Source organism: Eptatretus burgeri, chromosome 17 (assembly GCF_056783735.1).
Source record: "Eptatretus burgeri isolate ZD-2024b chromosome 17, Ebu_testis_v1, whole genome shotgun sequence".
Classification (NCBI taxonomy): domain Eukaryota; kingdom Metazoa; phylum Chordata; class Myxini; order Myxiniformes; family Myxinidae; genus Eptatretus; species Eptatretus burgeri.
The window spans coordinates 9,815,974-9,888,062 of NC_140977.1; the positions used below are offsets into that span (position 1 = coordinate 9,815,974).

Here is a 72,089-nt window from a genome sequence, read left to right on the forward strand (position 1 = left end):
GAACCTCAGAGAGAGCTGCAATCCCGATGTCCAAACGCTTGAGCTCAGATGATAACAGAGACAGGTGATCATCCTCTCTTAGGGATAGGACATTCCAGGCACCCACCCGAAGGGACCGCCTCAGGTTAACCCAAGGAGACCGCCGTCTGGTGGACGACACCTCAGCACCACTCCGACACACTCTCCCGCAATCTGACCCAGGGATGTTACCCCGTGGTTTCCCTCCTATCAAAGATTGGGGGTCCCGAAGGCTTTGCCCCAATCCCGTCATCCGGTGAGCTGCCCTGCGAAGGGAAGCTGCACAGGAGGTACTCCCACGGAGTGGGTTTTCAGATTTTTTTGCGTTTTTGCGTTTTGTGGAATGAAGCGTTTTACGGTGGCCGGAGTGCAAATCCTGCCACCAACCTCCTAATGAAAGTAACCCAACTGCAGGAGGACGTCCGCAGACACAGTTGGGCACTAGATATGGATGGCCGTTGGCTCACAAGGAGCTCCTCCGCCCTTTGACAGGTTTTGTTTTTAATCCTGCTGGGTGTCCATATCCAAACACCCAGAGGATTCGCAAAGCTGTTGTTGACATTCCATGCTAAAAGTCAAAAACTAAAAACTCGTAAAGTAGTCAAGAGAGTGTGTAATGGGATGCTAAAACCACTTTCTCATAGCTCTGAAGGCTTTCGAGGCCAAGACATGTTAATCTCATGACTGCTTGGATTCGCAAAGCAGCGTTTTTAACAACGAGGATGGAGTCATTAGATGAGGTATCGGATAATTCATACCTTTCCAGAAGTCTCAAATTGTTTTTTTGGAAGCTGGGATTTTGAGAGGTTGTCTGGGAGAACGAAACGTTGTCTCTTACCATCTTGTGAAACCTCATAGTGTAATAAACCTCCAAATTCCACCTCTAGTTTTATTTGAATATTGTTTTTGGTGGAATTCTTCACTTCTTGAACACATAATGACTGCACCAACGACAGGAGCATGCTAGTTTAAATCAGTCATCTTTCCTAATTTTGGATTCTCCAACAAATCAGTTCTGATATAATCAAAGAACATCTCAAGGCCTTGAGACTCGAGACTTGTGCACTCTGATTTGGTGATGTTCATCTCGTCTTCCCTGGTGCTACTTACTCCTGTAGGTTTTGTGTAGTCTCGATAGCATAACGTGTGATAACTAGAATGGCAACTCGGTAGAGCTCATACGCCAGGCTGAACAGTTTTCTCCTTGTATTTGTTTTGCAACAAGTCCGTAAGTGCACATGAACGGTGGGGTCTGGTATTCTCCTCCCTGAATACAGTGGGTGGTTGTCAAAATGTGGAACAACATGGTCCAGAATTTCCCTGCAGTACTTTTCACCTTTCAGGTTACCCTGTGCAGTAAAGTTTACAATCCCAGGAGGCAGCCCCACATCATCATGGATCCACCACCAAATGGGATGCACTCCACAATATTCGAGGGTGTCCAGGCTGTGTTCAGTCGTCAAATCAGAGTCTCTCATCAAAGGAATTAATCTTCATCCAAGATGCGACATTCCAGTATTGACTTGCCCGGCATCATGCCAAGTGGGTTGCTTCGATGTCTGGGGTGAGAAGAGGGTGCCTTATCGATCTGCTCGCTTTGTAACGTGCAGCACGAAGACTGTTCCGGACTGTTCGACTGGATAACCTCTGAGGGAGATTCCGATCGGAGCTGCAATTTCTCTGTTTGAAATCATCCTGGGTGGTCCAAATTGTGGCCTGTCTTCAACATCATCGGTTTGTAGAGGAGGGAGGGGGGGATACTACAACAGCAGGGTTGAGCAACAAAAATATAGGAAGACTTGGAGGAATAAGGGAAGAGGGTAAGACTGAGAGCAAGAGGATAATATGGGATGAACAAGATGAACACAGCCACAAACACTCAATCATTGCAAACTCTCAATCGCAGAAGTGGAAGAATTTTTTTTTGAAAAAACAGAAAGAGTTTGGTTTGGGGAGGGTTAGTGGGGGTAGAAAAGATCGTGGTTGTAGATGGGGAACGGTGGTGAACAGCTGTCTTGAAGCCCTGGAGGGAAGAGAGTGTCTGAAGAGAATGAGAAAGTTGGTTCCACAGGTGGTGGACAAAAAGAGAAACGAATCAGTGGGGGTGAGCAGCGAGTCTGGATTGTGGGAGTTTCATCTGAAAGGGGTTACGAGCAGACCATGTGCACCCTGCAGAAACTTTGGGAGGGGGAGACCAGAGAGTGCATGGAGGGAGGGGGAGACCAGAGAGTGCATGGAGGGAGGGGGAGACCAGAGAGTGCATGGAGGGAGGGGAGACCAGAGAGTGCATGGAGGGAGGGGGAGACCAGAGAGTGCATGGAGGGAGGGGGAGACCAGAGAGTGCATGGAGCGACGGGGAGACCAGAGAGTGCATGGAGGGAGGTGGAGACCAGAGAGTGCATGGAGGGAGGTGGAGACCAGAGAGTGCATGGAGGGAGGTGGAGACCAGAGAGTGCATGGAGGGAGGTGGAGACCAGAGAGTGCATGGAGGGAGGTGGAGACCAGAGAGTGCATGGAGGGAGGTGGAGACCAGAGAGTGCATGGAGGGAGGTGGAGACCAGAGAGTGCATGGAGGGAGGTGGAGACCAGAGAGTGCATGGAAGGAGGTGGAGACCAGAGAGTGCATGGAGGGAGGTGGAGACCAGAGAGTGCATGTAGGGAGGTGGAGACCAGAGAGTGCATGGAGGGAGGTGGAGACCAGAGAGTGCATGGAGGGAGGTGGAGACCAGAGAGTGCATGGAGGGAGGTGGAGACCAGAGAGTGCATGGAGGGAGGTGGAGACCAGAGAGTGCATGGAGGGAGGTGGAGACCAGAGAGTGCATGGAGGGAGGTGGAGACCAGAGAGTGCATGGAGGGAGGTGGAGACCAGAGAGTGCATGGAGGGAGGTGGAGACCAGAGAGTGCATGGAGGGAGGGGGAGACAGAGAGTGCATGGAGGGAGGGGGAGACCAGAGAGTGCATGGAGGCACGAGAAGACAGAGTCCAATGGTCGATCTGTGATGTGAAAGTGTTTGACCCAGATGATCACAGGAAGTACCAATGATTATAAAAGCTTTGGTTTCCATGGCAACAAGCTGAGCAAGGTATGAGGTCGTGGAGTTAGCCCAGAGAGGAGAGCAGTCCTATTTTTCCCGAGCCAATGATGATTACCCCCCCCCCTCCCCCCGTGAGCCATGTTTGATGGTATGGTAATGTATTGTGGTTGTGGACCAAACTGAGTCGGCTAATTGTTCTGTTCCCCCCATCAACCCAACTCCCTGACACTCCCCACGGGCCCCCATGATGTGTACCAAGTTAAGTGGTCCCACAATGTGAATGTTCCGTTCTCAAGATATACAAGACGAGGGAACGGGCAGACACACGAACAGGGACACGGAGTGCGATTTACCTGACGGGAGATCGAATAGTAAACGATCCGCACGTGGATAATAATGGAGGGACCAGTTTGGTAGAAAACGCGGGAAGAGGGAAACCATGGAACTTCTCCTCAGACTCGTCCACTAACGAATCTGCTCTCAGGAATCAAAATCACCGCTTGAGCTCCGATTACAACTCCTCATACTCGTCCATTAACGAATCTGCTCTCAGGAATCAAAATCACCGCTTGAGCTCCGATTACAACTCCTCATACTCGTCCATTAACGAATCTGCTTTCAGGAATCAAAATCACCGTTCGAGCTCCGATTAGAACGAACGGAATCGTTTCACCGGTTCAGGACATCGACACGGGTCGTGTACGAGGGGACCCGACCCGGACATCGTGGGATTCTCCACAGAAATTATTCACTTACATCGTGCACAGCACGGACCCCGCACGGGAACTCCTTATCCTTGAGTGTACCGACCCCGTTCCTTCCATGGGAGACACTCGTGGATCCCAGGGGATTCTCCGTGTGCTGCTCCTGTGGGAGATCTCGTTTCATCGCACGCAGTAAACCAGTGTAATATACAGTACAATGTAGTACAGTGGAGTACAATGTAGTACAATACAGTGTGGTAGAGTACAATGTAGTACAGTACAGTGTAGTTAAGTACAATGTAGTACAGTACAGTGTAGTAGAATACAATGTAGTACTGTACAATGTAGTACAGTACAGTGTGGTACTGTACAATGTAGTACAGTACAGTGTAGTACAGTACAATGTTGTACAGTACACTGTAGTACAGTGTAGTACAGTACAGTGTAGTAGAGTACAATGTAGTACAGTACAATGTAGTACAGTACAGTGTAGTAGAGTACAATGTAGTACAGTACAATGTAGTACAGTACAGTATAGTACAATGTCGTACAGTACAGTGTAGTAGAGTACAATGTAGTACAGTACAGTGTAGTACAGTCCCGCACAGTTCAAGGAGGTCGAACAACAATGTCCAAGTGAAGACCCTGCGCTCCACGATCTCTGAATCTACTTTAACAACACAATTCCAAGTCGCAGATTCGCCACAATTCAAAGATTCTTGAAATCATTCTGGGTTATGTTGTTGCGTGTGAAGAGTTGGCGAGCTCTCGCCGGCACTCTGAACAAATAAATTTCAACCTTCAGAGGACACTACATCAGCGGCACAACAGCGCCATCAGCCAATGATGCTACCCCGGCGGCGTGTGCCGCATACGAAAGAAGAAGCAGAAGAAGAAGTTGAGAAACACGTGCCACGTTTGTTCACCTGTATCGATCTCATTTTGGGAAATCAGACACAAACACGTATGGGCTTCCCTTCCCCTCATCACACTCCGTGGTCCTGTTAGTCCGTCATGGTCGTGGGGAGTGTGGGTGATTCCCACACGGTGTCAAGCTGGTCAAGATGTGAGGCAGGAGTGCCACCATGAAGGAATCATGACAAGGGCAGAAGAGTCTTTGAGAGATTTAATCGGAACACCATCCGAGCCACCCAAGCACCAACAACCGCCACCGGTACACCGCCCCCATGCCAAATAAATAAATAAACAAAAAATCCTCGAGCGCGTGACGTGTTCGGCGCCCTGGTGATGCCACAGTGCAGCACGTGGAGAAATAATTGGGAGGGAGAGGGAGTGGTGCACTTCTGAGGTAAATATGTACAAATGATAATTAATTTATGTGTACAAATGTACTTCTCAGGTGAATGTGTACAAATGAATATACTGGGTTCTGGCTTCTGGGTTTGGAGCGTCGGCAGGTCTCTTTCAGGGCTCTCTGCTGACGATATCAAAGTTAAGTTTCCGGTCATTATCCGTCCCGTTTTAACTGTGTATTTTCTCACCTGCATGTTCCGGTGTGTTCCCAGTTCGGTTTTGTTTCAAAAATCGTGCTATTTTGTGAGTTTTCGTCGATCTTGTCTTACCGGGTGCTTGAGGCCCACCCATCCTTCCCCTCGGTGTACAGTCGTGTTTATTTGTATTTTCTCCCCATTACCTTCAATTTCTATCTTCCCCACTTTCCCAACATCCCCCATCCCTCCCAACTAAACACTCCATTTCTAGTCTTAATTCCCCCTCCCCCCCCCAAAAAAACTACCTTTTTCTTTGCACACTCACGAGTCTCAATCCTTCTTCTTCCTCTTTTCTTCCTCTTCTTCTTCATCTTCTTCTTCCTCCTGCCGGCACACCATCTTTATTCTACTGAGCTGACCCTCTCTCGCCATTACTTTCACGATTTCTTCCGATCTACAACCTTCCATTCCCGAATCTTACCTGTTCTTCAAAAATACATTAAAAAATAATAATCTTCCTTGCATCCTTTTGATCTATACACCTCCTGTAACCACGTGTCTCTCTCGACTCTCCCTTGTACTTTTCATCGACCCAGCAGCTTCACACTGCGTTTACCGTTCCAAATTCACCATACACTTCTAGTGAGGTCTGTTAGATCACATAATATTGTGACGTCCACAGGACTTGAACAGTCCCGCCAACGTAGAATGAGCCGAAACGATGGAGGCGGTTTATTTATTTATAACCCAAACATGGCGGTTCTAATCGCTCTACCGCAAACGGGACGAGGAAGGTGGCACGAGTCACTTTTCACTGAGTTGATGATGTTTATTTGTTTTTATTATTAACCAGAAATAACAAGACTCGGCAAGAAGAGGGATCCGGGGCGATTCGACGGGATGGTGCGGGATCGGGCATGGGGAAAACACAGACAATTCCAATGAATATACAAATCTCAAACCCTCTTAGGCGCCAAGTACACACACACACACACACACACACACACACACACACACACACACACACACACACACACACACACACACACACACACACACACACACACACACACACACAAAGTAGCTATTTCTGGTGGTCAGGCTGGACCGTGGTGTGGACGCAACTGTCCCTGGATTGGCATCGGACGAGCTGGCCTTGCTCTCGTCAGGGGGGCAGGAGAAACCGTGGTGCTGTTGACCTCCTGGTCCTGGCCCAAGTCCGCTCACAGCCACCAGGGAACCAGTTCTGGCGCCAAGTTGCGAGCAGGAGAGGGAGGCAGGTCCGCCCGCCGTTCGACTCCGTACTCCGAGTCAGCAGAACCCCAGAGCCAACCAAGGTGAGGCACGAGACTCAGCAAGGCTCCAAGACACGATGAAAAACAGGATCGAGTCCGCGCAACAACAAGCACGCTTCCAGCACAACAACCTCCCCCCCAAAAAACACGATCTTTTTGTCCCGATCTTCTTCCTCTTCTTTTTCGACCCCGAACAGAACCTTTTTATCCTCCTGTCCTCGTCACTTCCAGTTGAGCCGTTTTATTGGCCCACCGCCGTCGCCTTCCGCCAATCGTGATCACGGGGTGGAGCCATCCGCAGCACTGTCCTGTGACGTCACAGCCAGCCTCCAGAGAATACTAAAAGGGGTTTACGCAGACACACTTACCCTATCCCGTATCCCTATCTAATTACGTGACAATTATCATTTCCCCCTTGAAGAAATGAACATTTACTAGACAACTTATCACCACTGAATTGCTACTTATTACATCGAGATCCTGGTAAACTCGAACAGCATGGCATGCCTAATTAAACATCCTAATTACCCTTTGAATGCATACCCCCCCCTCAAACGTAACAATATTATGCACTTCGGATATAAGCATCAAACTTGGCAGGTGGTGAGATATGATCATAATAAATAAATCTAGAAGGGGAGCCAATCGAAAAATTGCCATTTTCCAAGATGGCTGCCAAACTCACTTTCGAACCATCGTAACTCGCATTAATGAATGAAAATCATATTTTGTGATTCGGTCAAACCCCACCAAATCGAGCTCGAGGATTCCGAATATGACACTGAAACTGACCTCAGATGACCCCTTGGCTGCCATTTTCCAAGATGTCCGCCAAACTCGCCATTTCAGGACGTGAGGCAACATTCAAAATCCGACTGAACGATATAATGGAGAAATTATAGTAGCGTTACAGAACATGTCTTTCCGCGTAAATAGGCACCAAAAATTTGAAAATCCGTTGATAAATGGGAAAGTTACAGTAATTTGTGTCCTGTATCCACAAGAAGTAATTTAATTGAAATGCTATTGTGTTGACTAAATTCCTATACTATGAAATCCTTCCACAGTTCAAATGTCCCATAATATAACCACACTGCCCCATGGGTACACGCGGTTTACTAATCATCCACTAATGGCCTTTTAAAATGAGTAAAATTTATGAGTCTGGATTACATCATCACTCGGGAAATCACTTTTTTATTTTCCTATTTTTTTCCTTTGTATTCTCTCATTACCATAAAAAAAATAACATGAAATGAACTAATTTTGCGTTTTAACACACTAACCGAACATTTTTGGTTCACTCGGAATTTACTCAGTTTAAGTAAATCCTTCCATATAAAACAGGTTCCTTTGTGATATGTAGGATAACTTTTCTGGAAAATCGCCCAAAAATATTTTTAATGGAAATTCCAAATAGAAAAGTGTCCAAAAACTATGTCAAAAACATTTTCAAGCCCATACACAAAAGTATGCACCCAAAACGGTGGACTTCAATTGAACGAGACAAAAAGTCAAGAATCGTACCTCCAAACTGGTCCAAATATACCGATTTTAAATACGATTTGAAAATTTGCCTGAGATAAGCCTAATGTACAATATTCACTGTACATTTAGAGGCTCTGGGATCTATGACAAGAATGGAATTGGAGAAACCTACTCACTCACTACTTTGTACAAGGACATTTGGCACACAGTGGCGTGCACTTCACCGAGGCTTTCACGCATTCGCAGTGTCGACACTCAGTTCTACACGTGCACCGGATCAGTTCACGGCAGGCCTTGGATACAGTTAGCTTTGTTATCCAGAGGGGTTTCCATGAATCTCCAGCCTTTGTCCAACCGTAATCGTTCGGCACCACATCAAGTTGTCTGGGATCATCACATGTGACCCAGATACTGGCTTGTCATACAACCACCATCCACTTCAGTCCCCTTTCTACCACCATCATCCACCACAGTCCCCCAGCCAACCAGCAGCATCCACCACAGTCCCTCAGCCAACCAGCAGCATCCACCGCAGTCCCTCAGCCAACCACCATCATCCACCGCAGTCCCCTATTCTCAACCACCATCATCCACTGCGGCACTGCAGTCCCCCAATCAAAAAATGCCACTGACATCGCATCGGACGACTGTGCTGTGTCGTGTGTACTGATCGAAAATGAACGTGCATGAATTTTCCATATTTAGGCTAAAAGCTCTCAAATAATCACTTTTTTTTAGTCCAACAGATAAAATCACTCACCTGTGATGACTCTTCCTCCATAACAGAATCAATATTGAATCCAAACTGTCGAAAATCATTTGATTGCATTCAAATCCCACCGAAAAACAAACTTTTGACCTCCATTATGTTCGAGAAAGTGCGCTTCCTCTAGTGAAAAATTTGAAGTGGATTTGCATATTAAGTTACTGAATTCAACCACCAATTATTTTTGAAGTCAACATCGATCAAAAGGTCAACATAGGCCCAAGGTCAACAACAAAGGTGGTATTTCTAAAATACTCAATTTTCATCCCATTGACTTAACATTTGAAGATTTTCCTGTCTGGACACTGAGTTCAACCACCAATTATTTTTGAGGTCCACATTGGCCAAAAGGTCAACATAGGCCGAGTTTCTAAAATTGTCAGTTTTTTTTCATCCGATTAACTTGAAATTTGAACAGGATTTGCATATTTGATCATTGAATTTAACCACCAATTATATTTTTGAGGTCAAGTTTGTCAAGCTCTGCACGACGTCGTCTTCTTGTTTTTTGTTCTTTGTCCGCACAGAACTTGCGTGTTTTTCTCCGTGACTGCTTGTCGGATTGAGACGAAATTTTCACCATTGGTGCGACCACTCATCTGGAATGTTTTAATGATAATTATGATGTCAGAGGTCACGTGGTGTGGCAGCCATGTTGGAAAAACGAAAAAAAACTTTGGACTTCTGCCTCTGAAACCGCACCAAGGAAAAGATTGAACGAAAGGAAAGAAGGAAGAACGCTACATCGGATCAGTATGAAAATTGAGTCACCTGGGGATAAAATGGTCCACGAAATTTTTTTGATGACTTCATTGGTCACATGATTTGGCAGCCATAATTGTTTAAATGACAAGAAAAAAAACAAACCTTCAAAAATCTTCTCTGAAATGTCTGAACTGGTCATCACTGCCAGCGGTTATAAACTGGCAGTTCTAATTATATCTATTTTTAATTACTTAACACACCAGCACAAAAAAACTACACAAACATCATACAAAAGTTCTGCAATGGTCTGCAATCTCTGATTGCTCTTTTTCTTGTTTAGTTATGTGTCTGAAGTCCATGTGAGCAGATATGCATTGTGAGTGTATAGGTAGATATCTGACACGTTTTTTTAAGCTTCTACACATTTCCTACACACGCAACATAATCGCCTGCTCCTTGCCGACCGTTAATGTCCCGCACGCCAAGTGGCCCCATCAGTCACCGTTGGGATGACAGAGCACCTACAGATTCCCCCAGTTTGTTGATAATCCCACGAGGGGGAGTGCAGTGGTAGACCTTTTTTTAAGTACCAATCCCAATACGGTGGAGGAGGTGGAGGTAGGGGAGCATTTAGGATCATGTGACCATTAAAACAATGTTGCATTTCTATAAACGTTTCAAAGATGTGCATAAACATTCATCTTTATAAACAGCTGCGTGTGATGGGTGGAAAAAAAATTAGCTCAGTAATTCAGAAAACACGTTCATACGGCAAACGGCTTGGAAATCGGGTGTTAACAATATTATATAGTAGTAGTGTTGTTGTAGAATTTTGTTGTTAACCGACTCTATGTAAATCCTGTTACTCAATCTGTTTGAAACAAATTAATTCACTGTCCACAACGGAAAGTACATTTGATCAGATAATTTTATTAACATGGTACCATGGAGTCCAAACTACTGAGATGGTATACATCCACAATGATTTGCACTAAGCTAAGATTACATTTCCTGGCATTTATATGCTTTGTGGGAGTGGAGGGGGCTGATAAGCATGAGGCAAAAGAACTCCAACTGCAATACGTGTCTACTAAGTGAAAAGCGAATGACATAATCATGGAAAAAGTTGCAGCGTTATCAACCAGGTCACTTTGTTCCATAGCAAGACATTCCTTTTATCAACATTTAGGTCAAAAGACTCTTGGGTAAAGGGAAGCATAACTGACATCCAATTCGACTTATAGCATAAAAAATTAAATTTATAAAACACCAGCAACAATTATAATTGAGAGTACATTAATAGAATTATTTTTTCTTCCACACTGTCCATCTGTCCGATCCCGAACTAGTGCCTCAGTTTTGGGTCTCGCCCCCCCCCCCCAAACCTTCTGTGGAACGTTGTGGAGTCCCAGCCAGTGTCCTCAGGTGGGTGGAAGTTTTCATAAATACATCAATACAATTGTGATTTTGAGTTTTGATCCGTAAGAAGCTGCTCCTGATCCGGATGCAACATTAGAACGGCGTTTTCCTTCGTTTATCTCATGGGTGTTTGTAATATTGTATTTTGTTAAATTAATGGCAAAGTATCAATTTGTGATTGCAATGATGCTGTTTGGAATGAAAATATAGAGCGATTGAGTTTAAAGCAGAATGAGGCAATTATGTCGGGGGGGGGGGGGTTCCACTTCGTGGATTTTTGGCATTTTAGTTTCGCCATTTTTTCCCAAGTCCTTCATAAACCGGCTGTGTAGCGGATGTTCAGCTCCTGTGCAAAGCACGGGTACCACGTTATCAAATATATTTTGCGATGAAGCTCACAAAGAGAAACCCTAACACCTTTGTTCAGCACACCCGATTACCAATTGCTTTAGAAACAGTCACAAGGACAAAGGAAAACTTGTTTAAACCAAGATTACACAAAACGGTGTAAAGCAAAAAAAAGCCTCTTCAGACTTCACTTGCAGCAATATAAAAAGTTCCTCTTCACTTGCCGAAACTACCGACTAATTGGCAGAACTGTAATCGTATATTTATATTAATGTTTTGTAATTTAAACAGATCGCATAAAATGGAAAGAGAAAACTTCATACGTAATTGCCCCAAAAAAAAGGACTGCCTACGGACCATGCCATCATAGATTGCAAAAGCAGGTTATGAAGCACGGCGTTGCGTCAAATAAAGTTCCACTTTCTGCGCATTCCTTAATCTTTTCTTCACCCAATATCATCGCCCAAACAGTAGAAAGAGTTAAGTTTAATGCTTTGCTCAAATAAATACTGTTATAAAAATTGTGAATTTGATCATATTTTCAGATTTCACTCCAGATTTTGACACTTATTTTGTCCACCAGATCTGATATTCTCAAATCTGACCGAATTAAAGTATACAATCAAAATATTATTCCAGGAGAGCAGATTGCGTTTCCAAATCGAGGAACATTAGGACGCCGTAGGTCGAACAAAATGGTGGATTAGGACGTCATCGGGGGCAAGCGAGGTGTCCGAGGGTGTCCAAGGATGCGCCTGCTAAAGGATATAATTAAATAAGGCCGTAAATTATCTTCAAAAGGGGTGTTTAAATTAACCAAAACACCTAGTTTTCACTCATGCACTTCCTTTGAGTTCCCTTAGTATACATGCAAAGTTTCAGGCTGATAAGTTTCATGGTTTTGGAATTATGGAGGACACACACACACACCCACACACGCACTTATTAGTATAGCTCATATAAATATGACTGGAGTTATATTTATACCAGTATTGGAGTAAGCACAGGCAAGTTAAGAAAATAACTCTGCAAGCCAAAACAGAGTATAACAAGGAAAAAAAAAACATCCTGGCATGATGCTTCTCTGGGCCATTATTACTTTTAACCTGTGCACGCACCTCTGCCCTTAAAATTGCAATGTTTTTATGCATTTCCTCCCGCAGTTGTTCTCCAAACTTTTTTAAAATTTCATCCGGCATTTGTTCTATTAATTGTTCATATATGGCCTGTAAGGACATCGCCTCTGTTCCCTCTCAGAATCCACGGCTGGAGGGATCCGTGCAGTCAGAAATGGGGAATGTTCTTTGCTTAGCCTCCTCACTAGCCTCCACCATCGACTTACTTCTCCTCACCCTCACTCCTCCCACGCACAGACATTCCGTGCACATCCACATTTTGTGCAGTGGTCTTCTTCCCACGCATGCCAAATTAATTTTTTTTTTAACTTTTAAATTTATAGCACGCTCTTCTGCGCTCTCCCAACACCATTTAACTATACATTTAGAAGTCCGTGGGTTCTAATATCCATTGATCAGGGTTCGAATCCCACACTCCTGACTCCAAATGTCATGTCCATGTGACTAACACAGACGCTGGACGGATGGGCCGAAACTGGCTTTACTCCCTTAAACATGTCGGATTAATGGTGGCTTTGCACACACTTGGGACACTTGGGAAGCAGGCATGACAAACAGTTGACGAAGCACATGGGCAGGACGATAAACAGGTGAGCAGGAATGAAACAAGAACAGGATGAAGGCAGGAACACGAGCAGGAACCAGGGATGCAAAGCAGGGAGACGATCCAAAAAACATTTCTCAGATGAGGCAAACTTTTCTGCTCTCCCCCTGCCTCCACCAGCACACTGAACACCCCCCACCCCCTTGCAAGGCGACTCAAAACTCCACCCTCTCGGGGCAATAAAAACCCCACCCATCGGGAGGCGATCAAACTCTGCCTCTCTCTCCTTCTGTTCATGATGCCTCCTTTCAAAGCCCTTACTTTCTCTCTTTCCTGAATATTTTCCAAGGCCCCACCTCAGCGGCTCACTCAGGTATTACAGGAGGCTGCACGTATGATATCGTAACCTTAAACCCAAATTATTTATTACCAAACACCACCCTTCATATGATGCACATTTAAACAAGACAATTCTGAAGCTAATGTTTGTCTACCTAATTGCATCGAGATTGGCTCACTACTCGTACACGGACCATACTACTCAATACATTTCTGTCTGTTCTAAGGTAATATCTTAATCCCCCACCCCACAAATAAAATTGTTTGGCTATAGGTATAGGAGTGTGTGTATGTATATATATATATATATATATATATATATATATATATATATATATATATATATATATATATATATATGCAACTAAAACTCTCATCATGTATGTATGTATGTTCCTGAAATACAGCCAAAACGGTACACGATAGCACAAAATTTTTAGGGCCATCTTACTCAACATTCTCCTGCAGTGTGCAGTATCAAGTTTCGTTCAAATCGGGCAACTAAAAGATTATTAAAAAATCAATTCCCGATTCAGTCAAGTACTCTTCAGGAGAATTTGACCAATGCAAACAACCTCAGCGGTATAGTTCGCTGGAGCTATCTTCTTCTTTTTTCTTGAAATTATTTATTTTAAAATTTCAAACATTTAGTACAGACAAAGAACGATTTATTTTTAAGCATAAAATAGACCGCCATTTTGATGTAATACTTCCATGTTCATTAATAAATAAAACTAGCGATACCCGTGCACATGCACGGGATAGCAGTACAACATAGCTGGTAGCAGACGACAGACCGTACACGGGGAATGACAAAAATACGCATTGTGCAAAATGCATGTGTTACTATGGAACGCCAAGACTTCCCAAACATTGTCGGCATGTCCGCTAAGTGCCACAGCAATTTCATAGGGATCGTGTGACGGCGAGCCGAGTTTTTAGTGTGCAAGCTTGGTATTATAATAGAGAATTGTGTTTAGAAGATTACACACAATAATTTCTTCGACTTTCTTTTCTCCGTTTTTTTTTTCACATTGACACGCAATATCAAGTTTCGTTCAAATCGGGCAACGAAAAATTTTTATTAAAAAAATCAATTCCTGATTCAGTCAAGTACTCTTCGGGATTATTTGATCAATGAAAACAACCTCAGCAGTATAGTTTGCTGGAGCTATGTTTTTTTTCTTTTTTCTTGAAATGATTTTTTTTTAATCAACCGCTGTCACAATGGGAACCCAATGGGTTCATGGGTCGTCTCATGTATATATATATATATATATATATATATATATATATATATATATATATATATATATATATATATATATATATATATATATATATATATATATATATATATATATATATATATATATAACTAAATTATTCAATGGCATATGGAGTATCAGAAAACAAACGAGATTACATTTTTATTCTTGTGGTTTATTCCAATGCCACTTGTTCCACAAAACATTTGCATTAAAAAAACACGATCTTTAAAATCATTATTGTGTTGAAGTTGAAGTAATATATCTTGAACACTGCACAGGGTAATGTGTTCTCTCAACTCTAGTTCTTACTGTTTCGATTTCATGTGAAGCATCTTCCATTCACACCTGTTCACAAACTTTTTGCAAGGTTTGTAGATATACTTTTTCTGGCCTGTCTTCATGTTTGTATCACCCTGGTGTTGGCTTAACAGTTAAGGTGGCTGGTTAAAGATATTATGGTCCTGAGTTTGGTTCCCTGTCCTCCTCCTTTGTGTGCAGCACGAGGCTGTGAGGAGCATCTTTGGCTGTGAGGGACACAGCTGTGCCACTGATGCAATGCCCTTGTTACCAGTGCATTGGCACTCATCTTGCTGACTTTGGAAGGATGACAGGCTGAGTCAACCCTCCCTGTTGTTAATTCAACGTCCCAACAAGGGTTTCAACTCAAGACCCAAGGATCTAAAGCCAGCCTCCTACCGTTAAGCCAACACCAACCATCCGATCCCCTGTCGTACCTTTAAAATAACACCGAGTGCGTTGACTCAGCCTATCATCCTTCCGAGGTCGGCAAAATGAGTCCAACTTATTGGGGGTAATAAGCCATTCGAGTGTCGAGTATCCTGCATTGGAGTGTTGAGCTATCCAGGACCGTCTCATGAGCCAAATTAAATTGCCCCGTCAACCCTATGCACCTCACGGCATTAAAGGAATGGGTTTTGTTTTATTTTCGTGTTTGTATCCAAATTGGATTTCGTCGTCTTTTGAGCATTTTACATACTTGGCCAATCCTACACACTCATCGTACCGTGTACTTGGTTGGGGTCTATCAGCCCACCACCTCCTCCTCGTCTCAGCCGGTACATTCTCGGGAAGCATTGACTTTTGTGGATAGTGACGAGTTTCCTTGTTTTAGTATCTAGTTAGTTGATTTTTTTTTGAGTGTGACCAGTTTACTACTCCACAGCTATATTAGAACACGGTTCCTGTGAGTTGCAGCTTTGAGTTTTTCTTTTCTTCAGAAGAAGGTCGGTTGTTGGTAGGCATGTAATTGAAATATATTTGTGAGGCAGTTGGGTTTCTTCAGATTTTGGCATGAGTACGGCGTTGCCTTCTACAAGACATTCATCCATTACCTTTTCCTCTTGGAGCCAGTTAAACGCTCAAGCACCGTGATTGTGAAGAGCGGAGGTTTCTTGAACCAAGCCAAAAATCTGGAATGACATCCAGGCCAGGGTTTTTTGATGGATGGTATTTTTCAAGGTGTTTTCCAATTTATTTATTTTTTCTGTCACTTATCATTTGGAGCATTTCCTCTGGAGTCTAGATATTGCCCGTCACGTCTAGATATATATATATATATATATATATATATATTTTTTTTTTATTTTTTTTTGATGTTAACGCAAGTATGACAGAGTAGTAGCAAATGCCTTGATGCACACAGAACATTTGAAATGTTGGTTGTCTCCATTTGTGGGTTTCAGGAAGTGGGAGGGAGTCCTCCCGGAATTCAAAATCTCCAGCTCCTTTTTGGTGACGGATCATGATTCATGAGCCAAACTGTGAAGTTTCGTTCTCATCGCCTCATTCCAAGGGCTTTTTTCAAAATCTTCACTGAACCTCTGACATCCTCCACTTGTAGCTCGTTTGTAATGATATTCTCCGAAATGATTTTTAAGTGCTCAGTAAGAGTTTCCTTTATCATTCCTGGAGCTCCAACTATCACTGGTATAATTTCAGCTTTTTTCAATTTCCACAAGTCTTCTTGACCTCATTTTTCAGATCTTGGATTTGGTCAATTTTCCTGATTTCTGTAATATTTAGTCCAAAGTCATTGGGAACTGAAACCTCGATCAACAATGCTGACTTTTCCTTTTTGTGTTTGAGCACTACGTCCGGACACAATGTTTTGTTTGCGATGTTCATACTTGACGGATCATCTTGTCACACGCGAGCATTACATGTTCATTTTCAATGATCGGATCTTGTTTGTGCTTTCATGATTGTTCTGGGACTGAGATGTTGAAATGTTTACAGATGTGCCAGTGGATTACTCTGCAGACGCCGTCATGTCTGTGTGCACAGCTGCTCCAACACAAGTTTTTTTTACATCCTGAAATAAGTTGGCTGGTACGTTCTGTTTCTACCCCCACAAAACCTGCATTTGTCCGAATGACTCAATCCTGCCATTTTTCTTAAAGGTATTCGTGTGTCGTGTCCTTGGTCTGAAGCATTTATGATGACTGGTTCTCCTTCCCAAATAATTTGATCTCTTCGTAGCCATTCAACCCTGTTTGTCTCTTTGATGTCTGTAATAATATCAAGAACGAACAAATGCCTCGTTTCATACTGAGAATGTGAATGTCTCATCACGTGTGTGCACTCTTTCATGAGTTTTCAATTTAGAGATAAAAGCAAATGCCTCACTACACACAGAACACTTGTAGGGCTTCTCTCGTGTGTGTATTCTTTGATGTCTCCTGAAATTTGATGAGTGAATAAAGGCTTTCGGACACAAAGAACACTTGTAAGGCTTTTCTCCGGTGTGTATTCTTTGATGAATGTGTAAATCTGATGAGCGAGTCAACTCCTTGCTGCACACAGAGCACTTGTGCGGCTTCTCTCCCGTGTGGATCATGAGATGACTTTTCAATTGCGACATGTAAGTGAAAGCCTTGCTGCACACAGAGCACGTGTGTGCCTTCTCTCCTGAATGTAATCTTCGATGATGTTTTTTCAAATACGTTGACCGATAAAAGGCCTTCTGACACACGGAACACTTGAACGGCTTCTCTCGCGTGTGTCTTCTTTGATGTTTCTTAAAATATGAAGAATAAGCAAACGTCTTGTTGCATAGTGGGCATGTGAACGGCTTCTCACTAGTGTGCTCCCTTTGATGAATTTTTAATTCTGACACGGAAGGGTAAACCTTGCCGCACACAGAACACTTGTGTGGTCTCTCACTTCCTTGGATATTCTTGAGGGTCACTGTACAACGTTTACAAGACACGCTGCGAAATGTGTCAGTATCTTGACAAGCGTTCCGAGTCATGTGCTGATTAAAATCTTCCGCGTCAAACAATTGGGAACAGTTGGAACATGAAACCGGTTTCATTTCTTTCTCTGTAAAGACACGTCACAGAAATCATCAAAAATTCACACCGACTTAGTAAAATTGACAAATATTTTTTTTTTCTCAAATTAGATTGAACATTGGCCATATATCTATACTCAATTAGATCGAGCAGTAAGGATTAAAAAAAAAAATGGAGCAATTTTAAATCTTCCCAAGTGAGTCAAATAGTTACTGTACACACACAAACTATCTTATCAGAGGTTGTTCCATCGTTCCAGACAGTGTATACCAATCAGAGGTTTGCTTCCACCAAGTATTGATGCCTGAAACATCAGCTTCTCCTTGCTTCCCATGGTGGTTAACAAACTTCAATCAACATTTTGTTTAATCCAAGCATTGTTCTACCTGTCCACCAAAATATAATGACTTTCATAGCTTTAGCCTCCACAACATCGAGGAAAAAAAAAAAGACGAAGGACAAAGGGGTACCAGCCCACGAGGGCCCCACGAGGGCTAAAACCAATACTAGGTAGAGATGATAAGGCTTGTTGGAGAATGCTCAGGATACATGATGCTCCTGTCTGCCAAATCTGATCAAAGACAATCTCAGTGCATTCCAAAAAGCCCGCAACTCACCATCCCTGATGGCATATCCATGCATGTCTTGTGGTCATGCCATCAGGAATGGTGAGACTCAAAGAGTTCTTTTTTTTGTACACGGAGTTAAGGCTCATGGAAGAGCGAGAACACTGAATAGATTATGTTGGAACAGTGGAGAGAGTGGGCGGGGGGTTGGGTGCCCAACAACAGAGTTGAAGGACTTGGACCCTGACATTGAAAAACGATGTTCAAACGCTGGAGCTCAGATGATTACAGAGACAGATGATCATGCTCTTTTAGGGATAGGACATTCTAGGCACCCACCCGAAGGGACTGTTATCTCAGGTTAACCCAAGGAGACCGCCATCTGGTGGACGACACCACCGCAATCAGACCCAATAATTTAACCCCTTGCTTTTACTCCTATCATCAAGGAATGAGGGTCCCAGAGGCTTTGCCCCAATCCCGTTATCCAGTAAGCTGCGCTGCGAAGGGCAGCAGCACAGGAGGTACTCCCATGGAGTGGGTTTTAAGTTTTCTTTGCATTTATGGATTTTGCAGAATGAAGTGTTTTCCAGTGGCAAGAGTGCAAATCCTGCCGCCAACCTCCTCAACAAAGTAACCCAACTGCAGGAGGACGTCTGCAGACACAGTTGGGCAGCAGATACGGATGGCTGTTGGCTCACAAGGAGCTCCTCCGCCCTTTGACAGGTTTTGGTTTTAATCCTGCTGGGTGTCCATATCCAAACACCCTCCTCACCAGAAAACCTGGTGGGAGAGACGATTTAGTCGCCGACAACCCGACCATGGAACAGGTTTACATGGTACCTGCAAGCAAGACGCATGTCTATTGTGGAGCATTGCACAACAATCTTGCATGCGCCTCTCGTGTCGAACAATTTGAGAGTCACAGGTTTGACTTTCAAACTTTGACTCATCACACTAAACTCAACTGATGTTTGTTTTGATTTAATTTAAATTCTAACAGCTTGGAATTATGTAACTGAGTTTTTCTAAACTTTAGGTTCACATGCATGCTCAAATTCCCATTACAGAGCAAGTGATGTTTTCATTTCATAGCTTACATCATGCATCCGTTGTTTGGCAGGATTTTGAATTTCAACATTGTGGCATAAATAGAACAAACTAAATGAGTGAAGTAGTGCAATATGTTCCGTGCTCGGCTCCACTTACTTTTTAATGGCTGCACAGTATTGCTGGTCTCCCTCGGAAGAGAGTCACAGGGTTCTTTCTTTTTGTGCCGATCACTCAAAGCATCCTGGGAAGTCTGAAGAACATCATCTTGAAAATTGTCCGTTTTCAGTTGGTGAAGTTCACCTGCAAATGGTTGAATTTCATTGGTTTTAATGTACAACTGAGTACATGCAAAAGCAAAAGTAGAGAAAAAAAAAATTACCACCTGGCCAAACCTCCAAAACAATACCAGAAATAATAAAATACTGAGTAAAAACAAATATTTCACCTTCAATCTAATCGTAGTTTGGAAAATTAAAACTACACATTAGCCTGCTTTAACCAGAAACTGGAAATGCATCATCTTTCTTTTAACATTTAAGGTGAGAGATAAGGAAGAGAATCCACAAAATCTCATCACTTCAAAGTATCCAGATCTGTAACCACATTCGGAGGCTTTTCATGATCCTGCTCCATAAAATATCGTCACGTCTGAGGCTCACGAACGTGATCTGCCTCAGGGTCGAAGATCTTATGTATGCATCCCTGGATTTCTGAAACGGTTCTGTGCTGCGTTCAGTTGTTCAGTAACTTTACTCTTCCCCAAGGCTGCCCAAAATGAGCCAAACTTGATGGCAACACGCACAGGAGGCATATGGATGAAAGATGTTTCTTACCATTTAAAAGGTTAATTTATGATGAATATGGGGGGGGGGGGAATACAAAGAGGGAGAAGGGAAGATGCAAACTTGTACACTCTCTTCTTCTTCTTCTTCTTCTTCTTCTTTCGGCTGCTCCCTTTTCGGGGTCGCCACAGCGGATCATCCGCATGATGCGCATAGTGATTTGGCACATGTTTTATGCCGGATGCCCTTCCTGACGCAACCTGGTCACCTCTTACGACACAGGGATATGGTACACCTATTTTAACCGGGGTATACACCGGCCCAGTACACTGGTACTCACTTTGCCGACCTCGGAAGGATGACAGGCTGAGTCAACCCCCTGGTGTATTAATTCAGTGGCCCAACGGGGCTTGAACTCAGGACCTTTTGGATCCCAAGCCGCTGCCCTAACCACTGCGCCAACACCAGGCTCAAGATGCAAACTTGTACACAAGGAAGTAAATAAAAGAGCAAATCGAAACACAGAAGGCGATGAGACAGCTTGAGAACAGTGTCCACGTTTTGGAGAGCCATCCTCCAGGAGCAACAACAAAACAGCACAGGAGACAAAAGAAGCCAACGACGAGGTATGCCATTGATGAAGTAAGCCAAAGATGAGCAGAGAGCACTGACGCAGTAATATTTGCGGAGACACTGGATATCATTATGGCAGCCCTCGAGGCACTGGATGAGGAGTCAGATCCGCTGGGATTACGGGTTTCCTGGGTCAAAACTAAAATCCAATCTTTCAATGACATCTTGGATGCTGCTATCTTGTCTGTACCTGTTTGAGGCGAGGATGTTGAGGTCACAGAGAGATTCACTTACCTTGGCAGTGATATTCATGTCTCTGCTGGCTGTGAGTCAGAGGTCAATAGACGTCCGGATCGGGCCTGGGGAATCATGGATTCACTGGATCATGGGGTGTGGCGCTGCCGGTACCTGTGCAGGAGGACGAAAGTCCGAGTCTTCAGGTCCTTGGTGCTTCGAGTCTTGCTCTATGGAAGTGAGACTTGGACTCTGACCAGGGATCTGAGATGGAGACTTCGCTCCTTCGGTACTCGGTCTCTTCGGAAAATCCTTGGCTATCAGTAATCAGACTTTGTGTCCAATGAGCAGTTGCTGAGAGAGAGGAGGAGGAGATTGGTTACCTGTATAGTCCATGAGTGTCAGCTGTGGCTGTTTGTATGTGTCTCGTTTTCCTGACACTGATCCTGGTCACCAGATTCTCTCAGCGAGGGAGCCTCAGGAGTGGAGGAGGCAAACAGGCCAACCACGTGCCTCGTGGTTGCAGCAAGTTGACCATCACCTCAAGGAGATGTGGATGGGCCAGGCATCTGCTTGGGGGATGGCCAGACGGAGGCCCCTGGAGTACCGACGGAAAGTGGACGCAGCGACGCGCTGCTCTGGCGCATGCTCCCATACCTGACCTGACCTGCCCTTTTACCAAGTCATGTTCTCATTAAACCTCTTTTTTATACATGGTTTTAATCATTTACTTATAAAAGGAAGAATCCCTTTGATTATGATATTTTACATCTGGTAACTACAAACTAAAAACCATTAGTTTAGCATATTGAACTTTCATTGGATCCCAGTTACTGTCCCTTTGTGGTAATGCAAGTTCACCCTGTTTCAGAAAATTTACAGTCACGTCAGGTTTTGGTTAAGAACTTTGACTATAAAGCAAACATAATAAAATAAATAATGGAGAGTGATGAGTTCGACTTACTTTCCAGCAATGGAGCAGGATCGTTTGACTTCTTTAGAGGAGAATCACACGGTTCTTGCTTTACACGGTCTTTGTTCAAAACCTCAGGAAAAGTCTGAAGAACATCACTTTGGACACATTCTATCTTCACCGGATGAGATTCATCTGCAAACAATATCACGTCAGTCCATTTGGGAAGGGAAACGCATTCACAAGGGAATCCAACAAAAACAAATAAATAAAATGTGTCGTGTTAATGTGTTGACTGTTTGTGCTAACTCGGTCCACCAAGATCACCAACCATCCTCCCACAAGTATAGCTCCAAGTTTCTCCATGCTTTCAACAAAATAACTTATCTCCCTTCCCATGAGCTTTATCTCCATTTGTCAAAGTTGGGAATTTGGAATCAGAATAAGCATCCACCCTCACCCTGCCTTCTCAAAACTTAATGTTCCCCCCTTAATGAATCCCTCCTCATCCCACCCCCAAAATGTCCCCCCCCACTCCACCTCAAAAATGCTTCCCCATCATTCCTCCCACTAAATGCTTTCCAAGCACCCCCACCCTCTCAAACCTTACCCAACAACCCACACACTCAGATATATCGGTTTGCTTACAATCATCAACAAGGTCACGGAATCCATCAGTACAGTTGATATGAAATCCTTCCTTTTCTCCAACAACCTCATCTCAGAACACAAATTTGATTTCAGACCAGGTCACTTCACCTTGGACATGACGCTTCTACTCACCCAACGATGGAAAGAGGTCCTCAACGTCAACCATGAGATGAGGACCCCTCTCTGGACATATCTCGTGTTTTGATACAGTCCAGCATTCTGCCTTGCTCTCCAAACCCTCTGACTATGGCATCCTACAAGACCAACTTGGAACTACACAAATGGTTTACTGACTTCCTATATTCTCATCACCAAGGTGTGGCTCTCAAAGGAATCCTTTCATTTCCTCTCCCTGTCAAGGCTGGAATGCCCCAAGGCGGTGTTCTGGGCCCAGTCCTATTCCTGATCTTTATCAATGATATCTCTGACTCTGGAAAATCCCCTTCATCTGTTTGCTGATGACTCCACCCTCTGCCGTGACATCCCTCATCCTCCAGACAGGCAGGTTGCTGCCTCTGCCCTCTTAAAACCATGACAAAAATCACAAGCTGGTCAAACACTTGGAATGTAATTCAATCCAGACAAATCTCACACTCTCACCGTCTCTCTCCGAAAGGATTATCTGGCAAACTCTCCCCCCCCCCCCCAATCTACTTTCTCAATAATCCTTGTGAGGGAGTTCAGTCATTCAAACACCTGGGTCTCACCATCAGTTTTGGTCTTCCTTGGGCAAACCACATTCAAAGTCTGCATCCGAATCCAGCATCCTCCATTGTACAAAATCCTTCCTTGGCACACCTAAACTTCTATCCACCAACAACGCCTTCATCTTCAGCTTGCAATATGACTCTCCCCTCTGGGCTTGCTCCCCTGCTTCACATCTTGCTCATCTTGATGCCATGGAAACCAAGGCCTTCAAGATTATTGGAATCTCCCGTAATGAAGCTGAGTCTACGGGCCTATCATTTCACCACTGCAGACAGGTCAGTGGTTTCTGTTTTCTACCACCTCCGATTGATTCGCGAGAGGCGGACAGGGAACCGTCTGTGGTCATGCAGGTCGGTGCGGCAAATGGCAAAGTGCGGCGCGGGCAGGAGACAAGAGGATAGTGCTAAGGAGGTGGCATTCACGCATTCTCTCTCTCCTAGACATTCTCGTGCCCGAGCATCCTCTGGGCTTTTCCTCAGCTCTGCTTGAGCAACGCCCTGCGACGTCAATCGGCCTTGCCTGCTCGGCGCTCATTGACCGTTTCCCAAGCCTGACCCCTTAGCTTCTTGGCTCAACCCAAACGTTCCAAGCCTTTCTCAAGCGTACCTGAACTCGCGCCTTTGCAAGGCCGCAATTTTTCAAAAGAACATAAAGGACAGATTACAAAGGGAAGGACAATAAAAAGGGATTATGGAAAAAGCGGTTTTAGACACAAGCATTGTGAGCGGAGATGACATTGCTACGTAATGATTAAAACCAACGTATTTCTGGTCAGAGATGTTTACATCACACTTATCCGAAAACATAAATGAATTAAATAACTGCTCCAATCAATGCATTTTTAACCCTTCGAAGTCACTCCCACAATCCAATGTTACAGGTAGAATGTAGTCGTGGTTCAGACCTTTGAGTTGCGAAGCCAAAACATCCACAAACTCAAACTCGGACTCCACCTTCACCTTCACGATAAAATCTGCAAACAGACGAGGACATGAAAAACTAAAAAATTCTATGCACCCCCCAAGTTTCAAAGCATTTGTCAAACAAACAAGCAAACAAATGCATTTGTTTAAACTCATTCTCACCGCATCTATGATGACGATAGTTATTATTACACTAGAATGCCGAGAATAGGCATATTTGAAAAATTATTTGTACAAATTCCAGGAGATCGATTAATTTTTCGTGATAGCATCCAGTTTCCAAATGATTGTGTCCAGCAGTGTACAAATGTGTTTGTCTTGGAGGTGCTGGGGGGGGGGGGTGTTCAGGGCTGAGGGACCTAGACTAGAGGAGAGGTGGTAAACAGGGAGGATATTGAGCTGACTGTGATGTGAGAACAGAACTTGTGCTTCAGTCTCATTGTGGGAGATTTCAACATTGTTGAGAACTTTCTTTACATTCCATGAGACAGATGTGAAGCTTGGGAGGCCAGCCCAGAGGGGAAAGCAGCACTCCATTGAGCAATGGAATTGTGGGCTACGAGTACATTTTCCAAGCCACGACGTGGAATGACCGAGGATGTTGCTCAAACAACCCAATATTTCTCTCCAATGATACAATTACAACTGCAATGAATTGACAAACCGTTAAATCCCCTCATTGAGTATTTACTTTTGAATACAACTTCACCTTGATGAACCTTATGTCTTGGAAAAAATGTGCTTCATTTACCCGAGAAAACAACTTTATTGATATTTCACAAGTGAAGAAGCAGATCTTATGGACGGGATAATTCCACCAGAGTTCCCGACGGGATAATTCCACCAGAGTTCCGGACGGGATAATTCCAGAGTTCCGGACAGGATAATTCCACCAGAGTTCCGGACGGGATAATTCCACCAGAGTTCCGGATGGGATAATTCCACCAGAGTTCCCGACGGGATAATTCCACCAGAGTTCTGGACAGGATAATTCCACCAGAGTTCCGGACGGGATAATTCCACCAGAGTTCCGGATGGGATAATTCCACCAGAGTTCCGGACGGGATAATTCCACCAGAGTTCCGGACGGGATAATTCCACCAGAGTTCCGGACGGGATAATTCCACCAGAGTTCTCGACGGGATAATTCACTGAGACAAATCACCTCGAAGACAGGACTTTCAAGTGCATAGAAACCCATAGTAACAGCGGCCATCGCTATACCATACGTGATTGCATGCTTACCTATACCATACCTTGTGATTGTTTCTAAAAATGGCTCACAAAGCTTCCAAAATAAGTCAAAAAATCTTGTAAACGTAACCAAGAGAAAGGGAGCCATGTGGGTTGTTATGGGAGCTGTGAGGGCTGTTACAAAAATGTTGTTTGTTTGGTTCCGGGGCTAGAAGAGAAACAAGAAAGAGCAATCGGAGATTGGAGACCCTCGCCAGGACTTGTTTTGTGTGGTGTTTGTGTAGTTTTAGGTAGTGTATTTTGTGTGGTGTTTGGTAACTGTTGTGTTGCATAATTAAAACTAGAACCACTTGACCTGTAGCTTATATGGGCCCTGGCCTAATGGTGTAATCAAAATTTGGTAGCATTCTGACTCGTGGGTCTGGAGAAGAATATTTTTGAATAAATTTACTAAGTCGGATATTTTGACCTACTTAAAGTCATGTGACTGGAACAAGCTTTGCAATTCCTGTTATCAGCCACAAGTGGAATGTTGCTGCCAAATTTCAGCCAGATTGGCCCAGCGGTTTGGCCGGAGAAGTCGAAAAAGGAGATGGATGGACGGAGCTTGATGACAATACCTTATCTGGAATGAATTCAAGATAAGCTAATAATTATTAATACACATAACTAGAACTGCCACTTGAAAACTGCTGGCAGTGATAACCGGGTACCAAGATGTCCTGCAACGATACAACAAAGATGTTCATCCACCCCAAAGCTACCTCCTTCAAATTCCCTGTTTTCCTTCCTGAAAGTCCCTGTTGCTCACCACGTGCACCATGCCCCATCCCTCTCCATTCCACAGATCTCCAAATGTCTCTTTTCCCAACTGTTGTTGTGCTCCCCTCTCTCTCCCCTCTCCTCTCTTCCCTTTCTTATAACTTCTGCGTGTTAGCTCTTATATGAGCCTCAACAAAGTATCCAAAAAAAAAAAAAACTCCACTTTGATCGTAAAAATTTTTTACCTCAGAAGTCACATGGTTTGGCGGCCATCTTGGATAGAAAAATAGACTTTATCCGATTTACACGAAACTTCACACACTTGTTCGGGTCGACGATGGAAAGCAGATTTTAAATTTATGATATCATAGGTCACAAGGTTCGGCAGCCATCTTGGATTGAAAATGAATAAATTTTAAAAATCTTCTTCTCCAGAAGGGCAAGACAGATGAAGACGAAACTTCACACATATATTCCCCATGAGGTCCTTTCTCAAGTTTGTTAATTTGTTCTTGATCGGTCACATGGTTCGGCGGCCATCTTGAAAAAACCCTAAAACCTTCAAACATCTTCTTCTCCAGAAGCGCTGGTCGGATGAAGGCGAGATTTCAGAACTATATTCGGGACACGTAGGCGATATAAGTTTGTTAATTTCGAATTGATACGTTAGACGGTTTGGCCGCCATCTTGGATTTAAGAAAAATATTAAATAATGTTTTCTCTGGAACCGCTGAACCAAACGAATCGAAAATTTGTAATTATCATCGACCATCGTGTATGCACGCATGGTAAAAATTATGACATCACACGTCACATGGTTTGGCGGCCATCTTGGATAGAAAAACGCACCTTTACCGATTAACACGAAACTTTACAAACGTGTTCCAATACCCAGTTGAAAGCAGAATATAAATTTCTGATGTCATAGGTCACATGGTTCGTCAGCCATCTTGGATTGAAAATGAATAAATTTTAAAAATCTTCTTCTCCAGAAAGGCAAGACAGATTAAGCCGAAACTTCACACATATATTCCCCATGAGGTCCTTTCTCAAGTTTGTTAATTTGTTCTTGATTGGTCACATTGTTTGGCGGCCATCTTGAATTTACCTTAAAACATTCAAACATCTTCTTCTCCAGAACACCTGATCTGATCAAGGGGAAACTTCACACCCCTATTGCACATGAGTAGGGAATACAAGTTTGTTAATTTCTAATTGATAGGTCACATGGTTTGGCAGCCATGTTGAATTTAAGAAAAATATTAAATAATGTTTTCTCTGGAACTGCTTAACCTATCGAAGCGAAAATATGCGTCTGTCATCCTCCATGACATCTGCATACATGGTAAAAAATTATGAGGTCACAAGTCACATGGTTTGGCCGCCATCTTAGATTGAAGGATAAATATTAATTCATGTTTACTCTGGAACCACTACTTCTATATATGCGAAACTTCATATTTATAATTTAGGCTACATGGGAAACAAAAGTTTAAAATTTCAACCTGATCGGCCGTGTGGTTTGGCAGCCAGAATTATTTAATTATTTGAATCTGGTCGCCAGTAATAAGGAAATTGAACGCTTTGTGCTGCCCGGTTCGTAACTCGTCTGTTCCGCGCCGTCTCGAAGCAGGCCTGTGTTTGTATCACCATTAAATAATATTTTCTCTGGCACCGCTTATCCGATAAATGCGAAACTTTGCGACTACGATTTAAGTCTCACGTTGTGTCAGTTGTGTCAAAGGCGGACGGACTGGGTACCCGGTCATCACTGCCAGCAGTTATAAAGTGGCAGTTCTAGTTATTAATTGAAATCAGAATGGGATTCAAGTGGTATCAAAGGAATTAAGTCTCCTCCTGAGATCCCTGGTCAGAGTCCAAGTCTCACATCCAGAGAGCAAGACTGGAAGCACCAAGGAATTGAAGACTCAGACTTTCGTCCTCCCGCACAGGTACCGACAGCGCCACACCCCACGATCCAGTGAATCCATGACTCCCAAGGCCCGACCCAGACGTCTCGCTCACAGCCAGCAGAGACATGAATATCACTGCCAAGGTAAGTGAATCTCTCCATGACCTCGAAATCCTCACCACAAACAGGTACAGACAGTAAAGCAACATCCAAGATGTCATGGAAAGCCTGGATCTTAGTTTTGACCGAGGAAACCCATAATCCTTGCGGCTCCGACTCCTCATTCAGCACCTCAAGGGCCCCAAAGAGGATATCCAGAGTCTCCGCAATGACTGCATCATCTACGAAATCAAGGTCAGAGATCTTAACATTCCCAAACGCGATGCACCACAGCTTGATCTCTCAGACATCCTCCCTAGAATCCAGTTCATACAAGTGCTGAAAAGTTTGGGGGCCAGGACACACCCCCGACAAACTCCAGTAACAACTGGAAATAAGTCGGAAATGGTATCATCACATCTCACAGCACTCTCAGTACCAGAGTATAGTTCAGACATCAGTTTAATCAGTGTTGGTGGCACCCCACGAAGACCAAGAATCCTTCAGAGGACATCCCGATTCATTGAATCAAACACTAAACAGAGATCAACATAAGCTGCAAGCAGCCGCTGCCGAAACTCTCGTCTGCGTTCGGTGAGGACCCGAAGAGCAAGGATACGGTCAATCGTTGTCCTCTTTGGTGTAAAGCCTGACTGCTCTGGACGCTGGTGCTCAAGCAGATGGTGGCGAACCCTATCAAGAATTATCCGAGCAAAGACCTTGCCCGGCACTGAGAGCAGCGTCACCCCTCGGTAGTTGTTGCAGTCTTGGCGATCACCCTTCCCTTTCCAGAGATGGACAACAAGGCCCCTTTTCGAGTCAGTTCAGATCATGCCTGTCTTCCAGGCAGCACAGAAAACTGCATGCAACGACATGAGTACAGCATTTCCACCAGCCTTGAGAAGTTCAGCATGGATGCCACAGATCCCAGAAGCTTTACGCCATTTCAAACAGTTCACCGCAGCCTGTGTTTCCGCAAACGAAGGTGGATCACAGTTGATTGGAGGGTTAACAATATGGATAGCAACACCCTTGACATCCAACTCAACAGCTGGTGGATCTGCCTTTTACAGCTGCTCAAAGTAACCGGCCCAGCGGGTCTTCACTTCTGGACTCCTCCGTCAACAGCCCACGACCCTCCTCTCTAACAGCAGAACACAGAGCGACAGGCTTGGAGGAACACAATGCGTGAATTCCCCTGTAAGTAGGACAAGAATCACTTGACCACAAGTGATGCTCTACCCCCCACAGATTCCTCACACATTGACGTCCTTGAGCACCCTCAGCACACCTACAGTTTTGCGCCTCAACTCCCTGAACAGCTCAGCTCTGCCATTCAGCCTGGAGATGCGACCCTTCAGAAACAAAATTCCCTTCGACCTTTGGTGAGTTCCAAGACATCCACCGGCAACATCATGGATGGTGGTGTTGAAGGCACTCCACAATCCTTCAGGATTTCTCAGAGCACCCAGACCCCCCCCCCCACAAGTCCCCAATCAGGCTGTTCGCAAACTCCTCAGCTGCCCTGTCATCCTTGAGCTGGGATGGTACCATTCTCCCGGATTGAAGTTGAAACTTCAGAATTGCTACCACAAGCCTGTTGTCGGTATTGAGGAACTGAGCACTCCCGTAGACTCTGCAGTTCTGGATCATCCTCCAGCGACCATCAACGAGTACATGGTCAATCTCCTTTGCCACACCGCCAGCGTTGGAATACCAAATAAAGTGACGAGGCTGTGGGTGCTGAAACCATGAACCAGCCACCCTAAGTCCATGACTTCTTGCAAAGTCAAGGAACTTAGTGCTCTTCTGGTTCACAGTTCCAGACCCTTGGGGACCAACACGGGTCTCATAACCATCTCTATCAGTTCCAGTCGATGCATTGAAATCCCCCAAGACTGGAAGCGTATCTCACCTGGGGCACTGATCAACCACAGACTTGAGCGTGGCTGGAATGTGTCCTTCATGGTGAGATCACTTGCTTCAGTTGGAGCATATTCAGACATCGAGGAAAGGACACCCAAGGAGTGACGATTCCTTCGTCTCATAATATGCTGGTTGACCGGTGTTACTTCAATTATCATTGGAGTCAGCTTATTGGAAACAGCGACAGCATCTCCTTGGGCATTGTTGCCATCAGAGCGACCAGACTAATAGTAGGTGCATCACAGGTGTGACGTCTTGTTCCTCATGGATAGGCGGTCATACCTGTAAAACTTTCGCTTCGATCTGTTCAGCCTTTTAGAGATTTTTGAAGGTTTTTTTCTTCTTTTTTTTTTAAAATATGGCTACCAAACCACATGGCCAACGATGCCATCAATTTTCTTCTATGGCCCAATTTATCCTGAGATGACACTCAAAAACATACATACTGATCAGATGTCGCATTCTACATATGCAATTATGGCACCGATGCCACAACAGCATAGGTAGAACAAGGCACCGATGACATCGTTAAAAAAAAAAATTCACATTCCACACGAGCAAATACCACCCGTCGTTTCGCTGACGGGAATACTAAAGGGGGGGGAGAGAGAGAAAAAGAGAGAGGGTGGGGGGAGAGTGAAGAGGTGGAGGGGAAAAGAGCGAGGAGGAACTGAAAGCCAGCCAACGTGCACTGAATTCAATCACTGACTCCAGGAAAAGTACTGAAAATATCATTTTTGGATGGAATTCAAAGAATAGAAAATGTGTCTATTCTTGATATCACCAAGTTTGATATTTCTAAACTGCATGTACCTGCAACGATAAACATTAATACGAGGATGCGTATCGGATTCCATCTCCCTGATACTGCATGGCCAATGGGTCATGGCCACTGAGCTATAATATATATATATAAATCTGGAGCAAACCCTGCTATTAGTTATGAAAAGGTGGCGAGTTACCCCAGCGACCAGCTATCTTGGAATGCCCTCGAGGCTGGTCAGCCTCACTGATTTCAGAGAAAATCTGGTGTTCTGCTGTGCTTTCGGCTGCAATAACATGCATTCCCGTGAGTTGAAAGTGACCAAAAGCATCACTTTTCAAATGAGAAGGGTACTCGGCAGAGCGCATACCTCCGCCACGTAATCGCTAATCCACGAGAACATATCGGGCCCAATACATTTTTGAGTTATCGTGACGTGTATCATTTTTGGCCCGATCTCACAATGGTGAAGAATCACTTAAAAATTCTAGGAGTCAGATCCGGATCGGGATCTTCAGCAAAATCTAATCACCTCGTCTTTGTCACACACCGAACCAGTCCACAAAATTTCATCCGGATCCGTCCACAACTTTTTGAGATATCCTGTACACGGACAAACAAACAGACAGACAAGCCGGTAGGCGGCGATGGATCGCCGATCATCGAAACTATAAGATATAGAGCAAAATGGATGTCATATAGTGTGTAGGGAATCACCTTAGGATTATGCAAATCAAATCTCATCCAGTTCCATCGACTGATAACTACTCGGTGTCCATTTGAATGAAAAGTACCGAAAATGCGGTTTGAAATCAGAAATCCCCAAAGTTCGAGGGGGTGCTGTGGGTGAACAAAGATCTAAATCAAAAATCCGGCTCGATCGTTTGTGCACAATGTATTCCAGACGATTAGTGTGAATTTTCATGACCATCCGACCATAACCCTAGGAGGAGTAGCATTGTAGCATTTGGCGCGAAGGCACCTCTAGCTCTCACATATTATTGATTTTTGCACTAATTGACCTTTGACCCCTGACCGAAGCGAAATCGGTCAATATTGTCCTGAGGCAAAGTTGTAGTACTCATTGAGTACCATGAACCTGCAAAGTTTCATTCGTATCGATGCATTCACCTGGTCGCTAGGGGGCCTTCAATTTTCGCCAATTTTCGCGCATACCCTAATTGAAGGGGCGCTGCGGGTAAAGTATTCCATATATCACAAAAAACGGAATATATTTGATAGAGCATCACCTGTAGATCATTCGTGCAAAATTTCATAACCCTACGTGGGATAATGGCTTTTGGAATTGATTTCGCGTGAACGGTACCGATTTTGAAGGTTTTTCGGTTGTTGCTCGGGTACCAAAGCGTCCCTAGCAACCACCACAATTTCCAAAGCACTAGGTCATAAGATGTACCTACCACCCGAGTTTGGTCAAAATCCGCCCACGTTTACTACCAATTATGCTGATGACAAACGAACAAACATCCAAACAAACATCCAACCAAACAAACAGACAGAATTACTGACAATAAGGGTCACCTATTTCGGCGACCCGAAAGGGGTGAAAATATAACCTCCTTCACCTTCATTGGCACAGGTAATAATTCGTAGATCCGGATTCAGATGTTCACCGAAATTGAAATCAATTCTTCCTTGTCGCACACCCAACGTGTCCACCAAGTTTCATCCAAATCCGTCCACAACTTTTTGAGATAATGTGCTGTATATCATTTTTGGCCTCTCAATGGTAAAATCAACCAGTCTATAAGTTCAGGAAAGATCACTTTTAAAATTCTAGTAGTCGGATCCGGATCCGGATCTTCACCAAAATGTAATCAGTTCGTCCTTGTCACACACCCAACATGTTCACAATTTCATCCAGATCCGTCTCCAACTTTTTTGAGATATCCCTGCACACAAACAGACAGTAGAGGGGTGAAAACATAACCTCCTTCACCTTCGGTGGAGGAGGCATTAAGGATTAGGTGCCCAATTGAACATTTATATGTACAGTGCGAGCACAGACATTTCTCGTGTCGATTTGCTCACGTGAGGGGGACTTGCAAGTTGAAGATGTCGAAGGAGTCGGAGTTGCGGAGGTTGAAGGCTCCGGAATTGGGGACTCTGTAGGTTTATGAACCTTCTTAACGAAGAGGTCGAGGGTGGAATGAACGGCTGCCCGCTTCTTCTCATAATAAATCATTTTGTAGCATGCGAGGCCATCTTGGATGATCCTACTGACGTTGGCGAAGCGTTCAGCGTTCGGGTCCATCCTCTCGAGAGCAACCAGTCCCGCATCGAAATGCTTGAAGGCCTCGGCCAAGTCCTTCGTCGCAAATCTCTTTGGAGGTTCCACGATGGCCGCTCCATCCAAACTTATCTCCTCAGCAGCCTTCTGAGCCTCCAACTCCATGAGGTCATCGTTCGAGAGCTCCTCCGCATGGCTCTCGAGTAACATCTCAACATCAGCGACCTCCACCTCCAACTGCAGTTGATGCGCCGAGTCGACGACTTTTCGGACCACATCGTCCACAGTTTCGGTAGAGTCCTTGAAGTTGATGTCGTGGACGAATTGTGGACAGAGCTTCTTCCAAACACCATTCATGTTGGTCATCTTTACCTCTGCCCAGGATCCTGTAATGTTCTTCACGGCATCGTGAACATTGTAGCCTTTCCAGAACTCCCGCAGCGTCTTCCCATCCTCCCCCTCGGTAGCCACGATGGCCTGGGAAAACATGCGGCGCAAGTAGAGTGCCTTAAAAGTTGCAATCACCCCTTGATCCATCGGCTGCAACAGGGAGGTGATGTTCGGCGGCATATAAACCACCTTGACGTCTGGATGAAAGTCGTCGAGAAATTGTGGATGCCCAGGTGCATTATCGAGGAGAAGCAATATTTTAAAGGGAATTGCTTTCTCTCGACAATACTCCTTCAATTGAGGAAGCATGTGGTACCAAAACCAGTCCTCAAATATGTCGAGAGTAACCCAAGCCTTTTTGTTGGACATCCACACCACGGGAAGAGAGCCTTTGCTGATGCCCTTGAAGGCCTGCGGATTCTCGGCATGGTAGACTAAGAGCGGCTTCAACTTGAAATCCCCTTTCGCATTGCCCCCCAGCAACAATGTCAGACGGTCTTTTGCCGCCTTGAAACCAGGAGTCGTTTTCTCCTCCTTTGCGATGTAGGTCCGGTCTGGCATCTTTTTCCAAAATAATCCTGTTTCATCAACGTTGAACACTTGTTCCGGCAAATATCCTCCCTCATCAATTATTTGAGCCAACACTTCAGGAAATTCTTTGCCTGCTTTTTCGTTGGCACTCGCAGCGTCACCAGTAATTTTTACATTGCGCGAGTCAGCGCTCGGAGCCTCACCATGATCATTGCGCGAGTCAGCACTCAGAGTCTCACCATGATCACTGTGTGAGTCAGCACTCGCAGCCTCACCATGATCATGGTGTGAGTCAGCGCTCGGAGCCTCACCATGATCACTGTGTGAGTCAGCACTCGCAGCCTCACCATGAACATTGCGCGAGTCATCACTCGCAGCCTCACCATGAACATTGCGTGAGTCATCACTCGCAGCCTCACCATGAACATTGCGTGAGTCATCACTCGCAGCCTCACCATGAACATTGCGTGAGTCATCACTCGCAGCCTCACCATGAACATTGCGCGAGTCAGCACTCACAGCCTCACCATGATCATTGCGCGAGTCAGCACTCACAGCCTCACCATGATCATTGCGCGAGTCAGCACTCACAGCCTCACCATGATCATGGTGTGAGTCAGCGCTCGGAGCCTCACCATGAACATTGTGTGAGTCAGCACTCACAAAGTCACCATTAATATTCACAATGTGTAAATCAGTACGAGCTTTGAAGCGCTGAAACCACCCATGGCTCACCACAAAGGAACCCTCAGTAACTCCTTTCTTTGCCTTCAAGTCTTCGTAGAGACTCTTCGCTTTCTCCTGGATCAACACGAGGCTCAAGGGAATATGCCGCTGGTTTTGATGTTCAATCCACAGAGTGAGCAATTCATCCATCTCATGGATGAAGCGAGTCCGTTGCTTTGTTGTCGATTTCACGGGGGCACATCCTTTGGTGCATTCCTTAATTCGGTCCTTGTCCTTGACAATGGTATTAATCGTCGACACGGCCATGTTCACATCACGTGCAATGGTGCTCAAAGTCGCACCACCCTCATAACGCTCAATTATGTCCAATTTTAACTCGAGCGTAATGGTCTTGCGCTTCTTTGATGCACCAGCACGTTTCACATTAAACTTACGCTTGCTACTCATGATTGCAACGGTTAGGTTCGGGCACAATATATGCAACGATGGAACAAAGGTAATTTACGTAGCAACAATACTCATGATACGGATAACCACGTGAGGCTGAGAGACAGATGAGGGAAGGAGGCTGGGTCGTGAGTCACCCACCAACCACCCACCACGTGAGGCTGAGATAGATGCGTGAAGGAGGCTGGGTCGTGAGTCCACCACCAACCACCAAGTGAGGCTGAGATAGATGCGTGAAGGAGGCTGGGTCGTGAGTCAACCACCAACCACCACGTGAGGCTGAGATAGATGCGTGAAGGAGGCTGGGTCGTGAGTCACCCACCAACCACCCACCACGTGAGGCTGAGGGATAGATGCGTGAAGGAGGCTGGGTCGTGAGTCAACCACCAACCACCACGTGAGGCTGAGATAGATGCGTGAAGGAGGCTGGGTCGTGAGTCACCCACCAACCACCCACCACGTGAGGCTGAGGGATAGATGCGTGAAGGAGGCTGGGTCGCAAGTCACCCACCAACCACCACGTGAGGCTGAGTTGCGGATCACCCACCATCCACCACGTGAAGCTGAGTTGCGGATCACCCACCATCCACCACGTGAGGCTGAGGGCAGATGCGTGAAGGAGGATGGGTCGCGAGTCACCCACCAACCACCACGTGAGGCTGAGTTGCGGATCACCCACCATCCACCACGTGAAGCTGAGTTGCGGATCACCCACCATCCACCACGTGAGGCTGAGGGCAGATGCGTGAAGGAGGATGGGTCGCGAGTCACCCACCAACCACCACGTGAGGCTGAGTTGCGGCTCACCCACCAACCACCCACCCACCACGTGAGGCTGAGGGACAGATGCGTGAAGGATGATGGGTCGCGAGTCACCCACCAAGTGAGGCTGAGTTGCGGCTCACCCACCCACCATCCACCACGTGAGGCTGAGGGCAGATGCGTGAAGGAGGATGGGTCGCGGCTCACCCACCACCCACCACGTGAGGCTGAGTTGCGGATCACCCACCAACACTCTGCGGAGAGATACATGACAAGTAGTGCCAAACAGGGCCGTACGTAAAGCAACGTGAGATGAAAAGAATTGATGAATCTAAAATAATTTACCTCACGGGGAACGAAGTTCCAGAGAGAGTATGGGATGGCGCGTTGTCTCCCCGTCCATAAATACTTTCGACTTCTTCTCAGAAACTACACACACGATTTCAATGAAAAACTTCACCACAACCTTTCTCACCCGTGATGTAGCAAAATTTGTTCACGGCAATAAAAAAAAATCCAAACGTTATTTTTATTTTTGTTGTATACCTTGTCGAGGCTCGTGTGAGAGCAAACACACAACGCACAGCAAGGGGGAATGAGACAAGAGGGGAGGGAGTGGGAGGGACAAAATAGTGGGGAACAGAGACATTAGGAGATCTGTGGAAGGGAGAGGGATGGGGTGGGGAACACGGGGAATACAAGATGGACATTACAGGGACATTCAGGAAGGAAAGCAGGGAATTTGAAGGAGATGGGTTTGGGTGGATTAACGGGGGTAGAAAAGATGGAGGATTTGGATAAGAGGTGGTGGTGAGCAGCTGTTTTGAAGGCCTGGAGGGAAGAATGGGAATGAATAGAGTGAGGTAGTTTATTCCAAAGGTGGGAAAAAGAGGAATGAAAGAGTGAAGGTGAGCAGTGATTCGTGATTTTGGTAGTTTTACCAGAAGGGGGTTGTTGGCGGACCTTGAGCACCCTGCGGAAATGTGGTGGGGACAAATCACAGAGAGAGCAGGGGGGGGGGGCAAGGCTGGAGAGGAGATGGTAGAAGACAGAAAGACCACCGATCAACCTGCGGTGATTGAGTGAGAGGCCCAAAGACTCAGCTTCATTGCGGGAGATGCCGATGATCCAAAATGCCTTGATTTCTACAGCGTGAAGCCGAGAAAGGTGGGAGGCAGGAGCACCTGCCCAGAGGGGAGAGCAGTACTCCATCACGCTGCGGACGAAAGCTTTGTAAGTGGTGAGGAGCTCAGGTGGGCCGAGGAAGGACTTTGCACGACGGAGGATTCCCAGTCGGCGACTGGCTTTGGAAGCGAGGTTTGAAATGTCTTTCCCAGGAAAGGTCATGGCAGATAGTGAGATGCAGAAGCTTGAGAGAAAGGACTTCTTCCAGAGAATTGTTGAGAAAGTGGATGGGAGGTTATTATAAATGGTCCTTTCGAAGAGACATAGTGAGAGTGTGTGATTTGTCCGGATTGAAAGACATGTTCCACATGTTGGACCAGTTTGTGATTTTATCCAGATCTGCAGTGAGCGAAGAAGCTGCTGCTTGCCGGTCTGAGGGATGACCGATGGTACGGCTGAGGGTGGAGTCATCAGCAAAGTGATATAGAGGATTCTCCAGAGAGTCAGAGAGATCATTGATGAAAACCAGAAAAAGAACAGGGCCCAGAACACTGGATTGAGGAACTCCATCCTGGACAGGAAGAGGGGATGAGAGAAGTCCATTTTGGGCCACACATTGACTGTGAGAGGAGAGGAAGTCTGCGAGCCATGAGTGGAGATTGCCTTGGATACCGTAGGAAGAGAGTTTGGTGAGCAGGGCAGCGTGCCAGACCATGTCAAAAGCACGTGATATGTCCAGGGATACGGCTCGGATTTCCTGTCTGGCATTGAGGGCTTCCATCCATTGTTGGGAGAGCAGAAGCAGCAAATCCAGGGTAGAGTGACCTGGTCTGAAACCAAATTGATGATCAGAAATCAAGCCATTGGAGAAGAGGAGGGATTTAATGTATGAAGCGATGATGGATTCCATAACCTTGTTGATGATTGGGAGAAGGCTGATTGGTCTGTAGTTGCAGGGATCTGTTTCTGCACCTTTTTGTGCAGGGCAGTGACGTTTGCTGATTTCCAAGCAGATGACCTTGAGCAAATGAGAGGGTGAATAGAACAGAGAGAGGGTGAGCAAGAGCAGAAGAGCAGGTTTTTAGGACACGTGGGCTGATGCCATCTGGACTGGTTGCATAATCTGAGTCGAGGTTTGACAGCAAGCTCTCCACCTTGTCAGGAGAAAAGGACACAGAGTCCAGGGACAGTTGGGTGTGACTGGGTAAGGTGGGTAGAGAAAGTGATGGGTTTAGGACACAAGATTTAGCTGCAAACACTAAGTTTAGGCATTCAGCTTTTTCACGTGCGGTATCAGCAGTGCTGCCATTTGAGGTAAGGGAGGGGATGGAGGGGGAACATACACCAGAAACAGATTTGATTAGACGCCACCAGGATTTTGAAGAGGGAGAGAGGTTTGAGAGTTCAGACTTGAGATGAGAAATATGTTGTTTTCTGGCTCTCCTGACGGTAGATACACACTTGTTCTGAGCTTTATCGAAGGAACTGAGATTACCCTCAGTTGGGTTTGCTTTCCATGAGGCAAAGGCAAGTTTTTTCAGGACAACTGCCTCACCACAAGCTTCAGTGAACCAAGGGCGGGAGGAAGGGTAGGACAACTGAAGACGAGAGGGGATAAATCTGTGCATGAGGGAGAGCAAGTTTCTTTGAAAGAATTCCCAGGATGAGTTGATGTTGGAGAAAGTAGTGATAGGAGACCAGTCTATAAGTTTGATGGCTGCTTGGAGACCCTGCCAGTCGGCTGGAGTGAAATAACAGACTCGATGGCGGTGAGGTGGTTCTCTGATAATAGCCAGAGAGATGTCCACTTTGACAAGGATGTGGTCAGAAGAACCGATTGGAGCAGAGGAAGAGCAGCAGATATTGTCAGGGAAATTTGTCAAAATCAGATCCAGAAGAGATGGAGTACCATTGGTTGAGATCCGGGTCTGGAAGTTGACCGATTGAGTCAGTCCCAATGAGTCGCAGAAAGCTTTTGCTGAGGTGCCATGACAGGTGAGAGAGGTACCCACACCTAGCCAACTGGCATGATGACAATTGAAGTCGCCACATATGAGGAAGAGAGAGTTTGGATGAGAAGATAGAAGTTGGTCCATGTTTTCGGATAGTGAGGTGTAGATGGAGTCATCACTGTTCGGTGGATGGTACAGCACACATATAAACATGAAGTGGGAGTGGAGGGGAAGCCATAGCCAGAGGTATTCCTGGGGGTGTGGGGGAGTGAGGGCAGTGCATGGAGAGTGAGGAATGGAGCCTTTGATGAAGAGAGCAACTCCTCCACCAGGACGAGGATCAGGTCTGTCATACTGGAGGAGGGAGTAACCAGGGAGAGATACTTGGGAGTCAGACACGTCTTGGGGGAGGAAAGTTTCTGTGAGGCAGATTGTGTCTGGTTTGTCAGTGGCAACCTGTATGGAAAGATCTGAAAGGTTTGAGCGAAGGCCCCGGATATTTGAGGTCCACACTTTTAATGAAGAGGGAAGGGAGGAGGTTTTGGGTGAGGGTAGGATAAGGGACAAGGGGGGGGAGGTAAGGTGGGTTGTGGAAAGAGTGTGGGGGATTGCAGTATAGCTAGTGGAGGGGGCCGGATGAGGAGGAAAAAAGGCTCTGTGGTGCTGGGGGAGAGGAGGGACAAGAGAGGTGGAAGAAGGCAGTTGAGGATTTGAGGAGGTGGATGAAGAGATGGAGGTGAGAGGGCAATGGAAGGAGGCAGCTTTGTGGATGAGAGGGGGGAAACTTTGAGAAGGATGAGTGAGGGGGATAAATGGTGGGAGAAAGATGAGAGGGGAGATTTTGAGAGAGGTGAGAGGGAGGCTTGGAGGGAGAAGAGTGGGATTGTTACTTTGAGGGTGAGGAGTGAGAAGAGTGTGATGGTTGCTTTGAGAGTGAGGGGTGAGTTGGCACTGAAGTTGGAAAAAAAAGAATGGTTGATGGAAAGCGAACATTCATAGCAAACTGGGGTTTTTTTTTTAAGTTTTAGGTCAGAGATGCGATTTTACACAATTCTTGATGGATGCAATAAAGGCGAATTCAGAGAATGGAGGGAAGAAATGCTGTAACAGTTGGATTTTTTAGGCAAGGTATGAAGGAAAGGTCGAATTGAGAGCAGTCTGTTTAATTGGCAGAAGAGTAGTGTATGATGATACAGTAAAGAGTACCACACGTGTGAAAGAGGAAGATGAAGCATTATAAGAGATAGTTTTTGTTATTATTATTGTTTGAGAGAGTTCAACAGATTAGGTCATCGAAGTGTTGTAGAAAAAAAAAATCGAGGAAGAAGAAGAGAAGAAGAGGAGATGAAGAAGAAGAAGAAGAAGAAGAAGAAGAAGAAGAAGAAGAAGAAGAAGAAGAAGAAGAAGAAGAAGAATCGAGAGTTGTGAGTGAGGAAGGAGAAAGGTCGCGTTTTGTTTTTTTAATTTAAGATAAGAAATAGAGTGATTAGTTGGGAGGGATGGGGGACGTTAGGAAAGTGGGGAAGATAGAAATTGAAGGTAATGGGGAGAAAAAACAAAACACGATCGTACACCGAGGGGAACCGGTAGGCCTCAAGCCTCAAGGGTAGGCCTCAAGCACACGGTAAGACACGGTCGAAAAATCTCACAAAATAGCACGATTTTTGAAACAAAACCGAACTAGGAACACACAGTAACATGTAAGTGAGAAAATAAACAGTTAAAACGGGACAGATAACGACTGGAAACTTAACTCTGAGATCGTCAGCAGAGAGCCCTGAAGGAGACCTGTCGACACTCCAAACCCGGAACCGGAATTTACTTTCTTTTCCGTTACCTATTTTGTTGGGAATCCATCCACGACCAGGTGAGCACCCAGGGGTATTACCCCTGTTTTATGCCTCCGCCGACTTATGTTTGCAAGTTGTATGTCCGTCCAACTAATTGCAACCGCTTATCCGATTGACATGAATTTTTCATCATTGGTGCGACTACTCATGGAGAATGTTCTAATGATAATTATGACGTCATAGGTCATGTGGTGTGGCAGTCATGTTGGAAAAAAAGGAAAAACTTTGGATCTCCGTATCTCCGAAACCGCTCCATGGAAAAAAAATTGAAACGTGGCACGTGTAAAGCAATCATCATGGGAATAAGTGTTGTTTTTTGATGACGTCATAGATGGCTTTGCTATGACATCATAATTGCATACGTGGAACACTGATCAGTATGAAAATTTTTGAGGGTCATCTTGGGCTAAGTTGTATGGTGGGGGGGGGGGGTATAGATGATGTCTTCGGAAACGTGCTGTGGCAGCCATATTGCTTTTAACGTAAAAACATTCAAAAATCTTCTTCTCTGAAACGGCTAAACAGATAGAGCCGAAACCTTACAGGTATGATCGCTTATCTAATGAGGAACAAAAAGTTATCCAACTATGACGTCATAGGTCACATGGTTTGGGAGCTATGATTTAAAAAAAAGAATAAACCTTTACAAATCATACTCTCCAGAACGACTTGACAGATTGAGGGAAACTTCACCTACATGTTCCCCAAGTCTTGAGGATAACAGGGTGTTCACGAATAATTAATGTCACATTGTCTGGCAGCCATATTGAATTCAACAGAAATCTATAAAAAAACAAACAACAATTATCTCTTCAACCGCTTCATCAATCGACGTGAAACGTCACAATTATGATCCAGTAGTCATGGGGAAAATATGTTTTAAATTTCAACGCATCGTCTGGCAGCCAGAATTATTTAATATTTTGAATCTGGGCTCAGAGATTTAAATAAAACTTGGTACAAGTATGTTTTATGATGCAATATTGTGGGCAGAGGTATATCTAGCAACGTCGCCCCGTTGAAGAGTGCCTTTCTAGTTTATTATTGTCATTACCCGAGTGAGAGGAGAGGGTATGGTATTGCATTTGGGTCAGTTTGTTTTTTACTCTGCGAAATCAAAGGGTCCCAAATACGGTATGTCCCCGAAGGGGGTGCACTGGGGCCTTTGCTGTTCGTGCTGTTTATCATAGATACACCAGATGGGCTCATAAACTCTGTGTGTATTTTTGCTGATGACACAAAAATCATTTGTAAAACACAAATGGTACGCAAAGTATTACCAGGCATTGTAAAGACCAGGATGATGTCAAGAATATTGATAATGATGACAGGAATTATGATGACGATGTCAATAATGACATTATTGGTTCGCCTGGTCTGTGATTCTGTCTGTCTGTTTATTACTTGCAAAAATCGAAGATTATTTTTCAAATATATTGGTTGGTCTTGTGCGTTATTCTGTCTGTCTGTCAGATAAAGCCAGATTAGATCTGCGACTTGCTACAGGTGCCATGTAAACCTGTACCAATCTGTTTCATGATCGGGTTGTCAGCGACTAAACCGTGTCCCCCACCAGGTTGAGGAGAGTTATGGATATTGACACCCAGCAGAATTAAAAACAAAACCTGTCAAAGGGCGGAAGAGCTCCTTGTGAGCCAACGGCCATTCATGTCAAGTGCCCAACTGTGTCTGCGGATGTCCTCCTGCATTTGGGTTCCATCTTTTTTAAAGGAGGTTGGTGGCAGGATTTGCAATCCGGCCTCCGTGAAACACTTCACTCCGCAAAATCCAGAAACGCAAAGAAAACTGAAAACCAATTCCGTGGGAGTACCTCCTGTGTTGCTGCCCATCACAGTGCAGTTCACCGGATGACCGAATTGGGGCAAAGCCTTCAGGAATCCCATTCTTTGATAAGAGGAAAAACAAGGGGGAAAATTCCTGGGTCAGATTGCTGTGGTGTGTGGCGGAGTGGTGCTGAGGTGTCGTCCGCTAGATGGCGGTCTCCTTGTCTCCTTGGGTTAACCTGAAGAGGTCCCTTCAGGTGGATACCTCGAATGTCCCATCCCTAAGAGAGGATAATCACATGTCTCTGTTATCATCTGAGCTCCATCATTTGAACATCGGTATTGCAGCACACTCTGAGGTTTTGAGACCAGTTAGTGGTGAGATCATGGCAGGTGGTTACTCCTCCTATTCGTCTGACCATTCTGACTCTGATGTTTGCTATGCCCAAGGAGTTGCTGTAGCTGTGTCCAATAAGCTGACTCCCATGATAATTGAGGTAACACCGGTCAATGAACATATTATGAGACAAAAGATTTGGCACGCTTGGGTGTCGTTTCCATGGTCTCTGGATATGCTCCGACTGAGGTGAGTGATCTCACCATGAAGGACGCATTCTTTGCCGTGCTCGAGTTTGTGGTTGATCAGTGTCCCAGGTGAGATACTCTTTTCGTCTTGGGAAATTTCAAAGCATCGACTGACACTGATAGGGATGCTTATGAGACATGTGTTGGTTCCCATGGGTCTGGAACTGTGAACGAGAAGAGCACCATGTTCCTTGACTTTGCAGTAGTGTACTGAGGGTGGCTAGTATATGGTTTGAGCACTCACAGGCTCATCGCTGGACTTGGTATTCCAATGCTGGTGATGTGGCAAGGGAGATTGACCATGTTTTCGTTGATGGTAACTGTAGGATGACCCAGAACTGCAGGGTCTATCAAAGTGCTCAGTTCCTCAATACCAACCACATGCTTGTTGTCGCAACTCTGAAGTTGCAGCTTAAATCTGGGAGAATGGTACCATCCCAGCCTCGTCTGCATGTTGGTAAGCTGAAGGATGAGAATGTAGCTGAGGAGTTTGCGAACAGGCTGAGTGGGTATTTGGGGGGGGGGGGTCTGGGTGCTTTGGGGAATCCTGAAGAGTTGTGGAGTGCCTTCAAGACTACCATCCTTGATGTTGCCGATGGATGTCTTGGAACTCAACGTAGGGCAAAAAAGAATTTTGTCTCTCAAGGGACATTGAATAACATTGACCAGAGTCATAGGGCCAAGCTCAATGGCAGGGAGTTGAAGTGGAAAACTGTACCTGCACCGAGGGTGGACAAGGAGGCCGATGTGCAAGAAATCTGTGAGTGGGTTGAGCATCACCTGTGGTCAAGTGATTCTCATCCTGCTTACAGGGCAATTTGTGCATTGTGTTCTTCCAAGCCAGTCCCTCAGTGTGCTGCAGTTAGAGCAGAGGGAGGTGGGCTCGTGAAAGAGGAATGAGAAGTGAAGGCCCGCTGGGACAGTAATTTGAGTAGCTGTACCAACCAAGCTGACCCACCAGCTGTTGAGTTGATGTCAGGGGTGTTACTATTCCAACTGCTGACCCTCCAATCAACTGTGGTCCACCTTTGTTTGTGGAAACACAGGCTGCGGTGAACCGGTTGAAATGGGGTAAAGCTCCAGGGATCTGTGGCATCCATGCTGAACTTCTCAAGGCTGGTGGAAATGCTGTACTCATGTCGTTGCACACAGTTCTGTGCTCTGTTTGGAACACAGGCATCATCTCAACTGACTGGAAGAAGAGCCTCGTTGTCCCTCTCTACAAAGGGAAGGGTGATCACCAGGAGTGCAACAACTACCGAGTGGTGAAGCTGCTCTCAGTGCCGGGCAAGGTCTTTGCTTGGATAATTCTTGATAGGGTTCACCACCATCTGCTTGAGCACCAGCGTCCAGAGCAGTCAGGCTTCACACCAAAGAGGTCAACGATTGACCATATCCTTGCTCTTCGGGTTTTCTCCGAACACAAATGAGAATTTCAGCAGGGACTGCATGTAACTTATGTTGATCGATGGAAAGCTTTCAATTCAGTGAATTGGGATGCCCACTGGAGGATTGTCAGTCTTTGTGGGATGCCACCAAAACTGATTAATGTGATGTCTGAACTACACTCTGATACTGAAAGTGCTGTGAGATGTGGTTGTTACATCTCTGACTTATTTCCAGTTGTTACTGGAGTTTGTCAGGGATGTGTGCAGGCCCCCACACTTTTCAGCACTTGTAGGGACTGGATTTTTTAGCGATCAAGCTGCAGTGCATCGTTTGGGAGTGTCAAGATCTCTGACCTTGATTTTGCAGATGATGCAGTCGTCTTTGAGGACACTCTGGATATCCTGTTGGGGCCCCTTGAGGTGCTGAATGAGGAGTCTGAGCCACTTGGGATTATGGGTTTCCTTGGTCAAAACTAAGATCCAGGCTTTCAATGGCATATTGGATGTTGCTATCTTGTCGGTACCTATTTGTGGTGAGGAAATTGATGTCACGGAGAGATTCACTTACCTTGGCAGTGATATTCATGTCTCTGCTGGCTTGAGCCAGAGGTCAATAGATGTCTCGATCTGGCCTGAGGAGTCATGGATTCACTGTATCATGAGGCTCCTTTGGTACGAGATCTCTTCGATAATCCTTGGCCATCACTGGTCGGACTTTGTGTCCAACAAGCGGTTGCTGAGACTCAAATGAGATTTGTTACCTGTATACCCCGTGAGCGTCAGCTGTGGCTGTATGGACATGTGGCTCGTTCTCCTGACGCTGATCCTGCTCACCAGATTCTCTCACCGAGGGAGCCGAGGGAGTGTACGAGGTCAATGGGCCGACCACGTTCCACATGGTTGCAGTAGGTTGACCAGGATATCAAAGAGATGGGGATGGGCCAGGCATTTGCCTGGGGGATGGCCAGGAGGCACCTGGACTACTGGCAGAAAGTGGAAGCAGCAACGCGCTGCTCCGCCCGGCATATGCTCCCATACCTGACCCTGTTGACCCCCTTCGGGCCAGAGTCTTTTTTTAATGCCATGAACAAACTTTGTAACATACATGGTGATGAACATTGTGGTAAAGATTAATCGAAATCCTATGTTTAGTTTTAGAGAAATTGAAAGTATTTGTGGACGGACAGATTGACAGACGGACAGACGGACGACATGCGATCCTATAAGCTACCCAGAACTAAATTCCAGGTGAGCTAATATATATATATATATATATATATATATATATATATATATATATATATATATATATATATATATATATATATATATATATATATATATATATATATATCGGGGTCTGAGGGGGTTTACGGAATTGGGTATTTGCTTTCTTCTCAGAAACGACACAATTCTGATGACATTTCACCACAACCTTCATCAACTGTGATGTACCAAAGTTTGTTCATGGAATTAAAAATAAAAATCCATAGGTATTTACTTTCTTCTCCGTTACATATTTTGTGGGTCATCCATGCCAAACAGTGGTTCCCTGGTTATATTGTCCAGCCAGAACCAGGTAAGTGCCCAGGGGTATTGCCCCTAGGTTTTTTCATTAATTTGTAAAAACATTTTTTCACTTTGTCATGGGGTATTTTGTGTAGATCGGTGAGAATTTATATTCAGGCTGTAACAACAAAATGTGACAAAAGTCAAGGGGTGTGAATACTTTCTGAAGATGCTGTGTGTCGTGTAATTATATATATATATATATATATATATATATATATATATATATATATATATATATATATATATATATATATATATATATATATATGTTGGAGCAAGTGTTTGTGATAATGTGTTTCTGTATTTCCACTCTTCACTCACTGATTGAGCAGCTGACCTGACGCCACCCACAATTATAACTTGAAATACTTAACCGAAAGTTCCCAGACGACCCAAAAGACCCAAACGATCCCGAGGACCCAAAAGACTGAAAAGACCTCGAAAATCCAATGGATCCCCCTCTCCCCCAAGACCCAAAATACCCCAAAGACTATTAAAGATCCAAAAGCTCCAAAAGACACGAAGATACCCCAAAGACTGTTAAAGACACAAAAAGCCCTGAAGACCCACAAGACCCCAAGGATGGCCAACTCTAGGAAGAGTCTGGGTAGTTCCATATCCTTTCCATTTCCCATTGATGGAGCTCACTGTGCTCTTGGGAACTTTGAACATTAGAAATTGTTTTATCCCCTTCCCCAGATCTATGCCTCCTCACAAGACTATCTCGGAGTGCTATAGACAGTACCTTGGACTTCATGATAGAGTTTCTGATCTAACATTCACTGTCAACTGTGGGACTTTATATAGAAGGGTGTATTTCTTTCTCAATCATGTCCAATCTGTTGAATTGGCCACAGGTGGACTCCAATGAACTTGGAGAGGCATCTCAAGGATGATCAAAGGAAATTAGATGCACCTAAGCTTCGGCCATGGGCCAGATATGGCCACAGTGCACTACAAATATGTAGTATATTTGACATTATATGAATTTTATTGCAGGTACAGACTATTTAATGATAGTGAGAAACGGTATTAATTACCTTTTATTTTTCGAAAATATCAAGTAACTAAAAGTAACCTTTTATTTTTCGAAAATATCAAGTTTCTCTTCGCCATGTTCCCCGTCCCATCCCCATCCCTCTCCCTTCCACCGTTCACCTAATGTGTCTGTTCCCCACTGTTTTGTCCCTTCCACTCCCGCCCCTCTTGTCTCATGCCTCCTCGCTGTGAGTTGTGTGTTAGCTATCATACGAGCCTCGACCAAGGTATACAAAAAAAATAAAAACTTATGAAAATATACAACGTTATCACACAATAAGCATCAAATGGGTATTCAGATAAATAATGTTTTCAATCAACCACATTTTGACGAAATACACGTTTGTGGTCAATCTTATGGAACATTACTTCACAAACTATTACCATGATTGCAGAAAATTAGTTATAATACCACACAAAATATTATTTAATAGTATAGTTTGAAAGCAACCAAAAAAAAAAATCTAAGATGGCCACCATCAGCATCACCAAACTACAAGATATTTCATTGCACATAAACATTTCCAGTCTATATCTCCATAATCCGGATCATGTCAGTTACTTATAATACAAGGATATTTTATGTGCAGTATTTCATTATCCTTCATATTTCTTCCAATATTCATCCATCATATTGTTACGAATCTGGCAGCCATTTGCACTCAACAGCCAGAGTCCCCGCAGTTCAGTTGTTTCGATAAGTATGTGTTTATAGTTCGGGCCCCGTCCCTATGTTTAATGAGTGATTAAGTGTATGTGCGCTGCGAGTTTTTTTTTTAGTTAGTTTTCTACATCAATCAACTTCACACCACGGCGCCATAACCCACGAGTTCGAGTTCTACCCTCAGGAGAGCCAGAAAACAACATCTTTCTCATCTCAAGTCTGAACTCTCAAACCTCTCTCCCTCCTCAAAATCCTGGTGGCGTTTAATCAAATCTGTTTCTGGTGTATGTTCCCCCTCCATCCCCTCCCTTACCTCAAATGGCCGCACTGCTAATTCCACACGTGATAAAGCTGAATGTCTAAACTCGGTGTTTGCAGCTAAATCTTGTGTCCCAAACCCATCACTATCTCTACCCACTTTACCCAGTCGCACCCAACTGTCCCTGGACTCTGTATCCTTTTCTCCTGACAAGGTGGAGAGCTTGCTTTCAAACCTCGAGTCAGATTCTGCAACCGGTCCAGACGGCATCAGCCCACGTGTCCTCAAAGCCTGCTCTTCTGCTCTTGCTCACCCTCTCTCTGTTCTATTCACCCTCTCATTTTCCCAAGGTCATCTGCCATCTGCTTGGAAATCTGCTAACATCACTGCCCTGCATAAAAGGTGCAAAAACAGATCCTGTAACTATAGACCAATCAGCCTTCTCCCAATCATCAGCAAGGTTATGGAATCCATCATCCCTTCAAACATGAAATCCTTTCTCTTCTCCAATGGCTTGATTTCCACAAATTAATGTAGTTTTAGACCAGAGCACTCTACCCTAGATATGCTGCTACTGCTCTCCCATCAATGGATGGAGGTCCTCAATGCCAGACAGGAAATCCGAGCCGTATCCCTGGACATATCACGTGCTTTTGACACAGTCTGGCACCCTGCCCTACTCACCAAACTCTCTGCCCATGGTATTCAAGGCCATCTCCACTCATGGCTCGCAGACTTCCTCTCCTGTCGCAGTCAACGTGTGGCCCTAAATGGAGTTCTTTCATCCCCTCTTCCTGTGCAGGCTGGAGTTCCTCAAGGTAGCGTTCTGGGCCCTGTTCTTTTTCTGGTTTTCATCAATGATCTCTCGGACTCTCTGGAAAATCCTCTATTTCTCTTTGCCGATGACTCAACCCTCTGCCGTACTATCTGTCATCCCTCAGACCGGCAAGCAGCAGCTTCTTCGCTCACTGCAGATCTGGATAAAATCACAAACTGGTCCAACACGTGGAACATGTCTTTCAATCCAGACAAATCTCACACTCTCACTATGTCTCTTCGAAAGGACCGTTTACAAAACCCCCTCATCCACTTTCTCAACAATCCTCTGGAAGAAGTCTTTTCTTTCAAGCTTCTGGGTCTCACTATCTGCCATGACCTTTCCTGGGAAAGTCACATTTCCAACCTTGCCTCAAAAGGCATTCGCCGAATGGGAATCCTCGTCGTGCAAAGTCCTTCCTCAGGCCCTCTTGAGCTCCTGACCACTTACAAAGCTTTTGTCCGTAGCCTGATGGAGTACTGCTCTCCCCTCTGGGCTGGTGCTCCTGCCTCCCACCTTTCTCGGCTTCACGCTGTCGAAACCAGGGCTTTAAGATCATTGGCATCTCCCGCAATGAAGCTGAGTCTTTGGGCCTCTCACTCAATCACCGCAGGTTGGTCGGTGGTCTTTCTGTCTTCTACACGACTCCTCTCCAGCCCCCCCCCCCTGCTCTCTCTGCGATTTGTCCCAACCACATTTCCACAGGGCGCTCAAGGTCCGCCAACAACCCCTTCTGGTAAAACTACCAGAATCACGAATCACTTCTCATCTTCACTCTTTCATTCCTCTTTTTTCCCGCCTTTGGAATAAACTTCCTCACTCTATTCTTTCCCATTCTTCCCTTCAGGCTTTCAAAACAGCTGTTCACCACCACCTCTTATCTTCCCCCACCCAAATCCTCGATCTTTTCTACCCCCGACACTCCACCCAAGCCCACTTCCTTCAATTCTCCTGCTTTCCTTCCTGAAAGTCCCTTTAATGTCCATCTTCCCCTCGCCATGTTCCCCGTCCCATCCCCATCCCTCTCCCTTCCACAGTTCACCTGTGTCTGTTCCCCAATGTTTTGTCCCTTCCACTCCCGCCCCTCTTGTCTCATGCCTCCTTGCTGTGAGTTGTGTGTTAGCTCTCATACGAGCCTCGACCAAGGTATACAAAAAAAAAAAAAAAAAAAAAAAAAAAAAAGGCTACGGACGTGGGCGGAGCCCTCTTGCCTCAGGGCCGACTCCGCCCCAGCCAGATGGAAGTTCCCCTCATCTAATCAGGGGTGAGATCACCTCAGGGCCAACCCCGCCCCAGCCAGATGGGATGTTCGCCCCGTCCAATGAGGGGAGGACACCGATCGCCCGACGCCCACCAACCAATCCAGAGGCGAGTTACCTCAGAGCGGATCCCTTCACCCACATGGGGGGGGGGAGGAGTATAAGAAAGGTGGTCGTGTCGGGGGTCGGGGCTCTTTGGTGGTCGATGGTCATGGTGGTGCTCGTGTCGTCGATCGTCATTCGTGGCTTCGAGTCCCACCGTGGTGGGTTGTGTTGGAGCGCTCGAGCTGGGAATCCCCGTTCCCGTCCACGGACTCCGACTCGCATATAAAACTGCACGAGGCGGCCAGGTACCCGGCCAGACTCTGGCCCTCAGATTGCTTTACGTCCTGAGCTGAAGGGTCGAATAAAGACCCACGAGGTCCATTTCTTTTTGGGTGTGTGTGTCTGTCTGTAAGTAGAACTGTTTAAGTGATTCCGTTGTACATTTGCCTGCATCTTTATTTGAGATTAAGTCTGCTCTGTGTTTCCCTCCCTCTTACATTGTAATAAATAACTGTTAAATGTTCCAGTTCGTTGTCTGTGCTTTCTTTCATTGACACAGTATGGTTCGGGTTTGAGAGTCAGGAAGGCCGATTGTGCCGTAAATTGTCATTCGGGCCGGCGCGGCTTTAGTAATTCCCGCTCGGTTACGCTGGATCTGAGTTGGTAACAGCGACTCGGTTCAGACAAAGTCGGCCGAGGGTGTGGCTTCACCGGTAGATGGCGTGGGTACTTAGGTAAATTGGAATTAGACAATTAACCGTACCCCACGCCGTCAAAATATTGGCGTCCACGGTCCACTAAGGGACCCGTGACCTTCGTAGTTATTCGAAGGTTACGACCTTCAATTTCGGTGTTCGGTGGGAGACGGCCCAACTGCTCCATCCAGCGGTCGTCCTCGCCACCGCACCCGGCACCACAACAATATTTCCAAACATACATCCACAACTTACAGTGCCCATGCAGACTGCAGAAAGCATACGTTTCAGAGTGAATAAAATAGTGTTTATATTTGCATTATATTGAATACAATATTCACGGAACTAAATCACATAACCAAATGCTTCATAACCTTCTCTTAAGCCTTCGTAACCATCTCAAACATGGTAAGTATTTAAATACAACATATATTCTAAACAATTCAAAACAGAAGTATACTCCAATAGAAATGAATGTTCCTGTCGTTAACGTGAATTGCAACTAATCCTACTCATTGTCAGACTCTGAGCTGTCTCCATGAAGATGGTCCGATTCGTCTGGAATGTCCGAGTCCGAGTCATTGATGTTCGCTGAATCTTCAGCGATGTCTGCCAACTGCTGGTGCAGGACCCCTCCCTCGTCCTTCCTTGAACTGGATGGAATTTCCACGCGTACTCCATGATCCTCTGCTTTCCCTTCAGTGTCCTGGTAAAATAATGCCATGTGCAGTGTGGATAGAGCCCATTCCCGTGAGGTTGTTCAATAACTGGTAAAAGTTGTCGAATTCAGAATGGAACACGGAGGGCACATTTGGAGACTGAATGATTTGTGTTGTTAACAAACTGGATGCTTCTGCTACAGCCTCAGCAAAGGAAGTTTCCAGTTCCAACGAGAACGAGTAGCTTTCTGAGTGTCCCATTCGATTAAGGAGGGTGACCAATTTCTCGCTCCTGAACAAGTGGCGCAGTGTCATGCATATCAACATGTGCTTAGGAAGTTTCCATTGGCTTTTGGTTGCTGCACGGCATATATCTTGTCCTATCGAATTCACAAGTCGATTTGCTTTGGCTGTGTGAGGAGTTGGTCTGCCTGATATGACGTAACTCAGAAATTTCTCCAGTTGTGATGGGATGATGTCTGTCATGTTTCCTAGATCCTGGGCTGATGGAGGCCATTTCAAGGCCTCTGCTTTAGCGAAGCTGTCAAGGATCATTCCATGCAGATATCTACCAGATTCTTGGACCATATCAAGAGAACCAAGTTCATATGCACATCTTACCACGTCACTTGTGCCACTGTCTGCATTGTAGACTATGTAAATTTGGAAGTTTCCTGTGCGGTGTAATCTACAGAATGCCAATGAGTCCTTGTACTTCTCATGTTTCTCGAACTTAGCTTTAAGGTTTTCCCCACGGAAGTTGGGATTGGCGAAATCCGTATGCTGTAGGCTGCCGATATAAATGCTGGAAAGCTCTGACAGTTTGATCATGTGTTTGCCTCGAATGATATATCTTTCTATGACTTTCTGAACTTCTGCAAAGACCTGAATGTGTGCTTGTGCCAGGTTTGCTTGTCTCTCCTTGTCCTCTGTGCTTGTACTCCTCCATTTCTCTGGATTCTGCGTGTAGATAACCCGGCAGGATTTGTGATACTTCGCTTCTGCAGCAAACAAATCATGACCTCTTATCCGTGTGAGTAATTTCTCGTCACATTTTTCAGCTGCTTCTAAAAACTGTTCGCCATCCGTCACACTCAAACTGGCTTAAGCCTTCAGTGGTGTGTGTCCCTTTGATCTTGACCTTTCGTCTCCCCTTTGAGTTACAGAAGATGCAATCAGATGAAAACAGTACCTTGTCCCTTGATGAATTCCTCCAACTTAACTTGGAGCATGATGGAGAAGATGGATCTGAAGGAGTGGAGAGGCGACTGAGGTTCATGGTAAATGGTTGATAGCATTCTCTGTGATATCCGTGACACTCAGTCAGGGAATCTGGTATTATGTCACAGGTACTCGTCATACGTTGGACTGATCCATGTGGTTGCGCCAGTCTCTTGTCTCGGATCTCCTTCAACCTTGCTAGTCGGGCTGTGGAATCCTTGGTTGTGGATAATAGCACCATCGGGCGATATTGTAACCCAGGGATGTGCATAATGCATTCGTGCTCCAATCGGGACTTCGAGCCTCCATGGCTATCATCTTTCCGGCGCTTGGGAGGTGGGTCTTCTCGCTCCTGGCCGCCTTCTGCTGCTTGCTGGTCAGACATCAGTTGACTATGTTGTGCACAGCTAGTACGAACCTGAAAATAGAAGGAAACAGGACTTGAAACTTCATATTTTCATTTGGTGTAATTTAGTGCAATGTTGTATCACATTCTTAAATATTTCTGATTTGGACTGGAATCTATAACTTAATTACCTTACTTAATTAAAACTTATCAGTAGTCATACCATGAGAAAGAAAATACATCTTAACTAACCTGTTATCTTCAGTTGAACATTCAACATTAATGTTTTGGAAATAAATCTTAAATAATATGTAAACAAATATCGACTGTGACGACTCGCTTTCCGTTCAGGATACGGCCCATTCCAACACCGACACCATTCCTGTATGTCTCATATTTCAAGAAATATAAGGAAATTAAAACCGTTTCTCACTATCTTTAAATAGTCTGTACCTGTAATAAAATTCAAATAATGTCAAATATATTCATTGAGGAATAGGGAGTGTTGATTTTGTGTTTATATTCGAAAGATAGGGAATATATATTCAAATGTATATAATTTCATTTAGATTTAATGTACAACACTGTGAGACATATACAGATGATCAGAATGCAATTATCTTCGATTTGATGTATCATACATGCATATTGGATACGATTTGGGCCTTCTGCATGCCATTTTGATTCGACGCAAATCGATAAAAGTATAATTTTAGGGTACCCCTATTCAAAAGGTCAAAACAGGTAGTACATCCCAAAATTTTCAATGTTAACATTCATATTCGTGTTCAGTATATCCAGGAGATTCTGAAAAACATAGGTTTGCTGGGAGGTGGAGGGAGGGGGGTGCACGGTGGCCATATCTGGCCCATGGCCTACTCAATTTGGAGTGTCATAGCAAAGGAGTTGAATACTTGACACAAGACATTTCAGCTTTTAATTTGGAAAAACTTCCAAAAAAAAAACTTTCAAATTTCACTTTGTCATTATTGGGTATTTTGTGAAGATTGGTGACAAAATTTTTCATATAATGCATTTTAAATTCAGGCTGTAACACAAAATATGAAAAAGTCAAGGGGTGTAAATCCTTTCTGAAGGCACTATATAACCAAAAAACATTTCAAAGGCTTGACTCAAGTGTTGTGTACCCTGATTTGGTGCTGTTCATCTCTTCATCTTCTTTGGTGCTATTTACTCTTTTGTAGGGTTTTTGTCTAGTCTCAATAGCATGACGTGTGATAAATAGAATGGAAATTCGGTAGAGTGCAGACCTCTGCCAAACTGAACAGTTTACGTTTTGTATCCAACTGATAAGGTCGGGATGTACATATTTAACAATATTTAACCAATTCGTGCTCATCACACAACCAACCTGTCAATAAAATGTCATCTGATATCCATTCATAACCTTTTGAGATATCCTGTTCACAGACAAACAGACAGACAGAAAGACAAACAGACGTGGATGAAAACATAACCTCCCTCCACAGTCAGTGGTGGAGGTCATCAGCATTAACATCGCACCGCACCAACACAATGCCAACAGTCACTCGTAAATAAACGATGACTGTCTGATCGAGATCAACCAGAAACTTGAGTGAGCTCAACAAACAAATATAGAGTTCCTATTTTATTATATAGAATAACTACAAAGAACGACAACATGATGATTGTTATCGTTCAAACCTTTGTCGAGCGAGGAGGACTGGTCCAGAAACTCAGACTCCACCTTAACAGCCACAATATAATCTGAAAATAAAACATCGTACTCAAACTCAATTTTGGTCAAGATCGATGAGAAACCTCAGTTAGCAAACTGGAAGGGCGCTCAGTAGAACGCATATCTCCGCCACACATTTCCTAATCCAGTGGAACATATCGGGTCCAATAACTTTTTGAGATATCATGTTTTCTACCTTTTTTGGCCCCATCTCTCAATGGTGAAGAATCAGTTGAAAATTCTAGTAGTCGGTTCCGTATTCTGATCTTCACCAAAATCTGATCAGTTTGGCCTCGTCACACACCCAACCTGCCCTCCAAATTTCATCTGGATCCGTCCACAACTTTTTGAGATATCCTGCACACAAACAGACAAAGAGAGGTGAAAAAATAACCTCCTTCCACTTTCAGTGGCAGAGGTAATAAAAATAATATTGTATGCTTGTTTTATTGCATAAACAATTACATATAACAATAAAAAGAGCAAGCAGAGATTGTAGACCCTCACTGTAGACTGTAAACTGTGGACAAAATTGCAGCTCGTCGGAAACATAGATTGTTCTCGGAAACACAAAGCAAAAGTTAAAAAGACCCTTCCCATGTCTTCCCCCCCTCGAGATTGCCAAGGGTAGAGTGTTCCATGAACTCTCTCATTCATGTTTATGATTCATTTTCCTCAGGTCTTCAGCTGATTGACTTAATCAGTCATTTCCTTAATTGTCTTTGGATGCATATTTGTGGACTTTGTTACCATGGTGATCTTTGTATCCTTATTCCACTTTAGAAGATTATACTTTTGACCTTTTCAATTGGTCCACAAAACATTTTCATTTTGTGTTTCCACACTCCCTCATGCATCGAATATAATATGTAAGAGAGCATGGTCTTGTTTTGCATGGAATAGCTCATTTCTTTTTAACTTCTTCTGTTCATCTGGAGCCTACTTTGTCCTGGTTTTGCAGCTAGGTGGAACCTCTTTCGCGTTTTTCTTGGGATGGTTCAATGTCTGACAGTGAGGTTAACATATTCTTCTTTCCTGGTTAAACTACAATCTTTACTCTTCTTGGCACACATTCGAGCTGCTCCATGTGAATACGCCCATATGGCTCAGTCTTGGAGAGATCTATGTCTTTTTATCATTTTGTTTTTGTTGTTGTGGTAACCAGTCACTGATGAGCATGCTTTGCTCAAAGATTCAGACATATCCTTCCCCAAGGAGCCCTGACGTCCAGGCTGTTTCTCAGAGACCACAGATGGTACTCTGTGGAGTTGTAAAAGTTAAATGCCAAAATCCCTCTTCCTCTCGTTGGTTGTAATCTCCATTTGTGGGTTCCATAAGGTTGAACGAAGACCTCCCAGGACACAAAGTATCCACCTCCTCAGTATTGCATCACAGTTCAAGCACCAAGTTGTGAAGTTTTCCTGGTCCTATATCTTTGTTCCAAGGGTTCATTTCACAATTATCAATGAATGCCAGACAGCCTCCAAATGTATTTTGTTTATAGTAATATTCCTCCATAAAGATTTCAAAATCTCAGTGAGGTTCTTTTTTATTACTCGTTTTCAACAATTATTGAAGTTTTCTTTTCGGATATGCTTGTGGATTACTCTGCATAGATTGTTGCATCTCTGTAAGTGCACCTATTCTAACATGTTTCTCGACGTCCTGAGAAGAGGTGATGGTGCTTTCTGTTTCTACCCTGCAGAACTTACACATCAGATGGAATCAATCCTGTCATCCTCTTGAAGCCATTTATATCGTGTCGATAATTTTTTTTGATGTTATCCATGCCAGTTAAATTAACCTCTTCTGAGCAACTCAATTGACCCTTTTTAGTCTATCCCCAATCAGTGTCGATCTTTTTTTTTTAATATTCCTGCTCTTCTGTCATTCTCCCAATTGGAAATATTTGTCGAAATTTTGTTTTCTCCTTTTAATTTGTCTTCTTTGCAATCATTGGGGCTGCGTTTGTTGCCATTTCAAGTTCAAATGTGGCATTTTCTATTCGCATCTGTCCTTGCAAAGTTTTTGTAACGCGAGTTAGAGATGCGTTTCGGACTTGTTGGCTAAGAGTTTGTGAACAAATTGGATTTGGAAGTCTAATGAACTTTTCACGTACTCAACTAACCCTACACTCATCAACCTCTGCACTTGATTGAGCTCCATCACGCCGACACCTCCTTCTCATCTCGGCAGGTACATTCTTGGGATGAACTGGTTTTATGGAACATCTTATGGATAGAGAGGAGTTTCCTTGTTTTCGTATCTAGAATGTTTATTTACAATTGTGGCAAGTTTACTCTCTTGTTGGTTGTTTTCTGCATTTGTGGGTTTCAGAAGTGGAGAGGAAGTTCTCCCAGAATTCAAAATCTCCACCTCATTTTTGGTAAGGGATCATGATTCACGAACCAAACTGTGAAACCTCGTTCTCATAGCCTCGTTCCAAGGATTCTTTTCAAAATCTTCGCTGAACCTCTGACGTCCTCCACTTGTACCTCGTTTGTAGAGATATTCCCAGGAATTATTTTACGTACTCAGAGTTTTCCTTATCATTCCTGTGGCTCCAACGATCACTGGTATAATTTCAGATTTCTTTAATTTATTTCCAAGTCCTCTTGACCTCATTTTTCAGATCCTGGAATTTGGTCATTTTCCTTATTTCTGTGGCATTTAGTCCGAAGTCATTGGGAACTGAGACTTTGATCAAAAATGCAGTTTTTTTCCTTTTTGTGTTTGAGCACAATGTCCGAACGCAATGCTTTGTTTGCAATGTTCACACTTGACGGGATCATCTTGTCACACGTGAGCAGATGTTTCTTTTTGAGGATCGCCTCTGGTTTGTGTTTCCATGATTGTTCTGGGACCGGGATGTTGAAATGTTCACAGATGTGCTGGTGGATTACTCTGCAGATGCCGTCATGTCTTTCTGTGTACAGCTGTTCTAACATGAGTTTTTAACACCCCGAAAGGAGGTGGCTGGTACCTTCTGTTTCTTCCCAACAAAATCTGTATATGTCCAATTGACTCAATCCCACCATTTTCATATAAGCATTCGTGTAATGCCCTTGGTCTTGGGCATTGATAATGACTTGTTCTCCATCCTAACTAATTTGGCCTCTTCTTAGCCATTCCAAAGAGCCTTCCTTGTTGATCCCTGTCCTATCAAGCACATTTTAAATCTTCCTGCTCTTTTGTCATTCTCCCATTTGTAAGAGTATATCTGCTGATATTTCTTTTTGAATTGTCCTTTTTTTTTCTTTGCAATCATTGGGAATGTGTTTGTTTCTGTTTCATATTCCTGTGTAGTATCCATAATTTGCACGTCTTTGGACTTCTCTGCTGTGTGTACTTTTTCATGTTTCCTTAAATGTGATGACTGAATAAAGGCTTTCATGCACAAAGAGCACTTGTAAGGCTTGTCTCATGTGTGTGTTCTTTGATGTGTCCTCAAATCTGATGATCGAATAAAGGCTTTTGGACAGAAATAGCACTTGCAAGGCTTCTCACCTGTGTGTGTTCTTTGATGTTTCCTGAAATTTGATGTGTGAATAAAGGCTTTTGGACACAAAGAACACTTGTAAGGCTTCTCACCTGTGTGTGTTCTTTGATGAATGTACAAATCTGATGAGCGAGCAAACCACTTCCTACAAATAGAACACTTGAACGGCTTTTCACCTGTGTGCGTTCTTTGATGATTCCTTAAATGTAATGAGTGAGCAAAGACTGTAGGACATAAGGAACACTTGTATGGCTTCTCTCTTGTGTGTGCTCTTTGATGTTTTCTTAAATGTGATGATTCAATAAAGGCTTTTGGACAAAAATAACACTTCTGTACCTTCTCACGTACGGTGCGTGTTCTTTGATGAATGTGTAAATCTGTTGAATGAACAAACTCCTTGCTGCAAATAGAACGATTGAATGGCTTCTCACCCATATGGATTGTTTGATGTACTTTTAAAGATGACAACCTTGTGAATGATTTGACACACACAGAACATTTGTGTGGTCTCTGACTTCCTTGGAAATTCTTGATGGTGTCTTTACAACATTTATAAGACACGCTGCTAAATGTATCAGTTTCTTGAGTAACCGTCAGCATCATGTGATGATTGAAAGCTTGTGCGTTGAACAACTGGGAATGGTTGGAACAAGAATCCAGTTTCATTTGTTTCTCTGTAAAGACAAGTCACATCATCACATCATCATCCTGACAAAAATACAATCAAAGACAAAAATAATAATTCATCATCTTGTCCATATTTGAAAAGTATGTCACAATTAATTTAAAAACTCCATACTAGTACAGGCATTTTAGCAGAAATATTTGGTCAACCTCCCACAAATTGCAACAAAAGCAAACTCAACAGATTTTGATTCCTGGATATGTCCTCAGTGACAGAAAAAAGTCCTAAGGGATCCTCCGGGGGGAAAGTCCTGAAATCATGGAAATCCAATATGTCCGCCACCGGCTTTGGGGAAAATGAGAAAATTGTAAAGATTGATATTTTAATATGTAAATATATGTTTTTCTGCATTCTAATTGTTTCTAGTTATGGTCAGTATATTGACATACAAGAATAATTGTAAAAAAGTGAAATGTATTGAGGGTAAAATAAAAAAATTATAGCTTTTTTGTCCAAAAATGTCAATTTTTTGTTCTGAAAAAAAAATTGACATTTTTGGACAAAAAAGCAATAATTTTTTATTTTACCCTCAATACATTTCACTTTTTTACAATTATTCTTGTATATCAATATACTGACCATAACTAGAAACAATTAGAATGCAGAAAAACATATATTTACATATTAAAATATCAATCTTTACAATTTTCTCATTTTCCCCGAAGCCAGGTGGCGGCCAGATTGGATTTCCATGATTTCAAGACTTTCTCCCCGGAGGATCCCTTCGGACTTTTTTTTTCTGTCACTGAGGACATATCCAGGAATCAAAATCTGTTGAGTTTGCTTTTGTTGCAATTTATGGGAGGTCATCCGACATTTTGACTGTACTATATTTCTGTCCTTTCCTCGAGGGAAAGAGTCCAGATAGGATTCAAAATAGAAGAATTTTGGAACTGGCCAAATGAATCAGTTATTGAGCACACACAAACTGCCTCCGTAAAGGTTGTTCCATCTTTCTGGACAGTGCATCACAATCACATGCTTCTCTGACCAATATCACCATCTCCTTGATTGCCATGGCGGTTAACATACTTCAATCAACATTCTATTGAATCCATTCATTGATCTACTCCTCCATCTGCTGTGACATCCCTCATCCTTCAGATAGATAGGCAGCATCCTCTTACCTCTTTTCAGACCCTGACAAAATCACAAGCTGGTCAAACACTTGGAATATGTCTTTCAATCCTCCCATCTACTTTCTTAACAATCCGTTTGAGGAAGTTCAGTCACTCAAACTGCTGGTTCTGACTATCAGCCATGATCTTTCCTCCAAAGTCCCCAAAGCCTGTTTCTGAGTGGGCATTCGTCATCATTCGAGGTCCTTCCTCCTATCCACTTTCAAGACCTTCATCCGCAGCTTGATGAAGCACTGCTCTTCCCTCTGGGCTGGCTTCTCTGACTCACACCTTGCTCAGCTTGATGCTGTGGAAACCAAGGTTATTGAAATCTCATGCATTGAACCTGAGTCTATGGGCTTATGACTTTGGCGTCGCAGACAGGTATGTGCTCGCTCTGTCTTCCACCCTATGTGCTTCCCATGCTTCATCCGCATCACATTTTTGGAGGGTGCAAACCACCTAAGTCCTGAATTACTGCTCATTACCACTCATTCGATTCTCTTTTTTTTCCTACACATGGAATGAACTTCCACATTCTTTTCAATCGCATGATCCCATCCAGGTCTTTAAGATGGCTGTTCACTACCATCTCAGATCATGCACCATCCAAAATATGATATTTTCTTCCCCGATTCAACCCTTAAACCCCCAAGGCCACCTTTTCCAAATTTTCAATTTTTACTTCCTGAGGATCTGCTTTGGTATCCATCTTATCCACCTTGTGCATCCTCTCCTATCAGTATTTCCTTCATACTTCCCATTTTTGTTAAAGTCTCCCTCTATTTTAATCCAGAAACCCAGCTGTTTGGGTTTTCCCCTCATCATACTTTTGCTCTGTTACGTCCCGATCCATTCAGTGTCCCAGCTCTTCCACGAGTCTCGACTTTGTATACAAAACAAACAAACAAGACGTCATGCAGAGATACTTGGGAAATCCCTAAAACAAATTTGACCTTAAAACTAATCGGTGGTTGAATTCAATGACGGAATGTGTAAATCCTCTTCAAATTTCAAGTCAATCCGATGAAAATTGAGGATGTTAGAAATCACACCTTTACGTTGTTGACCTGAAAAATAATTGGTGGTTGAATTCAGTGAGTTGATATGAAAATCCTGTTCAAATTTCAAGTCAATAGGATAAAAATGGAGGATTTTAGAAATTGTACCCAAGTTGTTGAACTTACGTCTACCATCGAACGAGCGTCCGCCTGCCAGCCTTCCAAGGTCGGCAAAATTAGTGCCAGCCTACTGGTATCCTGTGTCGGAGTAGCGACCCATCCAGGATTGTGCCCAATAGCCAAGGAGACTGCTTAGGCAGCCCAAACGCTCTGCACAGAGTATGGTCCCAATGGATGGATTTTCACTTTTGACCCTACAAAGGATCTTAAATGTTGTAGGAAAGGGTCTAGCCTGAATGCATTGCATGAAAAGAACCAGGAGATCGTAGACGTATTCAAGATTGACGCGCAACTCCTCTCGAAAGGAAATAATCCAAAGTTGGTGCAGACGATTGTAACACTGTGGAGCGAAATCGCCGGATTTTGATGGGGAAGATACGAGATGGTGGTGAAGAGCTGTTTTAATGACCTGGAGGGAAGAGTGGGATGAAGAGAGTGTGGGAGATTGTTACAGAGGTTGGAAAAAAGAGGAATGAAAGAGTGAAGGTGAACAGCGATTCTTTATTTTGGCAGTTTCACCAAAAGGGGGTTGCTGGCAGACCTTGAACACCCTGCAGAAATATTAGGGGGACAGAGCACAGACAGAATAGGGAGGGTTGGGAGGCAAGGCCCAGAGAAGTCTGTGGAAGACAGAAAGACTACCAACCTGCCTCCGGTGAGTGAGAGACCCAAAGACTCAGCTTCATCGTGGGAGATACCAATGATCCTAAAAGCCTTGGTTTCCACAGCATGAAGCCGAGAAAGGTGTGAGGCAGGAGCAGCAGCCCTGAGGAGAGAGTAGCTCTCCATCAGACTGTGGATGAAAGCTGTGTATGTGGCGAAGAGCTCAGGTGTGCCAAGGAAGGACTTTGCATGACAGAGGATACGCAGTCAGTGACTAGCTTTCGAGGCCGGCTTGAAAATGTGGCTTTCCCAGGCAAGATCATGGAAGATAGTGAGACATAAAAGCTTGAGAGACACAACTTCTTCAAGAGGATTGTTGAGAAAGTAGATGGGGTGCTTGCCAGATGGTGTTCTCAGAGAGACACAGTGAGAGTGTGATGTTGATGCAACAATCTTGAATATGTATTTTATGTGCAACATATTATATTTAAAGTGAAACAGGTATCCCTGTCTCATTCACAAAAACAAGCCATTTCAGTGAAAAAAAAATTAAATGGACCTGTAATTCTTCAGTGTTTGGAACAAAATTATTTCATCATGAAAGAATGATTGAACCAAGTAAACACAATGTGTTGTTATTTATAGAGAGCTTGGCTTACCTTTGAGCAGCTTCGCAGCTTCGCTTGGCTCCATGTGTGGAGAATCACACGGTTCCTGCTTTACATGATCATTGGTCAAAGCATCCTGGGTAGTCTGAAGAAGGTCGCTTTGCAAAGTTTCTGACTTTACTACTTCAGCTTCACCTGCAAACAACAATTCATTGCAATAAAGGAAGGGATAAACAAACAACTCTTAGCCAGCGTTCTAAGTCATCTCAAATTCCCAAACTCATTTTCTCACTCAACTGGAGAGGTAAACAACAGAGGGGGGTCAATGGAAAACAAACAAACAAACAAAAAAACCCTCATGAATCTGAAAGGGCAATGTGGTCTGAAAATAGAGGAAGTGCATGATGAAATGACAATATGGTGTTCTCAATGATGTGGAGTAGCTGGATGCATTCCATTGACTTGTAAAATGGATTCTGTGAACTCCTCATTAGCGACCTGGGATTACCATCTCCGCGTCACTCCACACATGCACTTTTGCTAAAAATCAAATTCTCAAACATTTGCCACCGCCTGCTTAAACCGCCTGGTCACTTTTGATAATCACCTTTTTCCTCCTCCTCCTCCTCCTCCTCCTCCTCCTCCTCCACCTGCAGGTGCTACCACCCTCACACCCACTCCATAGCTAGACTTATTCTCCGAGTCTAATCTTGCATTATAGTCACTGTCATGAGATTTCACAACACAGTTTGGCAAAAAGGAGGGGAAAAATACTTTTCCCACCTTTTTGCTTTGTTCATGGAAACTCAGCATTTAAATTTTCATTACCCTCCATTCCTCTTGTACATATTTTACTTACCTTATAATTTATCATTATATTGTTTTAGAGAAGATTTTTGAAGGTTAAAAAAAAAAAATCAAACAAAAAAAAAAACAAGATGGCCGTCGAACCACATGACCGACGGTCATTTTTTTTTCTTTTCTGTGGACCAATTTATCCCTAGATGACCCCCAACAATTTGCACACAGATCGGGTGGAGTGTTCTACGTAGGCAATCATAATGAAGGCACCTATGACAATAATAATAAAATGAAAATAACATTGAAAAAAAAATCACTTATTTCCCATGAGTACTTGCTCTGTGCCAAGTTTCAATTTTTTCCTTGGTGCGGTTTCAGAGATGCAGAGGCCCAACGTTTTTCCAACATGGCTGCCACACCACATGACCTATGACATCATAATCCTTCACTGTAATTCATGGACTGGTGTTTGTATGTTTGTTTGTTTGTTCGTTGCGCGACTACTCCTACAGTTCTGGGCAGATAGCATCACTTCCATTTTTGGTTTTTGAGGCGACGGTTGGTTCTCTCAGGGGTCTCTGCCGACTTTCTCAAAGATAAGTTTCCAGTCGTTGTGTGTCGCATTTTGACTGTATATTTTGTTGCCTTTGTTTATTGTGTGTTCCTAGTTTGGTTTTGTTTCAAAATGTGCTATTTGGTGAATTTTCGTCGGTCTTGTCATGTCGGGTTTCCCCGAGGCCTACCCGTCTTCCAGTCTATGTGAACTATCGGGTTTATTTGTATTTTCTCCTTTTTACTCTCAGTTCTTATTTTCTCCACTTTTCCTTTCACACACATTCTGCCCCTCCCAACTATACCCTCTATCTCATCTATCTATAATTCCAGCAATGTGTGTGTGTGTGTGTGTGTGTGTGTGTGTGTGTGTGTGTGTGTGTGTGTGTGTGTGTGTGTGTGTGTGTGTGTGTGTGTGTGTGTGTGTGTGTGTGTGTGTGTGTGTGTCTGCGACCGCTGTTTCTCAACAACCACTGGTCCGATCTCATTGAAACTTGCCAGGTATATTGCTGGGGCCCTGAGTATGTGCCTTTTCAAGGTTTGATATTAATCGGACAGGTGGTTCCCAAGTTATGGCCATTTATTTACCAAACCACTGACAGGACATGGGGCTATGACATCACAAATAACATCACAATTCTTTTTTTTTCTTTTTTTTTGCACGTACGGCCACGCACGTACGGGCAAGCACGTACGGGCACGCGAGAGCGAAGGAACGGCCTGTGTGGTTGTTGTTTTTGGCATGCGGTTTGAAAGTTTTATTTTATTATTATTATTTTTTGCACGTACGGCCATGCTCGTACGGGCCCGCACTCGTGTCTTAAAATGTAAAAAAAAATACAACTAAAAACTTTTCCATCCTTACCTTATTCTGCATGTTGCGACGCAACTTCCTGTACCAACTCTTCTTCCCCCTCCTTCTGCCAACCTACCATCTTCCTTCCATTTTAGCTGACCCTCATTGACCTTCACAAATTTTTTCTTCAACCTTTCCTTTACCTAATCTTTAAAAATAATAATAATCTATCTATAATTCCAGCAATATATATGTGTGTGTGTGTGTGTGTGTGTGTGTGTGTGTGTGTGTGTGTGTGTGTGTGTGTGTGTGTGTGTGTGTGTGTGTGTGTGTGTGTGTGTGTGTGTGTGTGTCTGTGACCGCTGTTTCTCGACAACCACTGGTCCGATCTAATTGAAACTTGCCAGGTATATTGCTGGAGACCTGACTATGTGCCTTTTCAAGGTTTCATATTAATCGGACAAGTGGTTCCCAAGTTATGGCCATTTATTTACCAAACCAATGACAGGACACGTTGCTGTGTAGGCGTGGCCGATGGGGAAAGAGCACGTTCCCCATTACGGGTTACAACGTACAGACTTCCGGATAGTGATGACTTACTGTATTATAATAATTTCTCGATTTCTTATGCGCATTTATAGAGAAACACAATGCCCCAATCCAGTCGTCGTTTACGAGAACGAAGGAACTGCCTGTGTGGTTGTTTGAAAGTTTTTTATTTTTTTTTTTTGCACGTACGGCCACGCACGTACCGGCACGCGAGAGCGAAGGAATGGCCTGTGTAGTTGTTGTTTCTGGCACGCGGTTTGAAAGTTTTTTTTTTGCACATATGGCCATGCACGTATGGCCACACAAGTACGGGCACGCAAGAGCGAAGGAATGGCCTGTGTGGTTGTTGTTTCTGGCACGCGGTTTGAAAGTTTTTTTTTTTTTTGCACGTTTGGCCACGCACGTACGACCACGAACGTGCGGGCACGTACGGGCACGTACTAGTACTGATAATTTGATATATCTTTTCATTTCTCACCTTACACCTCCCATAACCATGTGTTTCTCAAACCCCTCTTCCACATCCTGTAACTTTCTCCGACCTACCATCTTCCTTTTACTGTAGCCGATCCACATTCACCATACACCTTCACGATTTTTCTTTAACTGTTCCTTGACCGAATCTTCTCCAAAAATTTTTTTTAAAACAAAGCAAAACGGTCTCTTAAAATAAAAAATAAATAACACTGGTGGTGCATAGGCACAGAACGCTGACTTGATTGCTCAATGCCTTGGAAAAACAAGTCGGATTATGTAATGAAGACAAAACATTGCTTTCGCTGATGTGCATATATACAATACCCCTGGTGTTGGCTTAATGGTTAGGGTGGTGGACTTGGGATCTGAGGATCCTGAGTTCAAATCCCACTCAGCTGTCGAATTAATACCAGGTGGGGTTGACTTTGCCGGTCATCCTTCTGAGGTTGGCAAAATGAGTGCCAGCTTGCCGATATACTGTGTCGGAGTGGCGACCCTTCCAGGATTGTGTCCAATAGCCAAGGAGACTGCTTCGGCAGCACCAACGTTCTGCACAGAGTATGGTCCCATGGATGGATGGATGACATATACAATAAATCATGTTCCTATAACTTGGATCAATTCCAATTCCACTGGGCCATAAAGGAATCATCCTATAGGATGGAAGGCTTGAAGTCTGGCACCTACACCAACTGTGTGCCTCAGAACAGGATTTTGGTGTTTTTCACACTGAAGAGGAAAGTTACAGGGAACCCGTGGCGATTGTGAATATAACACTTCTGTTTTCAGCAAATTTACCTCAAGTCTCACTGAGCGTATTATTTAAGTCTCGCTGAGCGTATTATTTAATTATATGGGGTTTTAAGAAATCGTTGTTTTATTCTAAAATTTTCTCTGATTTAACTCTAGATTTCGGCATAATTATTATTTAAGCCATGAGTTCCGTACATAAAAATATTGAATCAGATTTTGAGTATCAGCATTTAAGAAGCAAACACGATAATCTTGCAAGGAGCCAATCACATTGCACCCGGCCTCCTCACACAGCCAATCAGCGTAACAGCTAACAGACGAACAGACAGCCATCCTCAATCATATATAAATTATATATGCATGTGTGTGTGTGTGTGTATATATATATATATATGTACATGCACATGTATCTGTCTGTAACTGAAACAAGCAGAATGTTGATGTGGTTCAGACCTTTATGTTGAGACGTTGAATCATCCTCAAACTCAGATTCCACCTTCACTTTCACAATCAAATCTGAAAAGAAAAACATCCTTAAACAAGAGTAATTCGACTGCATGCAGTCGACAGGTATGCCTCCGCTCTCCCGCACAAACACTTGAGTATTGACATATTTGACCCTTGACCTTTATCATATCTGGCCCAAAATCTAATCAGTTAATTGCCCTGTCTAACTTTACCTTTGTACCAAGTTTGATGAAATTCTGTCCAATATTTCTTGAGTTATGGCGTAAACAGTAAAATTTCAGAGTTTGACCTTGACCTTTGACCTTTATCACATCTGGCCCAAAATCTAATCACTTAATTGCCCTGTTTTGCTTTACCTTTTTACCAAGTTTGATGAAATTCTACAATTTGCTTCTTGAGTTTTCGCGTAAACAAAAATCCAGACGGACGGACAACCCGGAAACACAATAGGCCATCAGCCGTAAGCTGTATCGTGCAGTTTCGTTCCACTCATTGGGGGGGGGGCAGACAAAACCTTGATAATATGATAGCATATATCCAAATACAGACGTATCCAAAAGTTCTCCACTCAAATAGCTGCAGTTATTGTGTATTTTCATCTTGAAAATCGATGCATTCCCCACATTCTCTCATTTGAATTTCTCCACTCGGATCACGTGTGGGCCACGTGACGCCTCGACAGCCAATAGATCGGCTGACATCGTATGCAAATTACGTCAGACTGTCACGTGACCAGCTAGGTTGTCCAAGGTGGAAGCTTCCTGCAGGGAGGAAATCACCGGCAGCTGATCAGTAATTTTTTATGAATATGGCGTGAGGACGCTTCCCCGTGTATTATTCACCAGGACAATGGAGCGAACGAAGAAGTCAAACGTTTTACGTCTGTAAGATGGGATAAATGGAGAGAAAGTGTCAACAAATGGCTCGTCTTGGACGGTCACGAACGACGTTTAGCCGAGAGTGCCGGCGCGGGAGGACTAACTTCGATCATGGGCCTATTGTACCCGAAGTGCCGGTGTAAAGATTTCAACCTACCCCCCTTTCAAGTTACCTCCCGGTAATCTGAAATTGATTTCAATCTGAAAGCTGCCGGCGATTTCCTCCCTGCAGGAAGCTGCCGTCTTGGACATCTTAGCTGGTCACTTGATAGTGACGTAATTTGCATCCGATGTCAGCCGATCTATTGGCTGTCGAGGCATCACGTGGCCCACACGTGATCCGAGTGGAGAAAATTCAAATGAGAGAACGTGGGGAATGCATCGATTTTCAAGATGAAAATACACAATAACTGCAGCTATTTGAGTGGAGAAATTTTGGATACATACTATCATATTGTTGTGGTTGACCAAATTCGCAAACCACCATTCAGGTCCCTTAGGTGAGATATCTCGGTAAGTATATGTGTAGCTTGGCCCAAACCCGTTGTCTAGAGGGAATAAATGTCATTCATGAGGGCTGCGACTCTTCAGGATAGCCGTTTTTCTTTTACTATCTTTATTTTGGACCAGCCGCCATTATTACCACCACCAACCACGTCTCAACAGCCATCACACAACAACCACCAACCACAACGCGGCCATCACAACAACCACCAACCACAACGCCGCTTCACCACAACCGCCACGACCTTTACCGTCACAACTCGCCACCATCGCATCACCGTCATCTCGCGCCACTCGTGGGCACCGATGCTGGACTCGTGCGGGGCGCGCACCGAGCAGCGTGTTCAAAAACATCACGGACTTTCCGCAGAAAAACGGATCAAAAACGACTCACGCCCACTTTTGTTCCGTCCAATCGGTGAGCGAGGGGCGATTTGGTCCTGCCTCCAGGGCGTTGGAGGGCGGTCGCTATATGCAAATTCATGGATCAAAAAGCATTCACGCCCACTTTTCCTCGGGCCAATGGGGAGCCAGTAAGAGAGGTGAAGGGTCGGAGGCAGAGGGTCAAGGGTAAAAGAGCGAAGCCACAGGGCTTATAAAAACGACTGCGTTCGTCAGAAGAGGGCAGTTCGCAGTTGGCAGTTCGCAGTTGGGAGTTCGCGGAGTCGGAGTGAAGAGGACGGAGCTGTGGAGAGGCGGCGGCGGCGAAGGCGGTTGAGGGGGTGCTCGCGTCGGATTCGGGGAACTGCGGAGGGAGAGGCCGGCGGCGCGACCGAGGTCGTGGTGGAGACGCTCGTCGCGGGACCCGAGATTTCATGAAATCCTCCTTTCCCCGAGCATCAGCAACCCCCTCCTGTTTCCCCCCCGCGCTGAGATAGTGCGACAAAGGGGGCCCCCTTCCCACCCCCTACCAGACACTGTCTGCGAGGCCCGCGGAGTTGAGGCACCACCGCCACTTCGCGTCTCATCATCAGACGGGTAGGCCCGACACGGTCTCGGCCCCAGGCCCGCCTACCCCCCTCATCCTGGAGGGTGGTTCTCTTTTCTTTTGCTTTGGGAATATGTGTTGTCGGCGCCGTCTGTGAAGTAAAATTGTATAAGTGTTGCCGAGTGCCCGGTAGTGGGATAGATCTGCATTGTTGCATTTGCTTTTTGTCTTCTTCTTTTACATGTGCTTTTGGTGGAATTGCATATGTGTGCTTTCCGTTCATCGCGAAATAAATGTGCTTACTGTTGAACTGTTTTCCCGCTTCGCTTCGTCATTTCTTTCATTGAATCCCCATCTTGCTTCACGTAAAGGGTTGGTCGTGGGCTAAGACGCCCGATAATTAATTGAACCGTCGAGGCCGACGAATAACACCGCTCGGTTATCCCGATAGTACGGAACGGGTCGCTTAAGTGGCCCGTGTCCGAAGTCGACCTGCGGCGAGGTGCGATCGCCCGGTCTACCCTCCGTGTGGGTACTTAGGTAGGTCGAATTTGGCGAGCAACCCTATCCCACGCGGGGGCCGATTGGCTCGATCGCGGTGACACCGAAAGGTCCACCCGTGACTGGTTCCCGGCGTTAGTCCGAGAGGGTCACGACTGGATTGTCCGTCCGGTGGGCGACGTGCCGCGATTCGAGTTACGTGGCCGTTCGCACGCCGGCGGGCGCGAATCCGCAACAATATTATCAAGGTTTTGTCTACCTCCCAGAGATGAGTGGAACGAAACTTGATTTTCAGGCACTTTCTGAGCCATGGCTGATGGCCTACAATGCCTCCGGCACCCTTGGTGCGGAGGCATTAAAAAATAAACAAACAGACAAAAGGATCAAAGCTTGGGTATTGTATCGAGAGGAACGTTTATCCATCTTTTATTAGCAATTTTTCCAGCTACACCATGCCTGGTGTTGGCTTAATTGTTTGGGTGGTGGGCTTTGGATCCTAGGGTCCTGAGTTCAAATCCCGCTCAGCCGTACAGCAGGTTAACATACCTGGGATTTTCATTTTACAGTAATACTTGATCAACTGAACAGTTACATGAACATTGGGAAAAATAACAAGTACCTGATTCACTGTGTCATAAAATTCAAGGTTTGTTGATCGATTGACGTCCTGCTGTCAAACTGGTGGAATCCAAACGTGAGTTTATAACAAAGATAAAATAAAGTAAAACACAAACCCGCCGGAATGGCAAGACACAGGACTGCACCCTGTTCTACTCTACAATATACTCCTCTACTCTGCATTACTCTACACGATACCACAAAGAAACACAAATGGTGACCGACTCTCCTCTCTCCTCAGCTCTGTGTTTTGACCTCTGTAATTCACGAACATTCCCAAAAGTTCCTCCCTCTCGGAAACCACCCCTTGATGCAAAGACGGTATTACATCTATAAAGAACTAGAAACTGCACAATACCACGAGATCGTTCAATGTCCCAAGCCCACCACCCTAACCATTAAGCCAACAACCAGGCATGAATCGTTATAAATTCCTATATTTTTGGTTGTTATTTCTGTTGATTTTTCGCCGTAGCTCCCAAGACGAAAACTGTTGCTTGTGGTAAAACAAGTGCAGAAAAGAGAGGAAAGTGACGTCCGTCACAGAAAAGTGTAGGTTTTGGATAAGCTGAGTTGAGGTAAGAGTGCTGCCTCGCTGGGTCGACATGACGTTAACGAGTCCTGTATCCACCAAATGAAGACATGTACACAACACACAAGGGGAAGTGAATGCTCTGGTTTTACAAGTGAGAGGGCGACTCCAGTTATCAGCGACAATACATGAATCGTGAGTTATCGGTGAGAGGGCTGAGTTCGGAACGTAACTCTCGTGAATCCAGGATCGTAACCTCCATGTAAAATAAGGGTTTCCTGCATCATAAGCAACTAATTCCACATCAAATTGCAAGAATAATTAGCAGGAATATCACACTGAAAAAAAACTAGAAGGGTACTTGCTAGAGTGCATACCTTCGCCACGAGAACATATCAGGCCCAATACATGTTTGAAATATCATGCTATACAGTACTATTGTTATGGGGCCGGGTCTCGGTGGCGAGCATGACCGCTAGATGGAGCAGTTGAGTCGGCTCCACCGAACACCCGGAATTTAGGTCGTACCTTTCAGTTAAATCCGAAAGGTCACGGGTCCCTTATCGGACCGAAGATCGCCAATTGGTCGACCACGTGGGATAGGGTCAATTGCCAATTTCAATATACCTAAATACCCACGTTGTCCAAACTACCGGGGAAATTCACCCTCGACAGGATGTGCGCGATCAGGGCCGTTACCGAGCCGGATCTGAGTTGTACCCCGAGCGGAGAGTACCAGAATCCTGCCGGGCCGATTGCACGATTACGGCAACAATGAGGCCTCCTAATTCCTGTTCGCAGCGCGGCAAACCAATGATAGAAAGGACAAGGACGAGCTGGGACATTCAACAAGAGGGGAATTTATTAACAATAGTCGGGGGACGAGGGGAGCACGTAAGGGAAGAGTTATCCGAATAAGCAAGGCAAATAATGTACAACAAAAAGCACTTAGCAATTCTACTTACAGACGGGGCCCACGGACACACACAGATACCCAGAAATGGACCCCCGTCGGGTCTTTATTGAAGGCTTCCAGCTCGAGGAAAGGTGAGCTGGAGACCAGAGCTCGCTTGGACCTGTCCGCCTTGTGCGGTCTTTG

At 44.5% G+C, this 72,089-nt stretch overlaps 2 protein-coding genes across 5 annotated transcripts in view; both read right to left on the reverse strand.

The window, feature by feature from the left end:
* Positions 1 to 14,646: 14,646 nt before the first annotated feature.
* LOC147009269 (uncharacterized) lies at positions 14,647 to 36,952 on the reverse strand. The gene is made up of 6 exons (XM_085863029.1): positions 36,306 to 36,952; positions 32,945 to 36,214; positions 24,218 to 24,286; positions 22,006 to 22,149; positions 19,609 to 19,752; positions 14,647 to 17,861 (listed from the first exon to the last, which is right to left on the reverse strand). Exons 2-6 carry the CDS (start codon positions 35,196 to 35,198, stop codon positions 17,083 to 17,085), a joined length of 3,390 nt encoding a protein of 1,129 aa, XP_085719155.1. The 5' UTR covers positions 35,199 to 36,214; positions 36,306 to 36,952; the 3' UTR covers positions 14,647 to 17,082.
* A 14,334-nt stretch (positions 36,953 to 51,286) lies between these two features.
* Positions 51,287 to 72,089, reverse strand: part of LOC147009270 (uncharacterized) — an 85,640-nt gene continuing 64,837 nt past the window's right edge. Inside the window, exons 4-9 of one of the 4 annotated variants that reach the window (XM_085862051.1) lie at positions 67,015 to 67,077; positions 62,685 to 62,828; positions 58,775 to 59,112; positions 55,136 to 55,296; positions 54,906 to 54,968; positions 51,287 to 53,291 (exon numbers count right to left, since the gene is read on the reverse strand). In XM_085862051.1, coding sequence (XP_085718177.1) covers positions 55,222 to 55,296; positions 58,775 to 59,112; positions 62,685 to 62,828; positions 67,015 to 67,077 — 620 coding nt within the window. In that variant the 3' untranslated portion in view covers positions 51,287 to 53,291; positions 54,906 to 54,968; positions 55,136 to 55,221. The remainder of the gene's footprint in view (positions 53,292 to 54,905; positions 54,969 to 55,135; positions 55,297 to 58,774; positions 59,113 to 62,684; positions 62,829 to 67,014; positions 67,078 to 72,089) is intronic. The other 3 variants (XM_085862050.1, XM_085862053.1, XM_085862052.1) reach the window with 3 other exon arrangements.

What these genes read in the sequence shown, in the direction of transcription:
- LOC147009269 (XM_085863029.1), bottom strand. Translation starts at nt 35,198, where the DNA reads ATGAGTAGCAAGCGTAAGTTTAATGTGAAACGTGCTGGTGCATCAAAG. An exon ending in AACTTGCAAGTCCCCCTCAC is followed by an intron (nt 24,287 to 32,944) that starts GTGAGCAAATCG and finishes GTCTGTTTGCAG; the next exon opens with ATTTTATCGTGAAGGTGAAG. An exon ending in TCCTGCTCCATTGCTGGAAA is followed by an intron (nt 19,753 to 22,005) that starts GTAAGTCGAACT and finishes AACCATTTGCAG; the next exon opens with GTGAACTTCACCAACTGAAA.